At 39.8% G+C, this 72,089-nt stretch overlaps 1 protein-coding gene across 7 annotated transcripts; it reads left to right on the top strand.

Moving 5' to 3' along the window:
• Positions 1 to 13,250: 13,250 nt before the first annotated feature.
• On the top strand, positions 13,251 to 65,944 carry EPC1 (enhancer of polycomb homolog 1). 7 transcript variants are annotated; one of them, XM_065666700.1, is made up of 16 exons: positions 13,254 to 13,714; positions 41,604 to 41,763; positions 43,192 to 43,337; positions 43,425 to 43,631; positions 43,999 to 44,147; positions 47,039 to 47,195; positions 48,681 to 48,857; positions 48,955 to 49,044; positions 49,131 to 49,279; positions 50,519 to 50,871; positions 55,209 to 55,292; positions 62,090 to 62,208; positions 62,290 to 62,376; positions 63,014 to 63,155; positions 63,271 to 63,637; positions 64,604 to 65,944. In XM_065666700.1, the coding sequence occupies exons 1-16, from the start codon at positions 13,562 to 13,564 to the stop codon at positions 64,674 to 64,676; spliced, it is 2,613 nt and encodes an 870-aa protein (XP_065522772.1). In that variant the 5' UTR covers positions 13,254 to 13,561; the 3' UTR covers positions 64,677 to 65,944. The 7 variants fall into 7 exon arrangements, with proteins under 7 accessions (XP_065522777.1, XP_065522776.1, XP_065522778.1 ...); XM_065666701.1 differs by lacking the exon at positions 55,209 to 55,292; XM_065666702.1 differs by lacking the exon at positions 62,290 to 62,376 and having other exon boundaries at positions 13,255 to 13,714.
• Positions 65,945 to 72,089: the final 6,145 nt, after the last annotated feature.

Here is a 72,089-nt window from a genome sequence, read left to right as displayed (position 1 = left end):
TAAGACAACACTAAGGAGAAGACAGTTGCCCAGATGTGTGCTAGTGGTATAAAAGAACATCACTGGGGACTGACTTGGTTGAAATAAAAGCTGGAACTCGTACTTCATCCATGCATGTGTCACTGTGTTCTCTATTTTCTTATGGTGATAACATACTTTAGTGGCTGGGACTCCCAGCTGTTCTCTTTTGAGGATCCTGAACTATTCATTGTTTCCTTGATTCAACACTCAGCAAGATTTCGGAGGGGGGAAGGTATTGTTATGTTCTAAATCTTGTGACATATAGTCTTATTTCTCACCTTTCTTATTCCATGACTTTGCTGCCTGTACTACTCCATATCATACATGTCAGTATCAAGTTATAGCAATGAATAATTTTTTGAAAACCTGCTTCAAGGGTCACTCATTTCCCAGCTGTGAACAAAGGATGATCTATTTCTTGCTTGCTTCAGACTCACATCTTCTAGAAAGCTATGTCTCTCCACACCACTTCCAGCATGGCTTTCCAGTGTTATGAAATAATCCGCTCCACTCTTACATGCCAGAGGAAATTAGCCATAGGCTAGGGGTCTTCTACCTTTTAGCATTCTTCATAAATTTCCTCTTTCATCAAACAGCACAAGAAGTTAATTTTTGTTTTAGTAAAGAGGTCCAAATCCTTGAGACAATTCTAGGTTTTTAAAGGCTTTAGTAAATGAGGTGGAGAGAATAGCAGTGCTTTGAAACATAATTTTTCTGGTTTGCTGTTGTGAGAAACAGAATATGCCTTGGACACATACAGCCACATACCAGTGGCTTCAGCTCCCACAGACTTTGTTAGAGTCTTAATGAAGTAATGTTTCTACTATATCATGTTACCTACCACTGGGCTGTCCTTTGGCCTCAGCAGCAAGGCAATACCAATACTACAAATTTCCTTAATAGGTAGCTTTGTTCATAAATTCTCTACTGATAATACTGGAGCCTAAAATTGGTGATCAGCATCTGAGCCTTAAAGTAGGTGTTGCAGTGCTTAAAAAGTAAGTACATTTGCTAAGAATTATTCTGCTTATCTTCCTGTATAAACAACAGAAGGATGGGAATTGTCAAATAACCTGTGAGTACTAGTCTTCACTAGTTGTGCAAGGAGTTGAGATGCTGTTATGGAGGTCTCAGATGGTAACTATTGTATGCTTAAAGGCATACAACACCATACAATAGAAAACAATTGTTGTGGATGACAATGTCTGTTGGTTTGAACACCAGTAAAAACAGCACGAGCTCTAAATGCTAGGCCTTCTGCAGTCTGTGGGAATTCAAACCTGGAGCAAATCAGTTCAGATGGTGGGATGCTGACTCCCCCCTTCCATTATTGAAAACAATCTGGATCACTTGCTAGAGAAAGGGAAAAGGAGGAGTTAGATTTTACAATGGGAACACTGGGATCCTCAGAGGAAGAAGGGAAAAAGGTGGGCTGGATCTTGTCCCTTATCCCAGCGTTGCTTCATGGATTTTACTCAGTAATGTATAAACATAAAATATAGGAAGCATCAGAAACAGTGGGCAGAACCAAGGACTTGTTCCTCCCAGAGCAGTCATCTTTTTGTCAGGTTCCATTTTGGTTTTCCTCTGGGACCTGCGCTTACAAATACATGGTTAGGTACCTAGGTAACGAGCCTGTAAGGTGATGTTAACTCATGCTTCAATGGATTGTCAGCTGTATTTCCAGGTAAATCGGAATCACTGTATCATAAGCACTTAATGTAGAACTTACTTCACCTGACTTTAGATGGGTATTATTAAATCTGTAATCCTAGCCATTAAAAAGGTGAAATAGATACAAACCTCCAAATTTTGGATTTCTGCTTTAATATGAACCATATTTGAAACTTCATTGAGTACCCTGATCAGATCTGCTTCTGCCTAGTATGACCAGCTCAGATGTGAATGTCCTCACTTACCCAGATAAATCCTACACCCCAGTGTTTGCTTATATTGACTTGTGCATGGTTTAGGTAATGAAAAGTTAGCTGTTAACCCTCTCTCCCACCCAGAGCTTTAAGAAACTTGCTAAATGGAAGCAAGACCTCCCTGGCCTCACAGGTGGGTATATCTTTAATCTTAACACAAATAAGAGAGAGTTTTCCATGTTTGTTTAAACAGGCTAAAAAACCGAGCTACTTGGATCTGGCCTTTCAGCATTACAGGCATCCCTTAGGTCCTGTATCTGTTTACTAGGAAACTTGGTGCTGTCATAATCTGATGTCTAAAAAGATAATTTCTTTAAAGGGTCCTTTCACCTGACGGTTTTTCAACTGTAATGCCAGGCATAGACAGCTCATGTTACCTGGATGAACACGTTCAGAGAATTTTGTTCTTAAGAAAACCTAATATTTGAATTAAAACTTAATCTCATGTTTATAATGCAGAGCAGCTACATTATTTCTGATAGTCTTAAAGGTAACCACACAAGACAGGATGCCTTTAGACAATGTGGTTGTGTAGTCACAGTTCAAAAAAGTGCCACAGTCAGCATCATTTAAGGAAAAACCATGCTGTGTAACAAAGGGTGGAAAACCCTAACATCTGATGACCATATCCACTTATAATCATGGAAGAAGTTAAGATTCTGTAAGGAAGTATTTTTGATTTCTTTTTTTATTTTCACCTCTGAGTCGATTTCCAAACTAAAAATTGGGTATTGCAGGAATCTGTGAGACTTGGATGCTTCAGTCAAGCAGACTTTCAGATGAGCTGCTTTAATGCGAGAAACTGTTTTCCTTCTCATCTTCTACGTACTCCCTGATTTATTTATTATTTTTTTTAATTAGGTCATGTCCTTTTGAGCTAACACCCTTCTTGTTGTCCTTATAAATCAGATCAAGTTCAGCAGACTTAGCACTGTGACAAGCACCTCACTTTGTGCATAGGCCCCTATGTTGATGACAGTGGTCTGTTGGCTTCCTTTTGACAGATCAACAGAATGTCAAACAACTGTAAAACTCGCACATTATTTAGTAAGAGAATGAGACTAGAGTATCTGTATTGGAGAGGGGTGAGGGCGTGACAGCCTTAACTGTTTGTACTCTTAAGTGATTTGAGAAAACTACTCACGTGGTTGTGTTTCTCAGTTTCCCCTCACAGCAGACTTGGGAAGAAAATGCCAATGATATAGCACTAGCTTGGGTTTTCTGAGCCCACCTGCATTAGCAACATGGAGGAAAAAATCTAATACGATTTCTCTCTTTCTTCTCAAGGCAACTTCATATTTCCATCTAAACCAAAAACACTTCCCCTCTCAACATCTGCCCAACTCCCACAAGTTTTTTTGCACTCTCTGAATGTTGAAAAACTTCTGAAAATGTATTTTCTTTGGGGTAAGCCTATCAGTTTTCATTTTTATGCCTCTGCTATAATTTAAAATATATATATATCAAACCACTCTTACCAAATCAGTTTTGTGTTCAGATCTGGCCTCCTGTGCTGGATATACATATTCAACATTAGTTCGTTAGTTTTTTTTCACTACTACAGCACTATTGAGTTTTCTGAAGTGTCTAGATAACTGTTCAATTATAAATATGAGCATGATTAATTTGTGTCCCAGAAGACAAACCATATAACATTCACTCATGTTTAATTTAGAAATATATATTAAACTAGAATGTGTAAAGAAATCCACACCTAGGGTTGAAAGAATTTTTGTGTTCTTGCAAATTAGTAACATCAGACTTCTGAAATCAAAAAGCTGAGTTATATTTGGTTTTTACCTTTCTGTGAAGAAATGCATTTATCGTAAGATGGCATGGCTTGTATTAGGTAATTAATAACATAATCCTATTAATTTGCCCTGGAATTCATGAGAGTTTTGTCTTAGTGTGTGTAGTTAGTAGCTCCCACTAAGCACCTCCACTCCAATCTAAACAAATGCATTAGGAAATGCCTCTTCATTCCAAGATGCAGTTATACTTCCCTGCACCAAAAGACTTCTGATGCCTTCTATTTCCTATCTAGGTATAAATCATCGTTTTCCTGAAATTGTCTGAGGCAAGCAGATACACTCCTTTCATTCTGGTTAATGAACTGCAATTTTAAGTATTTGACGCTGTATAGTAGATACCAGACTATTAATTCCACATTACTTAATGTCATTCTGAAGTTCCGCAAGTATTTGATCATACTATCCAGAAGCTCTGAAGCACATGAAACAGTTTTCATAGATTGACTTGTAAGATAGAAACCCTGTCTTGGGAGTGAGTGTAAGTTTATTTAAATAAATGATTTGATTTAAAATGGTAAGCATATGTGTTTACCTGGATTGAATTTGCTATATATTTGCGCATACGTAGAGCCATGCAATTAAGGTTGTAGTAGTGCACTTTAGAAAAGGAATCAATGTAGCTTGTCCTCAAATACACCCTTTTATCCTGGATTAGTGTTTGAACACTGTGGCAGCCTAAATTATATATTGATGTGGGTGTGTGTGGGTTTGTTTTTAACTTAATGGTCAGTTGAAGGATTCAGGACACTCTGCATCGCTGTGTCAGACCTAGGTACAACCTTAATTCATAATTTCTCTACTTCTAGTTTATGTTTTAGTCTTTCACTTTATCCTATGAGAATGTTAAAGTCATCTATACTTAGCTCTGATTAACAAATTAGCAGTTGTGTTGGCAAGAGAAGGTTGGGCTTTTTTATTTAGTTTGGGGGGTTATGGTTAGTAGGTTTTTTTATTTCTTTGGCTTTTTTTTCTGTTGGTTGTTTTTGCCCAATCCTTTGCATTTCCAGCAAGATGATAAAATTTTTGCCCTTCTGCTGGCTCTTCTACTGGAAATACATAATCATATGATTAACTTCACTTAAAGGTTCGGCAATTATTCATGTGTTATAAACCAGTGGTTGCAGAAGTCCAGGCCTAAGTAAGAGGTGGTTAGCTTGTCTGCAGAGCTAAGATTTTATTTACTATAATGTTTTAGATTAGTTAGCATAAAATAATAAAAAAATGTTATTCTAATATTAATTTGTATTTTAGAATACAAAATGTTCTGGATAAAAGTGGGGGTTCTTATTTTCATTTTGGGGGAGTTTATTTCTTTGGTTTTTTGCTTTTATTTTTTTTTAATGAACAAAAAGCAACATGCAAAAAACCCCCAAAACAACAAAACAAAGCATGAAGTCAGACATTTATTTATTTTAACTTTGCAAAAAGGCTGTAGTTTAAAACTTTGTCTGTTTTACTGCTTAATCCTAAGAGATTATTTTGTGAAGTGAGCTGCTGGAGAAGATGAGTAAAGCCTTCAAGGTGTGTTTAGCATAATATTTTGGGGAATACATATTATGGAATGAAAGAGTAAAGGAGAAACTCATAAATCACTTATCACATAACCCTTACAGTTCTTGTGACTCTATCAAAACTTGAACAGGAAAAGCTATCTTTCAATACAGAAGAGTCTTTGACTTGTTTTGACCGCTGTATCTAACAGAATAAGTGCTTCCACTATTATGTGTTTTCCCTATACATGTAAAAACTTAAGTCACCTGAGTAGGTCATATAAAGGGACCCAGTTCCTTTCTCTTCTAAAGAGCTCCCACAACCCATTTGTGCTTTCAGATACATTTTAGGCAAGAGAATGGGAAAATGGGCTCTATCTGCATAAGTGATACTAGGACCAATGTTGAGTCTGTACAATAATAATCCTGAGTCATTAATTCCTCTTGCAGTCTTTCTGTTCCTTCTGTAGAAGCAACTGCATCCACTGTCTTTAAGAGTTCAGCTATAGCTGCAGACATAGAAATGTGGTAATAGCTTTTGCTGCTCCTCTCTTAGTTTTGTTTCTTCTCAGTAAGGGAATAGCTGGCTAGCGACTTTGGCTATAGCTCAGTGGCATAATACTTTTCAAGTTCATCTTAAGTTCCCCTGAGGATGCTGGACCTCAGGGTAGTTTTGAAAAGTAGTTTTGAATTTGTATGGCAGACAACACATTCCCCAAATAAGATTACACCAATAAATTGGCATCTAACTCCTTTCACTCATGGAAAAATGTTGCCTGGTTCCCAGGGAAGTGATGGAATCACTATCCCTCGAAATGCTCAGAAACTGTGTAGATGAGGTTCTTAGTGACATGGTTAATGTCACTAAGTTAATTAATGTCACATGGTTAGTGGTGGTCTTGGCAGTGCTGCGATAAAGCTTGGACTTGATGATCTTAAGGGTCTTTTCCAACCTAATTGATTCTGATTCCATATGTACTTGAAACTGTAAAACTCCACCCATACACAGTGAAATGTCATCAGCATGAAAGAAAATAAGAAACCCTCTACTTATAGACTAGCACAAACACTGGGCTTGTAGGAAAAGGTTTTCAAATATAGCATGTCAGTGTATTACCATTTTGAGTGCATGCTAAACTGCATATATAGTTTTACCATTTTCAAATCATTTATGCATATGGTTTGTCATTCCAGACTTGTATTCTGTAGCCTTCATAAACTGGATCATGTGAAGGAAGAGGGCAGTGGCAGCAAACTGCAGCTAGTGGGGGAATATAACTTTTAATATGGATCTTTTCAAGTGGCTTCTCTTCTAACTTATGTAGTTGGGGGATTTTTTGATAAGTTGTTAAAGTATCTGATCATATTCCCACTTGGTACTCAGTTCAGCTTCATAAGCAAAGGTGCTGATGCAGATGAAGGGGCAGTGCAGCTACAGAGGAGAATGAATGGCAGAGCAGGACGGCAGTATCTTAAACCAGTATCTTTAACAAAGCAACACATTACAAAGTGATAGTCTCACTTGGACAGCCTGAGAAATGACAGAACTATTGTTCATTTCAGCCTATCTTGTTAGCGTTACTTGATGCACAACAGTGTTGTCTTGCCATCTCCTTCCTGCATGGAGTTTTAAATATGAAACCACCCATCAATTACATGGTAATAACTTACCCAGGTTAAGTATGGCAACAAAGTGTTAAAACTTCAGATTTTGTTACAGGAAAGCCAACTTCTGTTTCTGCTCTGAATGTTGTGGACACAACTAGTTTTGTAATGCTGCTTTCCTAGTCATTCCTAGTAAAACACTGCTCATGAGACTAGCAATCATTGGTTTTATAGTGGAAAAATCACATGCTCGTGTTTAATATTTCCAAGTTTCTCATGCTACCAGGCTGCTATGTCTCAAACTTTAAAATTTTTGTAGGCAGTTTTAGAATCTAAAGGGTAATGTCTACTTACATTCTGTTGGATGGCAACAGGAATAGGAAATTGAAAGCAATATTATCCCACCTCATCTCTATTTGGTATTCTGCAGTGTAAATGGGAAGTGCTTACAAGAAGTAAAAGGTAACTAAAAACTTCAGCCATGCAGTACATGTACTTACCTATTCGCTAAAGAAACAAAAATTCAGATATATATGTAGACATAAAGACAAATTACTTTCCCCTCATTGAGACAAGAATTGAGGAAAAGACTTACTTGGTCACTACTTCAAATTACGATTTTAAAAGAACTTCAAACAAGCTTTGTACCTATTGCATCTCAACCATGAACACCAAAAATAACTGAATATTTCATACCATTCTTTGAGATGCCAAAGCTATGAAACACCAAACTGGATTTTTTTTTTCCTAAAAAAAAAAAAAAAAGGCAAGAGCTGAAGGTATCACAAAGTCATTCTACACCTATTTTGTAGTATGGTGTCTGGTGTCTGATCTCCCAGTATGTCTGACAGTTCCATTATCTCTTTTAAAACAGACAACTGACACCAGCAAATAAGATTAAATTCTTTTAATTGATGGTTGAAATTTTCATGCTGTTAAGACAATTTCTATATGCATCTACTTACTACTGTAATGTGGCATTTTATAAAATAATGAAGAACCTCTAGTGTCATATTTGCCTACATTTATCTCATTTTAATCCAAATTCCAGGTAGCTCACTGAGATGATTTAACAGAATACAGCTATCTGTAATGTTATAAAACATAAGATAGCTGAGGAGCAAAATTGAACAGAAGCATCACTAGCAAATGTAAAACAGGAATAAACATACACAATCCATAATAGCTTACTACTGAACATAAGAGCCACATGCATCTTTCCAAATAGAATCGTAGAATGGTTTGGGCTGGAAAGTATCTTCAAGTTCCAACTCGAAGATCACCGAGTTCCAACCCCTCTGCCACAGGCAGGGATACCTTTCACTAGGCCAGGTTGCTCAAAGCCCCTTCCAACCTGGCCTTGAACACTGCCAGGGATGAGGCAGCCACAGGTTCTCTGGGCAACCTGTGCCAGTGTCTCACCATCCTCACAGGGAAGAACTTGCTAATATCTACCCTCTTCCAGTTTAAAGCTATTACCCCTACATGCCCTCGTAAAAAGGGGAAAAAATGCGCCTAAGAGTCCTTGGGAAAAGAAACCCAAGTACAGTAACTTCATAAGTCATTTCTTAATGTTTGATTATTGAAAGGGGGTGGGGGGGAGGAAGATCAGTGATACTTTTTTAGTTCAAAGTAGTCAGCATTTATGGAGATAAAAGGCAAAAAAACCTGAGGTCAAGAAAATTGCTATATAACTTAATGATGAGTTTGTGAGCTCTACAATAGTAGAAGCAGGGTGTAGTCCCAGAGTGATAAAAAAGAAAAATTTCAAATATTTATGGATATGCAAGTTACTATATAGTTTAGTGTACTCAGCATATTCCTTAGTGTATGTAAATACTGTATTATCTTCTGTAAGAACTATTTTTAAATGGTTGGCAAATGAGAAACATGTTTTACCTTTAATACGTTCTACTTTTAATTGCAGGTTTAGGTAGGTATAAGAAAAGTGTTAAAGAAAATGAACATATGTAAGGAGTCAAATACACTTGATTTCTAATCCCAGTTTGACTGTGGATGTAAGTGTATCATTATTTTGGGAAGCAGGGGAAAGAAGGAAGTTAGTTTAAAAAACCAAACCAAACCACCCCTGCATCTCTTCCAATGAGGATGAAATGTGGAATGACATCAGATGTTCACTGTTAATACTGTGTATTGCTGTGGATATTTATTTTCTCAAATAAACAGTCTTTCCTTAGAAAGAGAACAACAGAAAACTCATACATGCAATATCAGCCTATATTGTACTTTATTTCAACCAATAAAACCACCATCTCCTAGAATTCTATATCTTTAAAAGTTGCATTATTCCAGAAAGTGCCAAGACTGGCAGTTTAACCTATATGCCCTTTATGTATACGTATTTTGTGATTAAGATTGCTATTAGAATGGGAGACTATTAAATCCATGTTCAGAAGACTACAAGTCTTGCCTAAAGAAACTACCAAAAGTCTGTCTTTAACTCAGGGAGGTTTTAAGCCACAAAATTAAATAAATACTAAAATGTGTAAAAAAAATTGTCTTGTGAGACCTCACCTGGAGTATTGTGTGCAGTTCTGGTGTCCTCAACATAAAAAGGACATGGAACTGCTGGAACAAGTCCAGAGGAGAGCCACGAGGATGATCAGGGGACTGGAGCACCTCCCGTATGAAGACAGGCTGAGGAAGTTGGGGCTGTTCAGCCTGGAGAAGAGAAGGCTGCGGGGGGACCTCATAGAAGCCTTCCAGTATCTGAAGGGGGCCTATAGGGATGCTGGGAAGGGACTCTTTGTCAGGGACTGTAGTGACAGGACAAGGGATAACAGGTTAAAACTTAAACAAGGGAAGTTTAGATTGGATATAAGGAGGAAATTCTTTCCTGTTAGGGTGGTGAGACACTGGAATCGGTTGCCCAAGGGGGTTGTGAGTGCTCCATCCCTGGCGGTGTTTAAGGCCAGGTTGGATGAAGCCTTGTGTGGGATGGTTTAGTGTGAGGTGTCCCTGCCCATGGCAGGGGGGTTGGAACTGAATGATCTTGAGGTCCTTTCCAACCCTAACTATTCTATGATTCTATGAAATGGTACATAGAGCTTGCAAACCAAAGCAGCAAGTTAAGTCTTGGGGTTTCACAAACCTGAGTTAGATATCACAAGAGACCCCTTTCTGGATCTGTATGGATAAAGTTGTTGGATCTCCACCCTTAATGCTTGGTCTGAATTTAGTACTTCTGAAAGTATATGGAAATGGTTATATCTACCATCTACATAACTGATGTACAAAGTTCTTTCATTTTGGTAAAGCTTGTTCTTTTAATTAAACACTTTGAGATCATAAAAAGATGGAGCATTAAAGAAATGCCTCCAATGTTAAAGATCTAATTTCAGTGGTTTGTACAAAAAAAACCCTAGCAGTTCAAAATGTAATATTCATTATATTTCAGCTACCTTACAGTGCATTAAATTTCAGGTTTTAAAATGGACACCTAGCACTTTGGTACAACAAATAAGTTTACACTTACTGATCCTTTACTAAAAGCTGGCAAAGAATATTTTGGTCATTATGCAAAACATAGCAGTTTCAGATTAATTGCTGTCATAGTGCAGCACTGATGTCGACAAATGCAAAGTGAGCATTTTGGTAAATGCTACGAAATGGCAAAACTGAAAATAGAGCTGCATATCCAAAGTGAAATAGAAACATTAGTCTGTTTACGTTCTATACTATCTCCTGTTACCACCTTTACAGAACAAAAGTTAGGGCTAATGCATATTGTTTTCAAATATTACACTTCATCTTGCTAGCAAATTTAGGTAATTTTGAGGACTAATCAGCTTCTGCTACAAGATAGTTAAATGCAATCTATTTCATTGGCAAAGCATTAAAAGCTATTTTGTCCAACAGTTTCAGGCCAAAACTCTTTCTTAATGCACACTGTCCTGTTTGTATCCAAATGTTATTGCCCATTCTCCTTGCTCTGTGCTTTTATCAAGCCTGTGATAGGGTTAGAAAGGCAAGGGTCAATTAAGGATAAGTTTAAACTTGAATATTCTTTCTTAATACTTCAGGTTATTTTTTATACTTTGCTTTTCATTCTGTGTTTTCTTTCATCACTGGAAGTGGAGAATGGTATTTAATGGCCTTATTTTTTGCTTAGCTGTCAGGTATTTCATTTTCATTTCATGTTTTAGGTCAAAGCTGATCTACGATAGCATTTTTTGCTATCACCTTATCTACTAAGTGGATAAACTAAATTGTCCAGTATTTGTGGAAAACTCTGTAGATGTTTTATGTGCAATGTATTTTAGGATTACTGTTTCTAACTAGTGTGTGCTTTAAGCTTTAAAATTAGTGTAAAAACATTTTTTTAAACATTTAGTTCTGATGTAACTACGGAAATACAAATGCACACAATGATACTAAGCTCATGCTACTCTCCTTTAGAGAGGAAAATCTGAACAAAGCCCAACCCTAAACTAACAAAACACCAACCTTTGCTCAAAAAAGGGAAAGGTTTCATTCCCTGTAGCAGCTGTCTTCCACCGCATTACCCATATGCAATACGGACAGAACTTTCTTTCCTGGAGAGGTTGTGAAGCTGAATGACTTGCCGGTGAAACAGTTTGGGAGACTATGGGGAAGTGAGACATGCAAATAGTTGGCTTGTTACAGAAACTGCTATAACTGCATGTAGCAGTTACGGAATAGCTACATGCTATTCTATATAGAGTATTATATATTCTATATTATATATTCTATATATATTCTATATTCTAATAGAAACTGCTGTTCATGCAGCAATATTTCGTGCAGTGGCTCAGTGTTGTTTAAAGTCAAGGATGGTGGTATTATTATTAAAGAGGTAATTAAAATTGGCTTTTGCACCTATTACATCCGGGATACCAGATTTTCAAAATTACTAAGCAATTTCTAAAATTACTAAGCAAACCAATGCTTTTCTGATGATTTTGTTTCATGTCCTATTTCTAAGAGTTCTATTTCTGAGGAGTAATATGTTCTAGAGAACAAGTTTTGTCTACTGACTCTTGTGTAACAGCACAAAATTACAGTATTTTGTTTTATAAGTGGAGGGATACTTAAATGTCAGCAAAACAGTTGTCACACTTTTTAATGAAAATAAATGTAATTTCAAGGTGGATTTATTTAGGATTTAGCCACAGAATTAGAATTACATTCTGACTTATTGCAAGAACACAACATATATAAGAACATTAAGCATTCCACTCTAGTTATGGCCTGGGAGGAAAGAAACAGGTTTTGACATCTTTTATGGATGTGCTGGGCTGATCTGTGATGGTATGTAGACATTACTGAGAGAAGTGAGATCCTGAATTTCCCATCCATCGCTTATAGTAGAACACTGTGTCAATTTAATAAAATCATATGAGATACAAACGAGCTTACCTTGATGAGGTTAAGGTTCAGATTAAGTTCTGACCTCTGCCTGTAGTGAGCTCGCTCGAATGGGTAACTGGTAACTTCAAGCAAGGGTTAAACTAGTTCATGTGTCTGCACTTCGCTAGCGGACCAAGTTTCGGGGAGCCTCCGAGAAGCAGGCTGGAAGTGCTGTTCCACAGGTGACCGGTTGTTACAGTACTTCGTTTTTTCACGGAGGTGCCCGTGTTTCTTCTTTATTTAGCACGAAGGCGACCGCGGTTCCGCGATGCGGGAAGGGATCGAGCCCGGCGGGCAGGTGCAGCTGAGGGGCAGAGGGTGCCGCCCCGCTCCCCTAAGCGCCGCGGGCAGCGCCGAACAAGGGCCGGGGCCGCTGCCGCCCGCAGCTGAGCTCGAGCCGGGCCCCGAGGCGAGGAACAGTTTCCTCTCCTCGGGCGGCCCCGCAGCCGCCAGCCTTTCGCCGGGCGCCGCTTCAGCCGTCGCTCGGGCAGCGCTCTCCACGCTCGAAGGCAACCGGGCGGCCCCGGCGGCGCTCGCCCGGTTCCGGGCAAGTTCAGCGCTCGGGGCAGGCTGCCCTTCGGCCCGATGCCGAGCGACCGGAAAGCTCGGGGCCAGCTTTTCCCGCTTCTCTTCCCTAGGTTTCCCGTGCTCGGGAGGCTGTCAGTTAGAGGCACTGCCGCTTTTACCTCAGCGAGGCTCCCCGCCGGGGGTCGGGGACTCCGGGCCAGCTGAACCTTGGTATCGGGAGCTGAGCGCGCCTGCCCGGCACAGCTCGCGGGCCGCTCCCGGCCGCACGTTGCGGAAGAGCCTCCCTCGTCCTTTTCCCTGTCCCCGTCCCCGTCCCGTCCCCCGAGCGAGCCGGGGTTCCGCGGGGAGCAGCTGCGCCCCCGCCGCGCCGCGAGCAGCGCCCGGCATCTGCCGCCCGAGCCGCTCCGAGCTCTGCCGCGCTCCCGCGCTGCCGTGCCCGCGCTGCGCGCGCTCTCCCCCGGGCGGCGCTGTGCCCGCGCCCCTGCGCGATGCAGTGTGGGAATGGCTGTGGCGCTGGGGTTGGCTGAAAGAGGCGGCCAGTCGAGGTTTAATGTCCGCCATGTTGGCCGTGGCGTATTGAGCAGAGCCGGAGCGGCGGAGGAGAGAAGCCAGCGCCCAGCCCAGCCGCGCCAGCCGGCGCCGCCGGGCCCCGTGTCGGAGCGCGCCCCGCCCTGCCGGGGGAGCCCCGGTCCCTCCATGAGAGCGCTCGGCGGGGTCCGGCTCTCAGCTCGGAGCGCTCTTGCTGTCGCCCCCCCCTCCCCAGCCGGAGCCGCCATCGCCGCCTAACATGAGCAAACTGTCGTTCCGGGCCCGGGCGCTGGACGCGTCCAAGCCGCTGCCCGTCTTCCGCTGCGAGGACCTGCCCGACTTGGCCGAATATGCCTCCATTAATCGGGCCGTGCCGCAGATGCCCACGGGCATGGAGAAGGAAGAGGAGTCGGTACGTGAGACCCCCCCCCGCCTCGGCCGGGTCCCTCCATCCCCCCCGCACCAGGGGCCCCCACCTTCTCCTCTGCGCAAGCACAAAATGGCCGCCATCTTCTCCCTGCTCTCCCCGCCCGCCGTGGGGGGGGGAAGGACCTGGGGAGGGAACGCGGCAAGCCCGGCGGCCCTTACCGCCCTTTCCCCCTGCGCTCTCCAGCCGCTTCCGCGCCCCGCGGTAGCTGTCGACCCTTTCGGCAGGCCCCGAAAGGCACAAAGGGAGTCACGTGATACCGCGGGCGTCCGCCATTTTGTCTCCCTGTTTCTTGGGCCGGGCCTTGTGCGGCGGCGGCGGCGGGCAGACGGGCCTCGGCGGCGCTGCGCTCGCTCTGCCCCACCGGGTGGCGCTGCTGAGCCGGCCGCCGCCGCAGGGGGCGCTCGGCGGCGGCTGCCGCGGGAGCGCGCGCCCTGCTGCTCTGCCCGGGCCGCTCGCGTCGGGGGGGCGAAAGGGGGCGGGCGGGACGCGGGTCCCAGGGCGCAGGGGCCCGGGGGTGTGAGGCGCAGCTCTGTGGTGGGGGGCTTTGCCCGCGTCCCCCCTCACGTGTTGTGGCCGCATGCCTTCTCCTGGCGGGCTGCTCCGCTCCGGTGGAGCCGCTGTCCTGGTAGCCGTCGTTTGGTTCGGACTTTTTTTGCCTATGGTCATAGGAATTGGAAGAGTTTCTGTTTACATTTACTTGAAACCTTAGAAGCGCCTAGACAGGCATGGTGTGAGTAGAAGCTGTACTGTGCACTACATGGAAATACGAAAGCCAGTACTGAAATGCTATTCAAAGTAAGAAAATTGGATTTTGGAGGCCAAAACCTATTACTTCACTGTCAGTTTTGTTGTCTCGGTGGAAAATGAAACTTAAACCTTTTCGAACTTCAGGATCATTTAATCGTTCACTGTACTTTCCAAGCTGAGTATAACATTCAGTAGTTGTTACTGCTGAAGTGGGTTATTTTTGGTGTTTGCAGATCCATATTTCCTCAGGATCGTAAGTTTTGCCCATTTCTGCGTTGAGCACAGCAAATAGAACTGCAGAAGTACGGTTATGTAAAGAGGTTTTGAAACTTCGTGATAAGAACAAGCGTGACAATTTCATAGCGTTGAGTTTAGCTAGCTGTCAGGCTGCCGTTGTCTTCCGAAGGGGACAGGCTGTGAAGTTCCTTTTTGTATTTCTACGTTTAGCAAACTTTGAGTTAATTTTCTAAAAGTTAAAATACACATACGTTCTTTGAATGTAGTTTTCTCTTCGTGGCACTGTTGCTTTGAAAAGTCAACCGATTCTGTGAATTTTTGAGTGATTTCTAGAGTAGTGCTCTTTGCATGTTGTAGTCTCCATTCAATAGCTACTCTCTGAGACCTCCCTAGTGTAACTGCCTACCGTTTTAACAGAACTCAATATTTCCAAGTCCTGTGCAAGTTGTAAGTTGCTTTGAAAATCCACTAAAATGCATATTGTGAAGTGTGATATTTTTTTTTTAATGATTTTGGTTTGGTGGTAGTCATTTTTGTGAAGGTGCTCAAAACTGTCATAGTATCCATTTAGCAGGAGTAGTTAAGCAGTATTAAGTAACTATGCTTGAATGTGTTTCTTTTGATGCAGTATTTTCTGAGTTGATACCTGTAGATTCTGAATATGAGTGAGAGCACCCCTAATTTCCATTTGTACCAGAATGTAAAATGTTATGTTTGCTATTCTGCTTGCTTGCCGAGTTTATTTGTCAAAGTGAGCAAGTGTGCATACATGCATGCATTTATTTATGTAAAAATGCAGGTTGCTATCTTTCTCTTTTACTGTTTGCCTGGCAGTTACAAGTTTTCAGGTTAGAAAATTACATGGGGTGACTGTATAGCCTCCTTAAACCCAGAGAGATACATGTCCTATCTAAGGAAAAGTAGACATTGACAATGGAGAAACTTTGAATGTTAATTATGAGATTTGTTTCTGTGGTTAATGTGATGCTTTTGTTTATTATACCTATCTTTGACGGTTGAACTTCAGAGCTGTGGGTGTAAGTAGACACTTTACACAGTTAAAGTTTGCTCATGCCTTTGTTTTAAATATGTGTACACACCCCTCCCAAGAAATTTCTTTGCCATCAGTAAACATGGTGTTTTCCTAAATACCTTTTGGATGTTCTTACATAAAATAGATGATGTTAAACTCTTTCCTCTTCTTGTTTTTGCAAACTTGCTGAACTTACTTCCTTCCCTCTTGTTGCTCCAAAAAGTTTTCAATTTTATACTGGTGTTGACACTAGAGACTCATGGTAATTAACTAGAGCTATATCAAACCTCACAGATTTAATACCCTGTTATGCTCTGTTTCCCAAACTTCATGCCATGCAGGATTTAAGAAAGTTGGGAGTTGTTTGTGTTACATAGCAGTTGAAGAGTTGAGGATTTTTCCGTAATACAAAAAAGTCTATTATTTTCCGAAATATTATCCATTTCTTTACAGACAGTTGGCAAAGTGTCCGTAAGAACCTGGGGGGAAGGGCAGCTTCAACTACTGTGAACAGACATCTGTAACTATTTTATAAATAGAATTCTAACATTGCCTTGAATTTTGCATAAATGTAATTTTTAATGAAGATATATTTGGAGTTAAGAGCTCTACTCTTGACTAAATAACTTTCCCTACGGAAAAATGCAATCAAAAAGGATTTAATATTCAAGCATCGAGTCAAGATACTTAAATGACTAATTAATATTTTGATGCACAAAAAGGAATCTATTCTGTTTCCCTTTCATCTTATCTTTCTCCCATCCTGCTTTTACAAACAGTAAATATGGAAAGCAGTATATTTTCATTATTACAGCTAGAGTTGAAGTTGAGCAGTGATTTTCTGAAAGAGTCTTCTAAAGGAAAGCCTTACTGAGTTGATCTGAGTTTTAAAATATGCAGTTGGTAAGTGGTATACTAAGTCTGTAAAAAGAGATGACAACAAAGGGCCTTAATGTGAATTCTGTTAACAAGTAAGAGTATATCTTTCTGCTTAGCAAGGTATAACTTCAACTAGTGGTTTCATTTGGAGGTAAAAGACTACAGTATAAAGCTCTTTAGCACACAGACAGTGGTGCTTGAAGTTAGCAGCTGATACTATGTTCTGACAGTTGGTTTGGCTCCTGAGTTTCCAGGGTAAACACATTGTGGCTGTTGCCAAGTGTGTTGCTAAATCTAAGAAACTAAAAACTATCAAGAGACATATGCATCTCTAAAAAGAGAAAAATAAAAAAGTTTTCAAAATACAATGACACTTTTTATGCAACACAAAACATTCCCTGTATTATCTCAAAATCCTGGGTTTGAGCAAAATGCATCCTTAGTGCTGTAATTTTGAGAACTAAACAGACTGCTGTTAATAATATACTAATGCAGATTTGACTAACAAGTCCATTTAAATTTATATGTGCCTGAATAAAGAAGTAGATGGATGGTATTTGTTTATCTTTTGTGGAGTTTCTGGATTTGTTTGTTTTGTTTTTGTTTTTTTATAGGTATTAATTTGTGTGGCCTGTTCTGTGTTTTTTGAGAGAGGTGTTGCTTTAACTGGAAATTCAGATCCTGGAAAAGCAGAACATACGTAACTTAGTTCTTTGAGGTAAAATGCTTTACTGGAAAAAAAAAAAGGTAGACTGAAGCTTTTTGACCATTTTCCGTAACTTGCGCTTCAGAAGGAAAGCATGGATGGTTTTACAGACATCCTAAATTTGATGGCTTCCAATAAAACCAAGAAAAACTGCACTTGTTTTTCCTGTGTTCTTCTGAAAGCACATACACCATATCCGCAGCCTCTAGATTCTCGTAGATAAATAGAAATGTAGGTGCTTCTTAGACTTTGTAGATGAAATAAATATCCTTCTGGAAAATTGTGAATATAGTTGTTTTGGTTTTTTGTTGGATTTTGTGTTGTGGGGTTTTTTGTCTTTTGTTTTGGTTTTTGTTTTTTTTTTAAGAGGGAAAAAAAAACCCCAAAACACTGAAAACCCTAAAGTCTTCCTCACCCCCTCATGTCTATTTTCTCCCTCTCCCCCCCACCCCTCCCCAAGAGCCAAAACCAAAAACCCAACAAAACCCAAACCAACCAAACCAAAAAGTGAAGCCATGTGTTTGGAGCACCTCTTACAAACATTTATAAGGCATATTTAAAATGTCAGGAAGTGTGAACTTTTTAGCTGAAGCAGTTCCTCAGGAAAGATTAATGTGTGAGTAGATATGATACTTTTAATTAAGTACCCTGGTATACATCAGATTAATCATCAAAATACGGCTATGTTGATGACATTTCTGGAGTTAATAACAGTCGTGTGGGTATGGGAATTATCATGAGCTTGGTGGGGGGGTGTGTTTCCTTTTTCTTTTCTCTCGAATGAGTGCGTTACCCTGATATTACAGTCATCTTAAGGTTTTGGTTGTTGCTTTCTGTTTAGCCTTGTGCATGTTTGAGTTTGTGTAGGTTAGATGCACATTATTCAGAAGGTAAACTTTTGTGAACCCTGGTGTCTCTGTCCTTTGTGTTGAGGCAGGGCAGAGAGTATCAAGCAGTGTCCTATTTCTTTATTATATTATTCTTTACTACCTCTTCTGACTAAGATCATGGTCTGGTGGTTTATCTTTGCCCTTACGTTAACTCCGGAGTAGCAGCTTTTCTGTCCTGCCAGACTGATGCACTATGTGGAGTTCTGTTCCAAAGGTTCAGAGTTTAACATTTGAGCTCGATTTCTAATTTTAGTTAGTGTTGCTAGTAGCAGATAGAAGAATTAAACAGAGTCTGAAATTATAAGCTGTATGGCTGTTCTTCAGTTCTTACTATTTGCATACATGTTACGATGTAACTGAAAGGTTGTGCAGAAGGTGGAATTCAGTCTGTGCAGTTGTCATCTGTAAATATTGTCATACTGTGTTACCTGATGTTTGAGCAAACTCTTGAGATGGTTTGAAATGTGCTTTGATGTCTTTAATTTCATAATTGTAGTTGTATTCCCTGCTCTGACTTTGGGGATGCTTAAGAAAAATTTATTTTCCCTACCCATGGTGGGGGGGGGGGTTGGAACTAGATGACCTTAAGGTCCTCTACAACCCTAACTTCTATGATTCTGTGATTCTATGATTCTGTTTGTTACGATTACATTGTTAGATGTGGCTTTGGTTGTGGGATTCTCTCCCCCAATATCTGCATGACCTGTCAGTATTTCATAAATGCTATAGAAAACCTGATGAAGATAGCCTGATGTTCATTCAAATGCTTTGGAACACTTCAAAACCTATTCTCAATAGGATGTGTCTTAATTTAGGAAAGCACTACTTGGTTAATTTCCCATTACGCAGGTTGGGTAGGCTCAAGGATTGCATCCTCTCCATAAAAATGTCTTGAGCACAGCTACCATAGATAGATACGAAATATATGCACAGAAAATAAGCCTTTTTTCCTCCCAAATCCATCTTGGAGGCTTTGGGAGGCTACCATACCCAGATTCTCTTGCTGCTGAAACAGCTGGTTTTACTCTATCAAGTTGAAAAGCTGCTAAGGAGTGTACAAGTAGGGACCCATATGGTGCCATCTAAGCTGTGGTGAATTTTAAAACATGTGAGGTAAGTATGTAGTTGAGGTGTAGTGAGTCAATGTATGAATGGTCTTGAATTACAGATGTAAGTTTTACTAACAGTCCTATAGTCTTTTTTGAGAAAATCGAGAGACATTTTTTGTGTCATTTCACCACAAACAGGGCCAGATTTCAACTGTAAGAAAATTCCCATACTATGTCAAAATACTCAGGCAGTGAAAAATGATTGTTTTCCCATTCTCTCTCTGTGCTCAGCTTCTGATTATTCAGTAATAGTGGCAGCTTACTGGATATTTCACCTTCAGTTACACCACAGCTTTCTGTTCCATTGTGTTTATTGTTGGCAAATAATCTGTGCAACTGAGCATTCATGCGAGTTACGAACTCCTTATGGTGAGCAGTAGCAGTAATGTTAAAAATACTTAATGTTTTGGAAAATCGTGATTAGAGTTGGTTGGTTATCAGTGCTTTATGCAGGTCAGAGACTTCTCCTGGAAGTCCAAACTCTGTTTTGAAATGATGGAGGATATGAATTAGCAAACTCTCCTTGGAAAAATTTCAAGTCAGGACATTGGTGTTCTAGGTGGAGCATGTTCTTTTTCTAGTTTGTTTGTCTATACTGGTTCTGCATAGGAAAGCATTTAATTTCTCCTTAAAATGTTGGTCCTGAAGAGCTAAGTGTAGAGCAGTCTTAAGGAATTAGCATAGTCAAATTATTTTTAACTTTTTATTGACTTCCCTGTAAGTGCGCAGTGAGAAGGCATGTAACAGCAATGGCTTTGTACATAGCAGAAGTAACTACAGTGAAACATATTGTTCATGTTCAGACTTAAGATAAAAAAGGTTAGACTTGCTTAGTACTCATTTATTTGTAATGAGGATGGTTAACCATTGGAAGATATGAAAAATCTCCCTCAGATTACTTACGTTAACATTGGGGGGTGAGGAGGAACCCAAAAAGATAACTTCATTAGCAGTATTCTTAATAGCACAAGAAATAGTATAACTGACTGGAGTTAAAGGAGAGGAGCCTATGTCAGGGTAACCTGTTAAATCATTTTAAGGTCAGGCTTGCATGAAAAGGCTTTACGTCCTGGGAGTTTTTACAGCCTGTCTTAAGGAGGAGCCCTATAAAGTTACCTTCTTGTTTTTCAAATAAGATCTATCATGTAATGGATTTCAGCAAAGGATTGGGTATTCATTGTATGCAGTGAAATACCAATAATGGGAAGGGGGCAATAGTTCAGTAATCTTAATGTTTGAGAAACAGAGTGGTATGGCTTTACTTTTTGTTTCATCTTAGTAGCTGACATTCTGTATTTTATTCCAGTAAAGCATAAGTTGCTTGTACACGAACCTGCCTAATATTAATTTGTTTCAGGTAGAAGTGCCGTGTGGCAAGCCCTTAAATCAACTAGTGTTTTCTTTGACTAGTTCACTTTTCTTGTAGCTGTCTTAATAGTTGTGACCTAATTACATTTTCGTCATAAATGTGCATACAGTTATTTCAGTATCAATCTGTAGAGAGTATTGTGTGAATTTTTAATACCTGTAAGTTAATATGTTACTTCTTCAAGTCTTTGTTTTAAAGGAATGTGTGTATGTCTTTAGGAGTCTTCTCTGCTAGAACAGGATACTGTAATTTGCTGGCCTTAGGCAGCTGTAATAAGTTCCTTGTTCTTTTTCCACTTCATTTGTGTAAGAGGAAAAACTAGTGCTAATATTGAAGAATGTATCAAATGACTAATGCATCAGAGTGAAAATGCTGGCTGCTGCTTTTGAGTCTGTATATATCCTCATCCTGTTTAATGAGCCTTTATGTACGCTCTGCTCTCCCTTCCACCAGTGTATTGTGTATTTCTGTGTATTCAGCTGTATGTACATTCAAGGACTAACCCTGTTCTAGGAGGATCTCTCTTGGTTAAGTATGTGAAGGTGAACTGTATGAATGATGCAAAGCAGGGAGTAAAAAGTTGAGAACTTCCTGGTCTGTCAGTCTGTTCAAGTACAGGTAGTTCGAGTGAGAGAGGAAGCTATCCTCTTAAGTACCACTATTAAAGAACTGTTTCTTTTATATTTAATCAGGAGTTAAGAAATTAATGCTTTTTTTTTTTTTTTCCCAATTGGAAACTTTCAGTGGGGCGTTTTTTGAAAGGATTGGTGTTTTCTGTTATAATTTGCAGAGCTGTAGTCTTCAGATTCTTCACTGATGAGATGTCCAACTCAAACCATGGCTACTAGGAAGGCACTAGTGTCAAAATTCGAATTTTGCATGGGCTTCACTTTCCAGATTATCTTTTTTTAAATTTGAGGATTTTGTGCAAGGCTGTGTTACGGAAGCATAAAGATTGTGCGTTACAGACACAGAACTTGTTTTGTAAAGGGAAGAGGGGTGCAAGTTGCTTTGCAAAGTTCCGTTGATTTGTAGTGAATTTCACACAAAATGCATTTCTTGGTGTAGGTTTGGAAACAGTTTGACTTTAATTTTGTGTTTGTTTTTTTTTTACTCTTCTGTATGTGCCATTATTATCGCCCGCTTTAGTCTGCATACATAGTAAAACACCTTCTCTTCCAGATATTTCCCAATATTTAATTATTTGAAGTGTCCCATTCTCTTGCGTGTCTAAATTCTGTAGTTTTGTTCTCCTTTTTAAGTTTCTTTAAACACTGGTGATAAAATTGTATTCCTGGTTTCCCCTGTGCCTTTATGTTTTTGCTTAAGAAATACAGATTTTAACTGTGTGGTAAATCTGTGTTCCCCAACCCCTAGTCCTGTATTAGTTTTTCAGCAGGAGATGTCCTGTGTGCCTTCTTGGCATTTCATTTTTTTCCCTAGTTAAATACAAGAAAAATAATTCTGAAAAGAGTGGCTGAAGATAGGAACTGACTCCAGGAAGAAGATTTTACAGTACTATGATCTGACTTAGTGTTTATTCCAATTTAATAATCCAGGTGTATCTTAGAAAAGAGGGTAGGTTTGTTGGAGAGTTAAGGAGTAAGGCTACAAGTAAAAGTCAACTTGAGTTTGAGCCCTGCAGGGTTTTTTTTTTTTTATTTTATTTTATTTTTATTTTTATTTTAATTTCATACAGTTACTGAAATTGCTTAAGCAGGTTTAACTACTGGATCCTTCAGGTGCTTGCGGATAAATTTGGGCACTCTTTTGTTTCTCAGCAGTTTTTTTAACATTCATGTGTTCTTTGCCAAACATCTTGTTTGCCCTCCTGTTGCTATTTATTTTCTGGGATTTTAAGAAGAAAGAGTGCACTAGCGCTGTTTTCTGATGAAGATGCTGTGGTCATAAAGTAGGCCAGATACTGTATGAGACTGAGTGTTTCTTTTGATGTGTCTCATTTTGAGAAGATGTTCAGAAACTTGCTTAATGGTAGCTAAATGTTGAAAACAAATTTTGCATGTCTTGAGCTGGAACAGAAAGCAGTGAGCTTTTCTGATGATCTCCAGGGCTTTATTGGAGGAAGTTGTTGCGGTTAATGCATTATTAACCCGTATGTCTGGCCTGGTTTTCCATAGCATCTGTATTTTACTTCAAGAAAGACCTCGAGCTGGTAGGTGATAGTTCTTAGATGTTGTCTTTGGGAGCTTCACATGGCTTTTAGGTAGTTAGGAGTGTGAGCGACAGAATGTCCTGGAAATGAAGATAAAACCTTAGCGCTGATAAAATCTGGAGAAGCTGGATGAGGAAGAGAAGTTCTGAAGTGCTCCTAAAAAGTGTAAGTTACTGAGGAAGGTGTACCACAAACTGACTACTAGCTATAATTTCATAAGTGGGTGTAATTGCATCATGGGTATGTTGCGGGACTAGTCCAGTCAGAAGATAACAGTTCCAAAGTTGTCTGGAAGTAATAGGAAAAACGTTAATGTATATTCCCATTGGTAAATGAGAGCCTATTAAAAAAAAAAAAAAAAAAAAAAAAACCCAAAACAAAAACAAAACAAAAAAAAAACCCCAAAACAACAAAAAAAAAACCTATAAAACCAAGTCTTCAGTGTATTCATTACTGATGTATTTCAGCAGGTTAAAAGGGTCCCTGTCAAGATGTAGTAAAGTGATTGTTTTTAAATGATGTATGTGGTGGTTTACCAAACTCTGCAATTAGAAAAATTGAAGTAGTGAGGTATCTGACATCTTGTTTTGGCTTGTATTAAATTATACTGTAATTTCCCTGGTATAACTTTCTGGGGAAAAAAAAATTAAAGTTTTCTGATGTTTGTCTCCTCATGAATGTCTTTGTCTTGTCAAACGTATATTGGTGACAGACCTCTTTAAGCTGTGCTCAAGATAAGCACTGTATGAGTTACTAGAGAATGGGAAGACTAAGCAATAAGTTGGTTGGAGAGAAGAGAGTCTCCCATCCCAGACTGTTTTGTGCTGTGGTCAGGATTATATGTACAGTTCAAATCTGTGTTTATACTGGATGTTTGTCTTGGTTTTGTGGTTTATTCCCACCATTAGCAAGGAGAGTGAGTGTGCATGTATGAGTTAGGCTGTGGTGTAATTTCCATTTCAGATGGTCATAGAGCTAAATGCTAGCTGAGATGTTAAACTTTTTAGGTTGTTTTACCATTTTGCACACTTTAACTGAAAATGTTAGTATTTATTGCTGACGATTTGAAGGAAGTAGACCACCACTTTTAGCAGTGTCTGTACAGATGGAGTTGGAATATGAGGTCCTAAGCCAGCTTTTGGCAGCAGTATCATTTTCAGAGATGGAGAGAACATCATCTTACTTTGGTTTACAGTTGCTGAACTGACTCTACTAGGTCAAATCTTTGTCACAATACAGAATAGATGGAGGAAGTAGGAATACATTGTCCCGTGGATAGCTAGCAGTACTTTATAGGGTAGTTCCCTTTAACTTAGCAGGCAGGAAATTAATAAAACACCTGTGTAAGGAAAAAGCCCTACATTATGTATTTGAGACCTGTAAGTAGGTAGTTATCAGAACAAGTGTGCTGTCAGAAATACCCAAAGATGAAAAAAAAAAATAAAAACTGAAAAACGTTTTGGGTGTCTCCAAGTGGTTATAAGAAGCTTTAAAGTATTAGTTTTGAAGATTTTTCTTTCTGTACTTCGTTAATGTCATGTTGATAAACCTAAAGGAAGTGGCTTGCCCACAACATTGGGATTTAAGCGTGGTACAAAGTACAATGGACAGTTTGTGATAGCAAACTGTGGCACGTACTTTATCTCTGTTAGAATTTCTTGTTAGCAACGTGTTTTACGTTTAGCCCTCTTTTTTCTTATCTTGCATTATAATGTTGATTTTCCTTTCTACGGATCAGTTACTGTTTGTTCCTTTGTTTTCAGCATGGGGGAAAATGCAGGAATTGTATAGAATGATTAAACCATTTAATGTGGTAAGCAATATGAAATTGAATCTGTAATTGGTAATTTTAAAGCATAACATGTTACGCAGCTCTGAATTTTGTTCTCAAAGCATGTATGCAGTGTCAGGTTGATGGTTTTCAGGATACAGTGTGCTGAATCTTTTTATAAATGAGTGTATTTTTGTAAATACACTGAAGTAGTCTTGTAGTAGTATACATGGCACCAGGGGGTGACAGGAAGAGGTGGGATATCTAGTGTAAGAGTGTATTTTTCTGAAGTCCTGTAAATGGGTTTCTCTGTTGATACATGGGCTATATTCTTGGATTTAGTATTTGAGAAGGGCACAAAGCAGTCTCTAAAATGTCTGTTATTACACATTAGTATATTAAAACATATAGCCACTTCAAAGTGTGAATATTCATACCACTGTATACCCCTGTAGTTGGGGATTGTCCATTAAGTTCAGTATCAGTCTGCAGCTGCACACATGGTAGAGAAACACACAGCTCTGTGTCGTGATGAGCATAATCGGGTTTGAACGTTCTGCTGTGAGAGGCAGAAGAAATAACAAGTCTGTGTTCCTTGAGAGATTGAGTATAATCTGTGTTGTGGTTAGAGGCTTTTACTAATGCAGTAGACAAAAAGAGTGAAGGCCTAAGGAATGATGGAAAGGTGTGGAAGGTTTGTGTTGTGTTTGGTGGTGTTTGGTTTTGTGGTACTTTTTTTTGTTTGGTAGGTTTTGGTTTTGGTGGGCGTTTTTTGTTTTTGTTTTTTGTTTTGTTTGGGGGGGGGGGGCGGTCCTTGTTTGTTTTTAGTAAATGAAGGGTATAAAGTGACTTAAATGCTGAGTGAGTGAAAGGTGTTAAAATGCCGCTTCATTGGCAGAGAGGGTGGGAACATGGGACATCAAAACAACCAAGCAAGCAAAAGAAAACCCAGCAAAAAGTTATTTGGACTAAAGTTGACAGAGTGGCCTGAAGTAACTGATACTGTCTCCTTGTAAATAGTATTCAGTAGGCTTATTTGTCTTAGTCATACACTTAAACTCACTGCATGCATAGAGAGAATAACAATGGCAGTTATAATGCATTGAGGAAATGCTAGTCTTTATAGTAAACCTTTCTTATTCACCTTTCTTCTTCCTCCTTTCGTCTCCTTCTCTGCATGACTTTACTGTTTTTCACCTCTCTTGTGCAGTGTTTATACAAGCCTTAAAACTAAGTTAGATCATAATTGCACATAAAAGGTCATGAATTTGAAATGCTAGTTTGTCTTACGGGTTTAAAGGCAATCTAAATAAACTTGGGGATTACAAGATGCCAAGAATAGCTGACCTATAAAGAATAACGATTCGGCACCTGACTCGCAGTCCATGCAGACTTTGTCATTCAAAACCTATTTTTACTGATCAGAAAACTTTCAAGTTTGTATTTTGTCAAAGCCTTTCAGCCTAATACAGGACTCTAGGTAGCATCTTTATGCATTCAGATGCACCAGTGTTCACTTTAAGTCCAGAAAAGTGTCTAATAAACATGTAGATTTACAAACTGAACACTGACATCTGCATCTGGAAATACATAGATAAGCTCATCACAGTGGTGTAGTCTTTGGAAAAATCTATTTTAAGTTATTCAGTGTTGCTCCTGTCACCATCACTACTGAAGAAGCACTTTTTCCACCTTTGTGATATTAGACCTGAAATTCTGATCTGGTGTGTGTTGTAAATACAGCAGCTAAAAGGTGAATAAAGTATTGGTAGGTTTTTGTTAATGTATTTCAACAAAATGTAGTTAACTGGAGCAATTCTATACCAATTGCTAGGTAGGCTTCGTCTTTACTAGATGCCTTATGCAGTGTAAGTCTTGAGTACATCTCTTCTAGTATGTGTACTTGGGGGGGGAGGGGGGTACTTCTGTTTTCTTAAATGTCTTGGCAGCTCTCCTGATACCTTGCTGTCTTGGTACGTGATGTGGGTTCTCTTACTAAGAGTTACAAACTGCAATGCAGTCTTTTTTTTTCCTCTTACTGAAAGCTGTAATTTGGAGGAACATGAGGTGTGACTTCACTACCATTGACAGTTCCTGGAGGGCAAGGTTAGGTATACGCTTTGCCAGCCTGTGCATATTTGTGCAGCTCAGGTGTCTGCTTGTTACTGTATTTGACAGTTTATTCCTCTGTATAACACATGATGGAAATTATTTAAAATATAGATACTGTGGAGTCTACAAAAGTGTGCTTGTTTAACAGCTTTTAGTCATTACTATGTGCTTTTTCTACAGACTTTATTCCCCATAGCACTAAAGTGGTTAATACTAGAAAGGTTTTTGTTTATTTTTGAAATAGGAAATAAGCTTAACTTAAGGTGATGCTCTGGAAGTTTCTGTAGTTTGAATTTTTAAACTGAACTGTTGTATATGATCTTTTATATGGAATGCACATGTGAGTTCTTGAAGGGCGCTTAGATTGTTTAGGCGGTTATGGCAAACTTCTTTTTGCCTGTCTCACGTAAGATGCTGAGCCTTAACTTATGAATGAATGGATTTAAACATATGTTGATACTTGTTTTTCTGATAATGTTTTGATGATTTTCTGTCTCCGCATAACTTGAATACTGTATGATGTTTAGTATAAGTATCAGGCAAGTTCTATTACCATTTAAATGTGAATGACTGCTTGAGGTAATGAAACTGTACTTTACAGAAGATGTAGTTAAGCCTGACAAGAATATTGTAAATGAAGCAGTCTTATGGGAAGGTACAGCTCTTGTAGTTTTGTGTGTTACAGAACCTGTGTAAACCCCATAGTTCACTCAGCTGGTTCATTTGCCTTTTTCCCCTCAACAAAAAATAAAGTTCCATGTGTTGGGTGTCTCTCAAGCCTCTTATTAACAACAGAGTTGTATAGTGCACACTGGACTGAGAAGTTCATGGAAGCAAAAATTGCCAGACTACGAAACACAAAGACTAAAATAAATTTAACTTGCACTCCCAGCTTCTGATACTCTGTGGCTCTGAGAGAGAACTGCTGTGGTTTTTGTGCCATTCTTACTGTTCACTGTAGGAATACCCATGGGCTCCTTTTTGAGACAGTATTAGGCAAAATGGCACTGACAAAACCCACACTTGTGATGCAGTTAGTTTCCATAACTGTTCTGTGCTCTGTGAAGAGTTTGGTTACTGGTAATGCCTAGCATTTACGTTAGTCCAGTCAACCAGTTTTGGATGTTTGCTTGTTTATTGGGTAGTTGTCTGTTTTGGTATTTAGAGTTCTGAACTTTGAAGTCCAGATAATATTAAGTTTTGGAGTCTTATTGCAGATTCTGAGGGGGAAAACAGTAGTAGTAGCTCTAGTAGTGTTCTTGAGATCTGTTTTTAATGCTTTTTAATAAAAATCCAAATCCTGCTCTTATTTAGTCTTTTCTCCAGAATCTTTGAGCATATGTAGATCTGGAAAGCTGTCAGTCACTGCAGTTTGTGCAGCCTGGTCTGCGGAAGGTAACGGTTTTAAGCCTTCAGCAGACTGATACTGGGGAAATAGAGGTGCTCCTCAGGCTGTGTGTTCTGGCTTTATTCCCTTGCCTGCTGCTTTTCTGTGCCTTGCCTGTTTGATTCTGTACTGTTACTGAGTTGATTGGTGCATCCAGATTGAGATATGCCTTAACCGCAAACGGAAAAGGGTTCGTTTAATGAGGATCATTTGAAAACATGGTCTGAGGAACAACTCCTCTGGAAGGAGTCATAGATTATTTCTTTTCCATAGCTGGCATAGAAAACTTTGAGGAAAAATGTAGTATAAAATTCCATCCAACTCAGCTGACTCTTTTTTTGAAGTCATGTTATGTGTCTAAATATAGATTTGTAACCTACCTTTCACTTCACCCAGTGCTGTGCATGATATTCTGCTATGGAATACTTGAGGCACCCTGTCTGTGGTGTAAATGCGCAGCCCTATGCACACTTGCCTATTAGTATTGTTTAGAAAGGTAGTGAAACAACTTTCCTTATTTGCTGAAACTTGTTTGCTGTGAAGTTGTGTTTACGTATTACTTGTTATTCAAATGACACTGCATTTTATTTTTTTTTATCAGTGCTCTGTAGTGTTAACAGTGCTGTTGAGTCCTGGTAACTAATAAAAACGCTGGAATCAAAGTATGCAGCTTTTGCCATCCAAAACTGACTTGTTATGCAGTATTGCTCACAGTAATGTTTAAGCAGCAGCAGTATGTTGCTGTATCTATCTTGTAACTTGGGAATTTGATACAATTTTATTATGAGTCAGCTGATGAAGTGATCTTACAGTTCTGCTTCCATTTTCCCCATACAAGGGAAAAATAAATTTGCTGTGCAGATTCTTCAGGCTTTCCTAAATGGCTTCATAGCTGAAACCTTTGATAAGAACAGGTTAAATTTTGAGGGCAGTTCTCATTCTATTGTAGACTGTATCCTGAAAGCTGTATTCTTGTAAACTGTATCATATCTTGGTTAATTTTGTGTTACAGTCTGATTTTAGTGTGGATGCCATGCCTTGATCCACTTAAGTAATACATTAAAAGCATCTTAATGTTCTTTAGAATCCTTTATTTAGGGAGAGTATACTGTATTATGTATTTACTGTACTATGTTGTAATTCATGTACTATTGTATTATATTATGGTTTAAGCTGCATTATGTTCAGTATAGGTCACTGAAATAGTTTTGATGTATTGCAGTCCCAAATGACAACAGTACAGCTGGAACAGTAGGGCTGTGGTAAAGAAGGGGGACTTAGGTTTGCAGCTAAGTCTGGATTCTGTGCTGCAGTCATGCAAGATGGATTGACATGGCTTAACTGTGTTGATACTGAAAAGATGCAGTTGCACTGTTTCCTTAGAGCTTGACATCGTCTTTACGTTACCTGTGAACTGATTTAGCTCACAGCTGGCAACTTGCCTGAGAATAACTACCTCCCCCCCCACCCCGTGGATTACAGGGCTACCTACGTAGACTTAGGAGTTCCATGAGAGTTGAAGTGATCACAGAGGAAAAGATGGGAATTTTTTATGGCTGTTACCACTCCTGAGATAGGAGAGCTCCTTCTGCTTGTATTAAGCTGTTAAGAATTGTTAAAAAAATATTTCAAACTGATGCTGAGTCCTGTGGTTCTGAATGCATGTAACTGCACTATTTATTTGGCAAGCAGCAGAGTTACTTTAGTCAGGCTGGGTTTAGGTAGTCTGAACAGAACCTGTGCCTGGAAAGACTGAGGTGTTAAATTCCACACATGAACTGTACTGTGATTTAATGTATGTATTAAATACTGTAATTTTCCTAGTTCCCAGGGTTCCTAGGTTGTGTACTTTACCCTCTCTAGCATGTCTTAAGGCTCTCTCTTTAATTTCTTCATCTCTACCTGTCTCTTTTCCATAGTAATTTAAAATGTGAAGCTGATAATTCTTTTCAGATTTCTGGTAACAGGACAGCAAATCATTCTCTATTTCTTTTAGAGTTGTGATCTCTAGTATAGTGTTGTTAGACTTCTGAGTCAAATGCCCTGTCTGTCCTTCACCTCACAACCACCATTCATGGAACAAGCATAGCAGGTGAAAATTTCTTAAAAGTTGTAAGTAATTTGTTGTTGGAAGCAAGATTTTCCCAAGAGAATGGCATATTTCTTGCATGCTCCTTTAAGCGGCTGATTTGAACATGGGGAAAACCAGTTGACTAGGATGCTCAAGATGATGTGGGTGACCTCATTCCTAAGCAGTGTTCCAGACAGACTAATAATTAGGAAGGTTTCTTGATAGTCTGTTAATTACAAAACCCACATATTTTAAAAAGTAACTTAGATCACATTTTCACTGAGTAATTGCTGTTTAATCCTATGCAGCTGTTTTAAATTGGCATTTGTTGCTGAGATAAAATTATTACAGTAATTACAGTGGAATCCTTCCTAATTGACTACTCATGAGACTGACTTCAGTTGATTAACAAAGTGACCACCATAGTTTTTCTCCAGGTTTGGAATATGAAATGGCAGTTTTAGGCTCTGCTAGCAAGAAAACAGCTTTCTCTACTGCATAGAATGACTCAGGACATTGAGAGATCTTGACAGCTTCAGAAGGGAAGATTACAGCAGCGTGGTTTGGGTGAATCTTTGGGCAGCTTAAATTTATGTGAGAGGGTGTTTACTCTGTGTGCATATATACTAGTGGTAGTAATAGAAAGATGGCTAACAATTGCTGTGGAGGGTGGAAGTCATCTGCTGTCTTCTTACAAGACCCGTTGCAGGGGAGAGCAAGGAGTGACAGCCAGTAACTCAGAACCACGCAGGCGCTCGCTCACTCCTCCCCACCACCTTTTTCCTCCCCCCCCACCCCGCTCCCAGAGTGATGGGGAGGAGAATAGAAAGAATGTAACTCCCACAGGTAGAGATAAGAACAGTCCAGTAACTAAGGTATAACACAAAACCACTACTACTACCACCAGTAATAATAATAATAATAATAATGATAAGGGAAGAGAATACAGCCACTCACCTCCCGCCTGTGGATACCTAGCTCGACCCGAGCAGTGATCTAGCCCTTCCAGGTAACTGCCCCCAGTTTATATACTGGACGTCATGCTGTGGTATGGAATACGTCTTTGGCGAGTTTGGGTCAGGGGTCCTGTCTCTGCTTCCTCCCAGCTTCCCCTCCTTCCTGGCAGAGCATGAGACCCAGGAAGTCCTTGGTTGGAGTAAACATTACTTGGCAACAGCTGAAAGCATCAATGTTACCAGCATTGTTCCCAGGCTGAAAGTCAAAACCACAGCACTGCACCAGCTACTAAGGAGAAAAATGACTGCTACTGCTGAATCCAGGACAGTGACATAATGCTGCTTTGTTGACCAAATTGTTGCTTGTTGTGACCAGATTTAAAGTATTGTTAATGCATTACATGATAATCATGTACTTGAGGTCAAGAGGGTATGCTTAGCAACACAGCTGTTGCTTTGCCATTATCAAAGTTCATAAGCTGGTACTCAGGAGTTGGGCTTTGCTCAGAGTCAAGGATCAGTGTAATTCAGGGACTAATCGTGTGCCAGAATACCTGTTGAAGACTTCTCTGCTCTTCAAGGCAGCATCAGATTGCCCTCAGCAGTACAACTTCAGTCAGGATTGGACTCTTCACCAGCAGTTGTTTGTTACAGATGCTGTAACAAACTTGTCAGAATGTCTCTGCTGTTTTACATGTAGTTACAGGTGACTAGGTGTAGGTAATAAAAGGAAAAGTGTGTGTTACTTTTCTGAAATAAGTGCTTCTGTAATAAGCTGTGAAGCCTGTTGTTTAGGAAGATCTGAGCATTTTTACTTCCAGTCCTACTAAAAGCCACCAGAGCTACTTGCTGCCCTAAATAAAAGAAAAATGCAGAAGAAATCTGGAGTGTCCTTGAATAGTTTACATCATCTAGGATAGTTACTGTGTTCTTGGCTGTGTGTTCTGTATCTTTGTTTGCAGCATTCCTGGTGTCTGCCTGTCCCTGGGTATCCCTTTCTTTTGCAGTGACAGATAACTAACCCCCAAAGAGTCCCGCAGAAGCATACTTCAATGCTTGAACTGGTTCTGGGAATGGGAGGGAAATAATGTGAATGAGAATTAAGGGGTGGCATAAGAAAAATAAAAAACTGCATGTAACTCTCGGAGATCAATCTCCATGAGCCTTCTAATCTTGGATTTAAAATATGTCTGATTGTAAGTTGCAGGATAACTAAGATCTGGTAACAGGAGGAGGTGGTGAAGAGAATGAGCCATGTTGCTCTTTTTATTCCTTTGTGCGCACAGATTTAGTGGATATAATCTGTGGGTTTAATTTAGAGTGGATTGACTGTCACTCTTGCAAAAGAGGCCACATTCTTCAATTATGCAGGTTACTGAAATCTCTCGTATGGCTGAGAGACAGGATACGTACCCCAAAGCTCACTGAGCCAAATACAGGGGGGAGGTTGGGGAGTGGTTTGCAGGCAGTAGGTCAAAGAAGCACTTCAGTAGTCCCTACCATATGTTGTGTGATGAGTTAGTCTGCATGGGCTTAGTGTGCAGTGGAGTCTCATGGCAGCTTTGCTGTACCCTTCCCACCAGTAAATGGTGCTGATGTGAGATAACCTAGTACTGTTGCTGTGAATTTAGCAGCCAGAAATCTTTACCTTATAGCCTGGAATCAAGTTGTGCTTGCAGCAGTTCATTACCTCTGAATGATGTATTAACAACTTCTGGTTGGTCTGGTTTTGGTTTTGGTTCTTGTTTGTGTTTGATTGGCTTTTTTGTTTGTTGGGGTTTTTTTGTTGTTGTTTGTTTTTATTTTTCCAGTTTCTACTGTTGTGGTTTTTTTTTGTTAATTTCAGCTTACCTACAGAGTAATGTGTTTGTGCTTAAGATCAGCTGCAGTTTTGTTGAATTGTTCTTGTGTGTTTAGGTGTTTTTCCAAGAGAGTTCTGGATCACAAGTTGCCAGAAGGTAGAATGAGTATAAAAAAGACAGGTCTGTGAGTTTGTATGATTGTATGTCCTCAGTTCTGTCTCAGCTGTGATCTGTTTTGATGTAACTGTTGTGAACCTAATGCTTCTTAAGGACACCAGTTTCAACAGGTGGTTGTTTTCAGTTCTGGTATGTTAAGCATTGTAGGAAGAGCTGTGAGATTGTAACTTTGGAAAGCACTTCTGTCAGGCAGGGGATGGGTGGGAGAGGATTCTCCTCAGTCATACTGATGTAAATCAGCAGGTCTGTGGAGACCAGTAGCTGGGCAGTGGCTTGATGTGATACTAATGACAGAATTGATTGTGATGTCCTTTTTTTATAGTTCCTGGATTTTGGAGGCAAATATGTGATTATGTTGTGCACAGGCTTGCAAATTTGGAGAATATCTGCTCTAATCTGCGTAGTGGACTTAAGAGTTGGCTGTTTTGGTCATGTCCATAAGCAGAGGTGCCTTAAATGATTATTTAAGAGCTCAGGAATAATTTGGGTAAATTATTTGAAGAAACACGCAGTCAAATTGCAAAACAGTAGGTTGCTTCTTTCGTTCTTAATAATACACACTCATTACTACTGCACTGATTTTTTTCTTTACTTTTTTTCAGTTGACTTTCTAAAACAGTAACATGCATTCTGTCCCTTTGGTTTGTTCAGCTGTTAATGACAGGGTCATGTCACTTTGTCTTTCAATGCATTGTGTTGTGGTTATATTACTTTGAATTTCATCTCTAAGGTGTGCTGCAGAGTAACTGTTTCATTGAAGGAATCTTTGTTGCTCTGGCAGTGCCAGTTTTCTTTGAGAAACCCTAGGAATCTAACAGTCATGTTGCCAAAAACAGCTTACCAAGAATTACCAGAATCTGAAAGAAGGCAAATGCTGCTAGCTTCCAGTTGCTATGCCTCTGCTTGTCTATTCTTGCAGCGAAGAGTGCCTGCTTGTGGTTGGGTTGAACCACAATTACAGTATCCTTTCTTTATGCTCTAATTATTGTCATTCAGATTTTTTAAATGTAATGTGCTAGAAATGCAGCAAGTATGCAAGTAGTAAAGTTATTTTGAAGAATTACACTCATGTCCTTGCATTATAATGCTGTTGCCTCCCCAGAGCAGAACTGAACAAAAGTTCCAGTTCCTTCAGGCTGCAGTGAAAGTTGCCCTGCTGTGTTCCTGCTTTCCCTAAGTGTCTGTTACTGCTAACTTGCCGTAGATTACCTTTTTGCTCTGATATTTTGAAGCGTGCAGGGCAATACTGATGCAATGAGTGGATACAAGGGGCAAAATTGGTGACCAAGAGAAAGGAAGACTGCAGGACAAAGAATGGTGTCTGTGCATTATTTTCCTTAGATCCAAGTACATCCTGCCTTGCTACATTCTGGGTATTCAGAAGAAGGGTTGCTCTTCTGGTGGGCTTTTCATGTAGACTGTCTAAAGAAAATTTCTAAGGGAGGAAAGTGGTTGTCGAGCTTATGCTTGTTTACCCAACTAGCAGGGTAAATGATAAGTGTTGGAATTCTAACTGTCCAGATATTTTTGTGGGCAGGAATATAATGGGATGAAGAGATGCTGTTTCATGATATTGGCTGTGTGTTTCAAAAGTTATGAAGCTGCTTTTTCCCTCAGGCACTCCCTGTCTCTGGAGTGAGTGGTCCTGTTGCATACCTTGGGCTCTGGGATTGCCTGACAACATGATGCGCCAGTGTGGGAAGCTAACCTGATGGAAGATTAACTGAGTGGAGGAAGAGCAAGCAGGGTTTTATGTTTTGAATGAAGTCCCTGAGTAGCTTTAAATAAATTTAGTGCAGGGTAAGATGAGAATATTCTGTAAGTGTTTGTAGTAAGAGGAAACCATGACTATATTTGATACTGAGATAGTTGAAATGTTTATCTGCCATAGCTTTTCTTCAGTCTTCATATTTTTATTTTTTTTTTTCCTTGGAGTTCATTTTAAAAATAATTTTGGGTTTAATTTAGTCATGCAGCTTAAGCTTGTTAAATGGCTACTAAGGGTAATCATCTTTGTCTCTTACTTTCCCCTCTGCCTCTCCCTGCATCTGCTCCAGCAGATCAGGGAGCAAATTTGTCAGATGATTAGTTGTTTCTAATTGTTTTCAGGGGAAGCAGGAGTGAGATGGCTTTCTGTAGGTTTGGTTCCCTAAGCTGTCATCATAGGTTCAGTCTGGCATGAGACAGTGGTAACATGGTGTATGAGACTGCATCTTGTAGTGGTAGCTGTTAGATGAGTTTCCTTCTAACGAATTACAGCCTTTGAGCTTCACTAACCCCCCTAAAATTCATGCTAGGAATATAAAGAAACAGTGAAATAATTTCACAGCTATCTGAGAACTTCTGAGGGGCAGATGATGTTTCAGAGAATGGGAAAAGGCACTGCAACTGTGCTGCTTAAAAAAAAAAAAACAACATTAACACCACCCCTCTCCCCCACCCCAAACAAAATAACAAACAACCCAGCAGAACCCAAAAACACTGAATCTCAGCCCAAACCCCCCTGTGACAGCCTGTTGAAAAGGTAGGAACTAAAGGATTACAAATAAACTATTTTAATGTAGTTTCTGTAGGAATATGGATAATTAAATTACTCGACCCCAGTAAGCACCTGGAAGATACTAATCTTTCATGAAGAACTAATAGGAGTTTTTCAAGAAGAAATCCTAGTTAATCCAGTCTTACTGTGGCAGGGAAGGGACCAAGTGCATAGCTACATCTTGACCTTTAAAAAAAGCTTTTTGATACTGCTGTGATACACGAATGAAAACAATGTTATAGAAGCTCTTGTATAGTGGAAATATATCCAATTAAAGAAACTCTGGAAATCGATGAACAGTCAAAGTTAAAAGATTTCTTAAATTTCTAAGAGGTCTCTCTTTGAATGTCTGTTGATGTTTTCAGGAGTGACTTGGGCTACAGCGTCTACATATTAAATCAAGATAACATGAAAGGCAGCGTGTTTGATTAGGATTTGTAATTCAAAATCATTCTGACAAACTGAGGAAACCACTGTCTTTTATTTAGTGAAAAGCTACAGATCAATGAGGTGTTGCATTTGGGAGGGAGTGATCAGCTGTGCAATCACAGTGAAGGATGACTGCAGCATAGAAACTGTAACCTCTATTAGGTTAGTTAATGGTAGATATTCAGCGTGCTTTCAGATTAAAAATGAATGCTTCCAGAGCTACCAGTCAGACCTCATTATATATGTATTATCAGGAAAGAGATGTGCAGAGCTGTCAGCTGAGATGTTGACTTTGGGGGAAAAGTTGATGCTGCTGATTTGTCCAAATAAGTGAGAACATGATGCATGGGGTTGTAAAGGGGAGGTGACCTTGTCTGCTTATTTTTGTTCATTTAGAATCATAGAATAGTTAGGTTTGGAAAGGACCTCAAGATTATCTAGTTCCAACCCCCCCCACCATGGGCAGGGACACCCTCCCACTAAACCATACCACCCAAGGCTCTGTCCACCTTGGCTTTGAGCGCTGCCAGGGATGAAGCATTCACAACTTCCCTGGGCAGCCCATTCCAGTGCCTCACCACCGTAACAGGAAAGAATTTCTTTCTTATATCCAACCTAAACTTCCCCCGTTTAACTTTTAACCCATTACCCCTTGTCCTATCACTACAGTCCCTAATGATGAGTCCCTCCCCAGCATCCCTATAGGCCCCCTTCAGATGCTGAAAGGCTGCTATGAGGCCTCCATGTAGCCTTCTCTTTTCCAGGCTGAACAGCCCCAACTTTCTCAGCCTGTCTTCATATGGGAGGGGCTCCAGTCCCCTGATAATCCTCGTGGCCCTTCTCTGGACTTGTTCCAACAGTTCCATGTCCTTTTTTTATGTTGAGGACACCAGAAGTGTACACAGACTCCCAAGTGAGCTCTCATGAGAGCAGAGTAGAGGGACGGGATCACCTCCTACAACCTGCTGGTCATAGGATCATAGAATAGTTAGGGTTGGAAAGGACCTCAAGATCATCTAGTTCCAACCCCCCTGCCATGGGCAGGGACACCTCACACTAAACCATCCAACACAAGGCTTCATCCAACCTGGCCATGGATGGAGCACTCACAACCCCCTTGGGCAACCGATTCCAGTGTCTCACCACCCTAACAGGAAGGAATTTCCTCCTTATATCCAATCCAAACTTCCCCCGTTTAAGTTTTAACCCGTTACCCCTTGTCCTGTCACTACAGTCCCTGATGAAGAGTCCCTCCAGCATCCCTATAGGCCCCCTTCAGATACTGGAAGGCTGCTATGAGGTCTCCACGCAGCCTTCTCTTCTCCAGGCTGAACAGCCCCAACTTTCTCAGCCAATCTTCATACAGGAGGTGCTCCAGTCCCCTGATCATCCTCGTGGCCCTCCTCTGGACTTGTTCCAGCAGTTCCATGTCCTTTTTATGTTGAGGACACCAGAACTGCACACAACACTCCAGGTGAGGTCTCACAAGAGCAGAGTAGAGGGAGCAGGATCACCTCTTTCGACCTGTTGGTCACACTCCTTTTGATGCAGCCCAGGATATGGTTGGCTTTCTGGGCTGCGAGCGCACACTGCTGGCCCATGTTCATTTTCTCATCAACCAGCACCCCCAAGTCCTTCTCTGCAGGGCCGCTCTGAATCTCTTCTTTGCCCAATCTGTAGCCATGCCTGGGATTGCTCCGACCCATGTGTAGGACCTTGCACTTGTCGTGGTTGAACTTCATAAGGTTGGCATCAGCCCACCCCACAAGCGTGTCAAGGTCCCTCTGGATGGCATCCCTTCCCTCCAGCATATCAACCGGACCACACAGCTTGGTGTCATCGGCAAACTTGCTGAGGGCGCACTCAATCCCACTGTCCATGTCACCGATGAAGATGTTGAACAAGACCGGTCCCAACACTGATCCCTGAGGGACACCACTCGTTACCGGTCTCCAGACGGACATTGAGCCATTGACCACAACTCTTTGCATACTGCCACCCAGCCAGTTCTTTATCCACTGAGTGGTCCATCCATCAAATTGATGTCTCTCCAATTTAGAGACAAGGATGTTGTGTGGGACAGTGTCAAACGCTTTGCACAAGTCCAGGTAGATGACATCAACTGCTTTACCCTTGTCCATCAGTTCAGTAGCCCCATCATAGAAGGCCACCAAATTGGTGAGGCAGGATTTCCCCTTAGTGAAGCCATGCTGGCTGCCACCAAGCACCTTGTTGTTTTTCATGTGCCTTAGCATGCCTTCCAGGAGAATGTGCTCCAAGATTTTGCCAGGCACAGAGGTGAGACTGACTGGTCTGTAGTTCCCTGGGTCTTCCATTTTCCCCTTCTTGAAAATGGGGGTTATATTTCCCTTTTTCCAGTCATCAGGAGCCTCACCTGACTGCCATGATTTTTCAAATATGATGGCCAGTGGCTTAGCAACTTCATTCGCCAGCTCCTTCAGAACCCGCAGATGGATTTCATCAGGTCCCATGGAATTGTGCGTGTTCAGGTTCTTAAGATGGTCTCAAACCAGATCCTCTCCTACAGTGGGCCTTAGGTCTTCATTCTCACAGTCCCTGCCTCTGCCTTCCAAGACTTAGGTGGTGTGGTCAGGGCATTTGCCAGTGAAGACTGAGGCAAAGAAGCCATTAAGAATCTCAGCCTTCTCCAAATCCAGCGTAGCCAGTTCTCCTGATACCTTCTGGAGAAGGGCCCACATTGTCCTGAGTCTGTCTTTTATTTGCAGTGTAGCTATAGAATCCCTTCCTGTTACTTTTCACATCCCTGGCCAAGTTTAATACTAACTGGGCCTTAGCTTTCCTGACCTGGTCCCTAGCTTCCCAGACAACATCCCTGTATTCTTCCCAGGCCGCCTGTCCTTGCTTCCACCTTTTATAAGCCTCTTTTTTCCCTCGAATTTTCCTCAGCAGCTCCTTATCCATCCAAGGACGTCTCCTGGCCCTCCTGCTGTACTTCCTTCCAGTTGGGATGCAACACTCCTGAGCTTGGAGCAGGTGATCCTTGAATATCAACCAACAGGCTATATCCCATAGAACCTTATTAAGCAGGTTCCTGAAGAGGCTGAAGTCTTCTCTCTTGAAGTCCAGGGCAGTGAGCTTGATGCACACTCTTCTCAGTGTCCTGAGGATCTTGAACTCGGCATGAAAAGACATTCTATTTGTCATTTTTCGACTCAAAAAGACATGCCATTTAGTGGCATGTCTTTTGTGATGAATTGAGACAGATAGAAACAGTAGATCAGTTTAGCTGTTTCAGTGGATGAACTTTTATCCAAGTTGCTTTTATGGTATGTGGTCATGGAATCACAGAATGGTTAGGGTTGGAAAGGACCTTAAGATCATCTGGTTCCAACCACCTGCCATGGGCAGGGATGCCTGGCACTAGACCAGGTTATTGAACACTGCCAGGGATGGGGCATTCACAACTTCCTTGGGCAGCTTGTTCCAGTGCCTCGCCACCCTCACAGTAAAGCACTTCTTACTTATATCTAACCTAAATCTCCCCTGTTTAAAACTTGACTAGTAAAACTGCCCGCTCAATTAGTGAGTATTTTTGTAATTGGGATGAGAGTCAAGCAAAACTATGATTTGTGCTTCTGTTTCAACAGCATTGTGGAGATTTCTTTAAATATTTGTTATTGAAGCCTGTTAGGAAGTCAGTATAATATTGAGTACTGGTACTAAAGAGCAGTGCCCATTTCCATATCAGAGGTCAATCAGAGACATTGAAATCTTAACTTAGTGTCTAACCCCATTCCCTGAAAGAAAACATTTTTTTGTGTGTTTAAAAACACAAGTTGGGATAAATGTGCCAGGAATCCTTCATATGATTATAAAACCAGTGAGCCTTTGCTGTTATTCAAAAGCCATTGGTTATTACCATGTATTTAACATAGAATCCTTCTGTGCTATATGAAAAATAAGCTTAATTCCCTGTTCTGCAACAGTTGGAGCTGTTGTGACAAACCTGAAAAATTATGACTGTTCATACAAATTCAAGGTGTCTTTCAGCAGTGCTTCATGAAAAGGCAGAAAAGACATTATTTTATACCATACCTAAGAGAGAATTTTATCTGTCACATCTCCTAGGTGACAGATGTGTCTGCACTTAACAAATGCTAGAGGATCAGAATCAGCCCAGTGATTATTACTTGTGACTGTATGATATGTCGTGTTCTCAGAAGTAGTCTCTTTTCATGAAGAAACTTTTTAATGGGACATGTGGAAAAATATCTACAACTTGTTTGAAGGTGAAGATAGAGTAGAATCCTGTGAATCCTTGCAGCAGTTACACCTTGGAACAGATTTTAGTTTGAGGCTTCATTAGCTCTGCAGTTTACAACAAAGCTTATTTTGTAGTTATTTTGAGACAGAAGATATTAATTGCCTTTATTGTACTGAAGAGGGCGTAGATTGATGTCAGACAAAGATACCATAAGATGATATGGATGAATGATGATACCTTTTACTTCAGTATTAAAACGGATTACCCTGCCACTCTTTTGCTGCTGTTCCTGGTTTGAGTATTTCAGTAATGTGGTTTATAGCAGATCTCTGGTAGCTGTACTGGTACAACTGATGCAGCACTGCTTTACTGGTCACAGAGAAAGAAACAGTTTAGGTACTTAGGAAACCAGCTTTGGTAATAAGGAAAAAGTACTGTGTTACATTGTCAGCAAATCATTTAGATACATGCGTGCATTTGTTGGTAACTCTGCTGATACTACTTACTGTCATGACAGCACCACAGGAATGCATTTGAATATTGGCAATAGAAAATCACTAGAATTCATAATGTGATTGATCTTTACTTAGGTTGTAGTAACATATGAATGGAATTTCCTTTCGAGCTTGAAAAATAATTGCAGATTTCTGAAAGTTAATTATTCTTACCCTCATGACTTACAGTTTAATAATAAATTGACAGATTAGGAGTGAGAAAAGGAGGATAATGGAAAGCATTGCAATAAATGAGAATGTCTTTAGAAGTCATTCTCTATCTGGGTAAAAATAGTTGTTTCTCTTCTAAATATATGATAGCAGGCCTCCTTTCCAGTTTTCTGACATCACTGGCTGTGAAATGGCTGTAGAAAATACAGCCTGATAACAGAGTAAATATCTGTCTGCAGATACTTGTTATAATCTGTATGTGTAATCAATCATGTGTCTCTCCAGAAATATGTGAAGATGGATTTATGTGAGCCAAGAACATGCAACTTGACTTGCAAAGTTTGAAGTGTTGTGTATGTTTGTGTAAGGGGGAGAGCTCCACCTACTGGAAAAACCTTCCGGTTTATGGGATGTGTTTTGGGTCAAGATTGTTTGCAGTATCGATTTCTTAGGTCTGGTCTCAGGGATTTGGAATGTGAGCGCTTGCAAGTAAATAGACTTTCTTCAACTTTAAAAAGCCTGTGCCTTGAAAATACTTTCTCCTGTTTTCATCTTGACTTCTTTTGTTTATAGGAGCATCATCTCCAGCGGGCCATCTCAGCACAACAAGTATATGGAGAGAAGCGGGATAACATGGTTATACCGGTTCCAGAAGCAGAAAGTAATATTGCATACTATGAATCTATATATCCTGGAGAATTTAAAATGCCAAAGCAGCTGATTCACATACAGCGTAAGTGAAGTAATTTATTCATTCAAACCTACACCCAGAACTCTATCTTGCTAGCAGTATTTCAAGAGATGAGTCTTAAATGTCTGTTCAGCTCACTTTGACTCCTGAGAATTTATTTTTTCCAACGTGTAAAGTAACAACATACTTGTTGAAAAGGTACATTTAGTTCTTGATCAAGAGATAGACAGATGTCTTTCTTGATTCTTTATGTTAATATTTCACAATTCACAATCTCAGAGGCCTGTTTCTGCCCTCTGTAATAATACTTAGTAGTTACAGCTTGCAGAGAAATTTATGTTCATTAGCAAGGGCAGATAAAAATCTGCTTGAAGAGGAGAACATATAATGCATAGTTAAGAAACAGAGTACCTGTCCCCTGAAGCTTAACCAGGATATAGTGACAGTAAAGTGGATTGGGAAGCCAAGCAGAAATAGCAGCAGTAGTAACATTTGCCTCTGCCTGGATGGAAGTATTTTACATCTAAAAGTAGGTGGGTTTTGATACCACTGATGACTTGCAGATGTGCTTGGATTTTGTTTTTGTTGGGAGATACCAGCTACTGTGTATGGTTGAGACCCTTAATGTGAGCACCACATTACTTCAGATACCTTTTGAAAACATTTAAAAAATGTGTTGCAGAATTCTGTTTTGCAGTGTAATTTGTAGAATTTAAAACGTAGTATCTGTCATTTAAACAGATCTCGTGCCTTATTAACTTTGGTTAAAGGTTAGACTTCTACATCAGTCTGAGCATCAGTGATGGCTTAAAGTATTAGAATTGTGAAAAAGTTTGGGTTGAAAGGGACCTTTAAAGGTCATCTGGTCTGACCCCCCTGCAGTGAGCAGGAATACCTTCCACTATATCAGGTTGATTAGAGCATGTTGCTGTGCTCTGAAGAAAATGAAGAGACTAATATTAGTAGTCTTCCGTGCTGATGTTAAGGTTACACTTTTTCATTCTTTTTCTTATCTAGTGGTCTAACAGCTGAAATGGTGATATTTTTTTTTTTTTTTTTTTTTTTTCAGCTGCACTGTATTCTACAGTGTATTCATTGTACCTTTGAAGTGTGTTTGGGCTGAAGTCTTATGTGTTGATAATACAGTATATACACAGCATTGACAATATTGACCAATCGAAAAGTTTCTTACTGAAAGCAATGAGGTTTGACCAGTAGTAAGCTTTCATTAGTTAACAATATATAGTCAAATAGATAACCAGCCTTTACTCCTGATTTGTAATGGTGTGCTTTTTTTTTTTTTTTTTTTTTCTTTCAGAAAAAGCTAGGTATAGCTTCAAAGTAGCGTTATTACAACATTCATACAAATAATTTTGGGGTTGTCTTCAGAATAATCTGGTGTGCACTCCAGATACTGCTATTAGAACAAAACATTTCTGTAGTAAAACTAACTTTCACTGTGATGTTTAGCTTTTAGTTTGGATGCTGAGCAGCCGGATTATGACTTGGATTCAGAAGATGAGATCTTTGTGAACAAGTTGAAGAAAAGAATGGACATCTCTGCTTTGCAGTTTGAGGAGATGATAGACAGACTAGAAAAGGGCAGCGGTCAGCAGGTACAGTGGTACTTTGAATATGAAGAATTTTAAATATGCACTCTGTCTATTGCTATATGAAAGTGACATGCTGGGCTTTACATTTAGCCAGTCAGCCTGCAAGAGGCCAAACTGTTGCTGAAGGAAGATGATGAATTGATCAGAGAAGTCTATGAATACTGGATTAAAAAGAGGAAAAACTGTCGAGGTCCCTCTCTTATACCAGCAGTGAAACAAGAGAAGCGAGATGGTTCCAGCACGAATGACCCTTATGTTGCTTTTAGAAGACGAACAGAAAAGATGCAGACACGAAAAGTAACTAAATCTATTCCTCCTTCTGCTTTCTTTCTCTTCCTTTCCGCTCTCTCTCAAAAAGTAGCTGATATAAAAAAACAATCCTGCTATGCAGTATAAAGCAGTAAAAGTTGGGATGTTCTTTTGTTTTAATTTGCAAGTGTAAAAGCATAAAATAAACTATTCTAGGACAGCTATTGAACGAAAGTTTATACACATTTTTTCACTAAATCTGCTAAATCTACTCACAGCATTGGTAGGCTGTAGCTCATTGATAACAGGCACATACTTTTTTTTTTTAGTATGTGGTGTTTATAATATAAAAATATTTAGAACTTTAATAATTATTTAAATGATGTGGGGAAAAACATACACTATATATTTACAGAATCGAAAAAATGATGAAGCATCTTATGAGAAGATGCTTAAGCTGCGTCGAGATCTGAGTCGTGCAGTAACCATCCTGGAGATGATAAAGAGGAGGGAGAAAAGCAAGAGAGAGTTGCTGCATTTGACACTGGAAATTATGGAAAAGAGGTAATGTTATTGAAAATTTGCTGCAGAAAGCTTTGAAAACTACTTTGTATTTTGATTCCCACAAATGCTTAGAACAGGGTTTTTTAGAAGTATTTAGGCTCTTTCACATTTACAGGAAAAGCATATTTTCATATATGGTGGGGGGGGGAACCAGACATTAGGAAGTTGCTTATTATTGCAAAGTAACCCAGCACACGCATCTACATTGTTTTCTTACGTGTGTACATGTATTCATGTGTATGTGTATAGCCTACTATACGGGAAGAGAGATCTTTGTTTCAGGTAAATTCAGTTGCAAATTTGTGTTAAATACGTAGATTAAGGAAATCTCAGCAAATTTTAAGGTTGTTTCCAGTCATTACTGTTCTTCTGTTTCTTCATTATCCCCTGATAATTCTTTTTTAGCAAAGCTTGATTTAATACCCTCTTGAGGAAAACAAATAAGCAGTTCAGTAGAGTATAAAATGTTATTCTGTGACTTATCTCCAGCTAGTGCTTCTCTTGACATCTTGTTTGTCAGCTGTGCTGAAGACCAAGTGCTCTACTCTGTCAGTTGTCATTTTCCTGGTCAAGTGGTGTCCTGGGTTTAGCAGTAGCAGTCAGTTTTTCTCCTTGTTAGTAGCTGGTGCAGCACTGTGTTTTGACTTTCAGCCTGGGAACAGAGCTGATAACACTGTTTTTAGTTGTTGCTAAGTAATGTTTACTGTAAGGACTTAGTGAGTCTCATGCTCTGCCAGGGACCAGGGGAGGCTGGGAGGAAGCAGAGACAGGACACCTGACCCAAGCTAGCCAAAGAGGTATTCCATACCACAGCACGCCATGCCCAGGGAGGTAACTGGGAGTTACCCAGAAGGGCATGGGCTTTCTTCAGGGGGGTCGGACTCGTTTGGCGGGTGGTATTGTATTCTCTTCCCTTGTTATTTTCTCTTATCATTATTATCATTGGTGGCAGCAGTAGTGATTTGTGTTATACCTTAGTTGCTGGGCTGTTCTTATCTCAACCCATGGGAGTTACATTCTCTCGATTCTCCTCCCCATCCCTCCAGGAGTGGGAAAGTGGGGGGATAAGGAAAGAAAGAGGGAGAAAGGTTGGGGAGTGAGCGAACAAGCTGTGTGGCTGGGTTTAAACCACAACAGTTCTTTTTAGCACCAGTGCGGGGTGTGAGGGGTTGAAATAACGACAGATCTGACTGGAGTGTGCCTAATAGTGTTTGTCATAAGCATTCATTGTTTTAGATTAATAGGCACTCGTCACAATGCTGTTTTATTGGCTCTCAAAGTTGTTCCTCTTGATCTCACAGTCTCAGCATATCGTACCTTACTTAGAGCCGGTATTTGCTGTGTTAGTGTTTTTCAAGTGTGGGGCTTGGGCTAAGGTTCTTGTCTCATTCTACCTTATGGTAATGACTTGTAATACAGTAGAATCATTGATCATGAAACTGATCTGGCTTATGTTCCCAGTGTGGTCACCAGCTTTATACTTTGGGAGGCATATAATAAAAGTGCTTAGCAATTGCACATCTTTTTTTCTCCTTCTCGGGTGGTCAACCTGTGAAGGAGACATTCTTTTACCCTCCCAGCCCCCCTCCCAGACCATTTTACAGCATCATGTAAGAGTTTTGAAGTTTTTTGAACGGCCTTTTAATACTGTTGAGACCAGTTTGCTGATTCTGATGGTTATCACCATGTTAAGGTATAACACAAATCACTACTGCTGCCACCAATGATAAAGAGAAAATAACAAGGGAAGAGAATACAATACCACCCGCCAAACAAGACTGACCCCCCTTGAGCGCCCGTGCCCTTCCAGGTAACTCCCAGTTACCTCCCTGGGCATGGCGTGCTGTGGTATGGAATACCCCTTTGGCTAGCTTGGGTCAGGTGTCCTGTCTCTGCTTCCTCCCAGCCTCCCCTGGTCCCTGGCAGAGCATGACACTCACTAAGTCCTTAGTCAGAGTAAACATTACTTAGCAACAACTAAAAACATCAGTGTTATCAGCTCTGTTCCCAGGCTGAAAGTCAAAACACAGTGCTGTACCAGCTACTAAGAAGGAGAAAAACTGACAGCTACTGCTAAACCCAGGACAAGTGGGAATCACATTTGCAATGTAGAGTTGTTCTTCAGGCTGATGCTTAGAATCTGAATAGACTTCTGTGGCTGAAGTATCCATGTTTGAAAACAAATGTTTTGAGTCGGTATCTTGAAGTTCTAAAACTCATTTAGACTGTCTTCTGAGGGAGACAAGTTGAATGCCTCCGTGGGGCAGTTTCCTCAAGCAGTGACCATTTTTATTAGAAATAGGTAAGAATCTCAAAGATTTTTCAGTAGCTTTTTCAAGAAAAGAAGCTGTTGAGTAGAGGAAAGACTCTTACGCCCCCCTCAGAATGGAAGACTGCACTTCAATTCAGCAGTTTCACAGGACTTGAGACGCAGTATGCTTCATGGGTCTGCTTGTTGTGGAAATATTCCATAATACAAAAAAGAGAGGTCTCATAAATAAGGCACCCTGCCTCACTGTGTAAAATCTTCTGGGTGATAAATGTATGTTTTGAATGGTACTGGCCCCAAGTTAAAGAGGATTTGGAAACCGTTTCTTGTGCTTTCTTTCTGGTTTCTGCTTCTCTCCTTTACAGTATTGTATTTTGGTGATGTTTTACAGGCTTTACAGGGATTTATCATTTTTATTTATTTGTCAGCATTAGTTATTGCATTGAAGTTTCCATGTTACTAGTCCTGTTTTCTGCAATAATACTTACTATACTTCTTACTGTTGTCTTGGATGTCCCTTTACCCCGGGCTGCAAGTATTAGTCTCTGTTCTCTGTTGTGCACTTCTTTAGCAGACATATATTGTAAATATTCCAACAAATAAAAAATATTTCTGATTTCAGGTATAATTTGGGTGACTACAGTGGAGAGATCATGTCTGAGGTTATGGCACAGCGGCAGGTGATTAAACCTACCTATGCTATTCCCATCATTCCTGTGACTAACAGCAGTCCTTTTAAACACCAAGAAGCTATGGAACTGAAAGAATATAAAGTTAAAGTGAGTAATGTCAGTAATCAAGTTTCTAGTTTGTACCGCTACTATGCAAGATGCAACATTTTTAGGATGGAAGGAAGGGAAAGCTTCTTGAGATTGGAAATAGATTAGCAAAGCTGCAACTGGATAAAATGCTTCGTTCCATTGGAGTTACGAGGATAACGTACAAATTACTGGCAGAATTAAAGGAAGTATAGACCAACTACAAACAGAAGGATACGTGCAATCGTATTCTTATCCTGGGTGATGGGAATGTTTAATACGGTCCATAAAGTTAGGCTATCCTGAATAAAACTGTATGTATTACCCAAATACTGGACAAAGATAGGACTAATAAGGTAAAACACATACCTTGTTCTAAATTATGCAGTTACTTTAACCTAGAGGGTTATTTTGTGGAAGTTTTCTGGTTGGTTGGTTTGTTGTGATCCGCTGATATTCCCAGCATGCTGCATTTCTTTTGTTTGGCTTTATGTTTGAGGAAAGTATCAAATAATACTACTTAATTTAGATAGCTGACCAGCACTTTTTTTCCCTGCAGGCTTTAATTGTGTGTCATACAAAGCATAGCTGGTGTGCCAACAACTGAGCATATTTAATAGGTTGGGTAACACTGGAGAAATGCTGAGGTGTAAGAAGTCTGTGTTTAAAAATCAAATTATAACTGAAGAATGTCCAAAAGCTGTTCTGAATCTGACATGGTGGCTTGAATCAGTGAATACTCACATTGCTAGCAGAGCATTGTGACTGAGGTGGCTGGAGCATACTTACCTGTTAGTGGTGTTGGGTCAATGCAGTGTTTTGCAGATTGAAAGAAATCTGTTTCATGGAAACTTGGGAAATGCACTAAAACTTGACTGTGCATCGTATGGGGAAAGAGAAGTCTAACTTCTACTCTTGTCTTTAAAGCATTGTTTGGTAGTTAGTGTTTCGTTAACACTGCAGAAATACCTAGTAATTTAAAATGTTAGAGAATAAAAATGGTGCCTCATGGAGATCATTATATATATTTTGATATACTTCGAAGTAGTACTGTTATCTTAACGGCTAGCATTTTATCTAACATGGATTGAGCACACAGTGCTTGATTTCACCTTGTCAAACGTTTCAATTACTGGGAACAAAATACAAATACTCAGGAAACGTCTGAGTTTCATGACGATTACGTGGTGAGGCACTGGCACACATGGGCCAGAGAAGTTGTGGGTGCCCCGTCCCTGGCAGTGTTTAAGGCCAGGCCGGACGGGGCTTTGAGCAAACCTGGTCTAGTGGGATGTATCCCTCTCCATGGCAGGGGGTTGGAGCTAGTTTATCTTTAAAGGTACCTTCCAACTCAAATCATTCTATGATTCTGTGACTGCACATTTTGCTGTCAAAATGATGGAGATATGCATTCACTTTTTAGCTTGCGTACATAGTTTTCTAAAACTCCTGTTTCAATCTTACTTGCTCGTGTGCATAATTTTATGCCTTTTTTTTTTCTTGCAGCAAGATAAAACTGATGTTATTAGACCCAAAAGAAAGTATGAGAAGAAGCCAAAAGTCTTACCTTCATCTGCTGCTGCTACTCCTCAACAGACGAGTCCTGCTGCACTGCCAGTCTTTAATGCTAAAGATTTGAATCAGTATGATTTTCCTAGCTCAGATGAAGAACCTCTCTCCCAGGTAGGACCTCTAGAGTTCTGTGCTATTCTTAATGTCAGAATATAAGTAAAAGTCATCAATTACTAGTACATGTACACACTTCATCCTCTCTTTAAAGGTTTTGTCTGGCTCTTCGGAGGCTGAGGAAGAAAATGATCCTGATGGTCCTTTCGCCTTCCGTCGGAAAGCAGGCTGTCAGTACTATGCTGTAAGTAGAAATTCCTTACATACCATAAGACAGAGCATCATTGTGGGGAAAATACCTTGTGTTTAATTGGTTCAAATTATTTTAAGCCTCATTTAGACCAACCTGGCAGCTGGCCATGGAGTAGCCCTAAAGAGGGAAGATTAGGAGACGTGCGTTACAGATACTGCTTAACTGCTCTCACTGTACCCCAGAGGTGTATTGGGTTTGCACGAAGACGAGTCGGCCGTGGTGGAAGGTAAGTGCTACCTTATTACTGCTTAAAAAAAACCCCAAAACAAACACAGAAAAACCCCACCAAAAAAAAACCCCAAAGTTTAAAAACCTCAAATCTCTCAAGAATGGAGACATCAGAGAAATCAACCTTTTAAATGCTGCCATTTGATACAAGTTTCCTTAGCTTGTTCATGTCTCCATTTTTATTTTGTGGTAGTGAAAACTGCTTTAATCCTGTTTAATTAAATGGTTCTAGGTTTTTTAATTGCTAGTGCTCCCCAAGTTTTGAAGTGAAAATACATGTATGTTTTCAGTTTTGATTGGCACTTTGTATTTAAATGATTTGCATAGTTGTCATCAAATAGTAGTATTTAAAAATAGCAAGAACCATATTTTTCTAAAAATACTTTTTTGACTTTGGACCTTATTTGGCAATTTGGTAGTTGTAGAGGAGAATTTTGGGGGAATACTTACAAGTGACAGTAACTGTTAAATATTAAGCATTATCAAAGCTACCAAAGAATTAAGGACTTCCTTCAGATATTTTGCTTCTAGGCATCATTATTGAAAATAGTTTATGAATTTTTCAGTGTACAAGTGCTGTTTCTTAAATATTGTATGACGTCTTTAAGAAAATGGTACATTTATATTAAATTTTGATTTTAAAAAAATAGGATGTAGTTTGTCTTTCAGATTAATGTTTAGCACTTCTTCACATATTAGCAAGTCTGGCATATCAGCAAAATCAGAATGGGACCTGGAAGTCCTTAATGCGGTTTTGCAGGGGGATTTGGAAATTAATGTATGACATCCCCACTGCGCTGTGATGATTGTGGGTATATTTGGTGTATGTGGGAGTAAGGCTTTTGAACTGAAGTTACTTAAGCAGTTATAGTTTATTCCGGGTTTTGTTTTTTCTTTGCATTGTGGAGCTCTAATCTTCCAGCCTGACTTTTTTTTCTTTTTTTTTTTTTTTTTTTTAAGTCTATGCATATGTTCTTGCAGTGTCTCAGTATATACATGATAATGTACATCAGCTGCTCAGACAGTGAAAGCTAGAATATACGTGTGAAGAGAAACTTAAATGTTCTACTAACCGTAAAATAATACGTAGTCATGCATTGTCTGGTTGGGGTACTTGTTCTGAAACAGTTTCCTTTAGTTTCTTCTATCTGTCATCTGCAAGCACACATGGTGAAGTGGTGACTTGCTTTGTATTTTCTTGCCACTGTATAATTCCGCATTGTTTTCCTGGTTTTAGGGTGCTGCTAGACAGAGCGCATACGGACTACGATAATACATTTCATCAGGTGGATTTGGAAATGTTTTCCTCATCACAACACTCTTCAATCAGTCAATTTGCCAATACCTCAGAAACAAATACCTCGGACAAATCTTTCTCAAAAGACCTCAGTCAAATACTAGTCAATATCAAATCATGTAGATGGCGGCATTTTAGGCCTCGGACACCATCCCTACATGACAGTGACAATGATGAACTCTCCTGTAAGAAATTATACAGGGGTATAAATCGAACAGGCACAGCACAACCCGGGACCCAGACATGCAGTACCTCTATACAAAGTAAAAGTAGCAGTGGTTCAGCACATTTTGGTATGTTCGTTTTGACAAACTTGCTTCTAGAAATTTTAAACTTGGCTCGGAAAATGCAGAGTATCATTAGATCATCCATACTCTACATTGTGGTCTGTTTTGATGATAACAGCCCATCTTCACTTTTATCTCTTTATTTGCTACATAGAATGTTTATTTGTATTTATTGCTAGCAGTAGTGTACTGCACTTCATATTTATGCAAATGCTACTTTGGTGTGTAATCATTATTTTAGAAATATGAAGGTTTAGAAACCAGTATTGTGTAGGGTTTAAGTTGACTCTGAAGATCTGAATTTTTAACATTAAAAATACGTTGATTTAAAGGTTGATGTAAATACTACGTTCCAAATTTTTTTATGGTACAAGGTGTGGTGGTGGTGTGAAATATGTATTTAAAATGTTTGCGTTTAAAATCCCATCATGTTATGAATTTTTATTTGAATTTACCTGGAATTAAATGCCATTTCCCATCTGAAAAATACCCAGCCCACACCCATCGATGCATCTACCTGTGCTTGGCAAAACAGACTAATCACCTCTACATCTTGTCAGCAAGTAACAGATTACATTTTATAGAACCTGAATTACACAGTTGAGGACCTGACTATTGAGTAAACTTGATGTAGTGTTAATTGTTTTTTAATTGGAATACTAGTGGATAGGATAGCTCTTATATTGGATTATTCACACTGGAAGACTGGTATTTACATAGCTAGATGTAAATATAAATAACTTGAATTTTGATCAGATGGTACATTGAATGCTATCTTTTCTATAGAAAGTAAAGTTACTTTTTTACAAAGAAATAACTTGAAAAGTTCACCACCATTTTGTAAGGACGCTGTAGAATCATGTTTTGCTTGCCAGTTTGAATTATGGCTTTGAAAACCAGTTAGAAAACCTGGATGATGTTGGAGTGGGGCTGTGTGTTTCGGAGATTTGCTCAACCAAAGAGTGTTACTCTGGTATTGAATGACTTCAGTCCTGTTTTCCAGTATATCTTGCACCATTTCTCCCTGCACTACCTGTTGGGATTTTTTTTTTCTGCAGATACTTCCTCTTTGCATTTTTAGACTTAGTGGGCAGGTTTGTTCTGCTGCTTTATTTCATGCTTTCTCTCCATGCTGTCTTACAGTAAGTCCTTATCCTCATCCCCAGTTCCTCTCTTCTATGACTGTTCTTGCTGGAAATGTATTAGGGCTAAAACTGAAGATTATTCTAGTTTCTGATCTAAGTACAGCATTTAAATTCTGCCCCTCTGGTGTTTCAAATTCGTAAACCAAGCTCAGCACTGAATGAGGGCAGCCTCTGTCAAGTGACCAGTCTGAACTGTGGTAGATGGTAGAGTTAGGTTATTACTCTGAAAATTAAACTAATGTGATGAATAGATTACATATGCACTATAAAGTATTAATGAGCAATACCTAGTATCTGAAAATCACAGACTTGAAAAATTGGCTGATTGAGTTTAAAGTTACATGTCTTTGTGTGTAAACAAACACACACATCGCCTATAGGGTCTTTTTCCTGAAATAGGTGATTAAGATATTTATCATCCTCATGCAATTATCATTTATGGTGATGAGTCCTGTACAGGATTTTAACTGTGTGTTTGTATTTTGAAGCCTGTGGCAAGGGTAATACATAGGTGTAAGTACCTAGCATATTACATTTGCTTGTGCTTGGAATTCTATGCAGATGGTTTATTTAAGTTAGTATTCTGAACTTTTCCGGATTTAAATGTCATGTAGTTTAGATTCATATATAGGTGCAAACATATCTGAATACATAAATTTCAAATTAGTTACCACTAATTACCATTTGTTATTAACATAACCGGGTAGATTGTACCTGTGTAATTATATGACAACTTAATTGGGATTCTTGTGGCATTGGAGGTGTGTATAAGTATGTGTATATATGGTGTAATGATGATTGTCTGTTTAGGTGTAGGTGTGTGAAAGGAGAATCTTGGTGCTGTTTTCTAGTGTTCTCTTTTCAGTTTCTTAAAGGATTAAGATACGTTGTCTACACATTGTGTGTTTGTCTCATATGTATGAGTTTTATTCAAAAGTGCATGTCAGTTGGAGCTGCAGCAGCTGAGTAATGTCGTCTTGCTGTTTGTAGCAAATACTGTAAAGAACATCAGGTGTCTAACATGTACTGAGGTTTTTCTAATGGTCACTGCTGCAGATTTACAACCCTACAGAGTGTCCCTGTTCCTTTTTCTTAGCTGGCTTTAAAGCTGGAAGTTTGTAGGTGTGGATTTTTAGGTTAGCTTCTCTTTGCCCTCTAGGGTTTTGAAGTGACAGTAGGTCTTTTTACCATAAAATGGTTGTTAACACATCTCTCTTTTTAAAAAATGCTTTTATCTTCTCACTGCTGCTGCGAGTTGTGGTCAAATCATGTTGCTTACATTTAAAATGAAGCTCCTACTGAGATTCTGTAGCAGCCAGTAGAAGTGGTCATGTTGCTGTGTTTATTTTGCATCATCACATGAAGATAAATTTTGTCTGTTTCCATATTAAGTCTATAGAAGTCTTGAATTTTTTCCATCTTGAATGATGCAGACAACATGCTGCTGTGACATGGAAAAAGTGTTGTGGAAAACCTTGCTTTTCAAGTCTGTTATACGTGGCCAGCACAGGAATTAAGATGCTTTCTGATAGAGACTTGATGTTAGATGTGTTACATCCATATTGTTGGATACTTGCATTTAGTAATCAAAAGTTTGAGGCATATAAAACTGCACAGCATGTATAATTCTGTTGCAGCCTTGTGTTTAGGAGGCTCACCAGAGATGCCATTCAAGTGAAGGATTTGAGCACTGGTTCCCAGGCTCCACAGTAAGACCAGGCAACCGTCTTGTATTCTCTTCTACCTTCATCCAGAAGCAAGGTCACTCGAAAAGAAACTCTGCAAACTGTCAGGGCTGAAGAGGCCTAGCTGTTACCTACATTCTGCTTAGTAAATTTGTTATTCTTTCCTTGAGAAGAAGCTTAAGTATTGTAGCAGACTTACTGAAAAATCTTAAAGATATTTGGGATTGTACACCTTACTGTACATGAAACCCTGTGGGCATCCAGAATATAATTAAAGAATATGGAGTAGCTTACCTTGCATTTTCTTATAAACTAGAAATGTAGATGATGTACTCTTTAAGTTGTGTTTTTCTATTCAGTAACTTTTTCTGTGGGAAGTAAGATGGAAATAGCATTTTTCCAAGTAAACTTGGATGCTTTTTTTTGCATCTCTTAATCTGCTTTTTCAAAGTAAGTTTGCACGCCTGGGGGTCTAGCAGGCTTGTGAACTATGCTTCCATTTCACAAATGTATTTAGCATTTCCATCTCCAAATTTGCAATGTTCATTGCTGGACCTGTATTGGGGGGTTTTTTGAGCTGTCATTAAGAATACCTGACACCTTTCCTCGAAAGAAGCAGGAGAAAGCTCCTTAAGTCTTTGTGGCAGTGTTTAGATCTTTTTATTTAACCCTTATATCTGTAATAGTCTCAACACTGCTGTCTGTTTTACTGTGTTCCCTTTTCCAAATGCTGGTTTTTACATTGCAAGATAAACTTGGTCATGAAAAGTACTGACATTTGTAATGACCATCTTCAGTTATCATTGGAACTTAACATTCTTGGCCCATCTGTGGCTGAGATGTTGAGATCCTAGTTGGAAGAAGCAGCAGCCTTGGGAGTAACAGATGTTGATAGCCTACCCTAGGTTTAGTTGAAGGGGGACATTTTAAAAGGAAAATCTTCTTTTGTTTGGGAAATGTGACTGGGGGTGGCGGAAGAGTCAACACTTATTTGGAGACTTTGAGACTTCGCAGTTTTATACTAGATTTTCTTACTTGGCTTCAACCCAGTTGGAGTCATACTTTGCTCCACGGTTCCGGATCCTTGGGCTTGTGTAAACTGTTACACTTTGCATCCCATGGAAGTATGGTCATATTTATAACTGTGGAGTAAACTGTGCGTACCCCAACTGGCCTGTGACATCTTTGTGGAAACTTGTACTAAGAATTACTGGCAGACAAATATAAATGCATAGCAAGCATTTCTAGGTTTCATTCAATGGCTAGTAAAATTCCTCAGTAATTATTTTTGTCTGGTTATCTTCTACTACCAAGTAGGGAGTACGTATATAGATCTTCTGTCTAGTTTCTGATTTCTAAGTCTAGCGTCCTCATGTTAGGAATTTCACACTTAAATTCTATCAGACTGAAATATAAGGCTATTGTAGTAAAAATCAGGGGTGTGATGATTCATGTTCTCATAGTGTCTAATAATGCCATGTTTAAGTAAAATCAATCTTGAACTTCTTTTCAGAAAGTGAAACATCTTTGGGCCTGGTGCATCAAATACTAAATCACACTGATGGCTCTAAGTCTCTCCAATCTTCTGAATTCACTGGTGAGAACTTGATATACAGTAGAAAATATCTAACCAGGCAATGTAAGCCAGATAACATCTTTCATAAGATAGAGATTAAAAATGTGATATTCTGGATTACTTAGTATTGTGAATGATGTTTGCTTTGCATGCACTTTGGCATTAGTAACTACTAATTGTTCTCTTAAACAGCAGGGATGCAATGCTTTCGTGTATTTCCCTTAAGGAAACATTGTAAAATGATGTATCATCTTTCTACACACTTCAGCAATTCTGTAGTTTATGGGATTTCTCAGTTGCAAGCTTTAGTTACATGATCTTACTTCTGTTACCTGATTGAAACTGACTTTTTAATGGCCATCGCCTCAGCTGTGAAGGCTTAGGGAATTCCACACTCTGGACCTAACATTTCGGCTCATGAAAACAGATACTTAACTTGATGTTATGAAGAAACTGGCTTTTTTTTTTTTTTTTTTTTTTAAGTTACTCTAATTAAATTTCTAGTTCTTTAGATGTTTGACAGAACTGAAGCATTTGTTGAAAAGTTTAATTAAGCTGTGCGAGTCTCTAGTATTAAAAACATTTTTAATCTTATTTAAAAAAATAAGCTTACCTCAATAGGTCATTGTGTTTAATCCACAAAGCTTGCTCCGTTTCCCTAGCAGATCTAGGGAGCATCTTCTATTCAGGAAATGAAAAGGAATTCTAGTAGAGGGACCAGGCATTTACGCATGCTTTTTCTGCTTTCCAGGATATGCTTTGTAGGTTTTAGGAAATCGGTTCATGTGGTCAATTTTTCTGAAGTCTGTGTTTTCCTCCCTAAGGGAAGCAGAGTAACAACTAGAGAGTCACCTCACAGTAAAACTTGAAGCAGTAGTTGGGAGGGGAGGTTGTGGCTGCTTAGCATGCAAAGATTGATCTCTTCATACAGATGGCACAGTTGGCCTTCCTTCTCACTGGTTTGGCCACTTCTGGGAAGGACTTGCATTTTCAGAGAAGCTAAATGTAAGCTACAGCATTGTAAGGTTAGTGCATATTAAATGCTGTGGTAAAATCAGTTAGCGTTGTAAAAATAGTTTTATATTGCAGTATAAAACTGCTGAGAGCTATGAATCTCTGAGAAACCCAGTGACAGCATCACTCTGTATGTGCTTCAGGAAAAGCCACCTGTTGATATCAGCATCCCACAGAATTTGGTAGATACGCAGAGAGAATTGAAAGGTGTCATTCAGTGGCTTAATTTGAGTGAAAAGGGGGTATGTAATTGTCCCAGAGATTACAAGTATTTTGCTTACAGTCATGGAAATGATTGTAGAAAAATATACTCATAATGAAGTGTGCAATAACTCTATTTTTTTAACAACACAAAATTGGTGGCTGTTGCTAGGGAGATACTAAGCAGTCATTTATCCTGTCAGTCATTCTCAGTAATGTACAGTGGTTCTTCCCTTGTGTTCATAGCTGCAAACTCCTGAAGGTTTTTCTTCTATCTTCCATTCCTTTTTGCAGTCTGTAAGCCACAAAACATTTTTCTTACTTGCTGACAAAGTATAGCACTCATACAGCTGCAGAATAGGTGCATGCATCTCCCAAGCTACTAAATGAAGAGGTTAACAGCATAACTCAATGTACGGACTTAAAATCCTGGAGGTTGTCTCAACTGGAATGTTAAACTTGATTCAGAATTCTACTAGAAACAACTCAGAAGCATACTGGCTTTTAATTGTTCCAATTCAAAACTATGCTGCGAAAAAGCAAGAAAGAAGCATTTATGTAGACTAGTCTCTTCAGTAAAATTTGAGCTACCTATCTTTTGACAGCCATCTTGAGAGCTGGGTAACTCCAGGTGGGGTTGTGTCTTGAAGATTCCTAATGCTTCAGGTCAGGAAGGGAGTTGGGTTAGGTTAATTTAAGGAGTCAGGTGACTTGCATACATTTCTAAAAGTGTCTTGGAAAGCATGTAAAAATTTGGGGGGAAGGTGCAGTTGTTAGCTATGAAAGACAGTGAAGATACTCTGAAATTATAATGTTCGTACTTACAGTGTATCAGTAGCAGTGGTTGAGGTATTCCCACTTCCACTCCTCACTGGATTCTGTGTAATGAATGAAACTGGATGTTTTGTCACTGTCTAAATCAGTAAATTCTGTAGTCTTAAATAGTCATTACTGTATGATGGAGCCGTGTCTGCTGTGGCCCTAGTACACTGAGAAGAGTCTAAACACTGCACTTCTGTCTAGGGCTGCTGAAGTGAAAATCTGTTTTAAAATCTCATGTGTCATCTTTAACCATTGAATGTTCTGTCTTTTTTTGAACTTGAAGCTGTTGTCCAGTTGTCTGTTGCTTTACTAATTTTTTTAAAGCCTTGGAGGTCTCCAGTAATATCAGGAACGTGTAACTTTATGTAGCAATGCTCTTCTGAGTTACTAGAAATGTGGTTGCTGATTGAAGGATATAGAAGAGGTCTGAGTTTGCTTCTTGCCTGCTGTTTTTTTCTTTTTCCAGGCAGATAAAAGACCAGTGTATGACACAAAAGAAAATTACATTAGTTTTTTTGCTACATTTCTGCATTTACCATTTTTCTCTGACACAGGTGAAATATTTCCAGGTGCAGCCTTTCTCTTTAGAATAAAAATGAGAAGAGGTAACCAAACTTCAGGAAGAAAGTCCTTGGGGACACTGTTACTGTTTTTCTACAGAAAGTGGTGTTAATAAGGTGCTAAGTTTGGCGCCTGTGCAATTGCATCCGTGATAGCTTTGTAGGCAAGAAAAATTCTCTGTGAGCCATCTCCATTAACCCATTAATAGTGGCTACATTTTATGGTCTGCACTGCATTCTATTTTAATTGCTTTTAAAAAGAAAAGTTTAACTTACTCTAGGCCTTTGAGGAGTTTAAGGCTGTGACTGCAAATGTAGAGGCACAGGCAGTTCCTGAAACGCTTTCGCCAATTCCAGTCACAATTATGTGCCACAGAAGATGACTTTCTGAAGTTAAATAGGTGGAATACTCTCATGTAGAGTACATACAAACATTTTTTTTTTTTTTATGCATGGGAAGGATTGTTTTCAGAAGCAACTTAACATATAGGCTTATTTTTTCAACAGAAATGTAATATAGAATCATAGAATGGTTTGGGTTGAAAGGGACCTTAAAGATCATTCAGTTCCAACCCCCTGCCACAGACCAGGGACACCTTCCACTAAACCAGGTTGCTCAAAGTTCTGCCCAGCTGGGCCTTAGAACACTTGCAGGGATGGGGCAGCCACAGCTTACTGGCACAGGCTGCCCAGAGGTCTCACTATCCTCACAGTGAGTAATTTTTTCCTAATATCTGATCTAAATCTACCCTCTGTCAGCTTAAAACCATTCCCCCTTGTCCTGTCACTATACGCCCTCATAAAAAGTCCCTCTTCAGTTTTCTTGTAGGCCCCCTTTTTAGGTACTGGAAAGTGCTGTAAGGTCTCCCCTAAGCCTTCTCTTCTGCAGGCTGAACAAGCTCTCAGCCAACTCTTCCAACTCTCAGCTGTCTTCATAGGAGAGGTGCTCCAGCCCTCATGTCATCTTGATACAGACTGTACTCTCAGAGCAGTGTTAGTGAGCAGAATACATGGTGGCTTTTAATGGAAGAGGAATAAAGTATGCTGTGTCCTAATTTGCAGGTCTTCAGAAGAAATTATAATCGATCAGTAGTAATGTATTCAGTAAAGCCTTCAGTGTAGTGCTGCTTCAGCATGGAGAGGGAAGAGCTATCTTACATAATTACAATCTATACTCTCTTCTGGTGTATAAGCATCTGGATATGCTGTGAAATGGAAAAGGAATATTGGGTTATTTTAGGAGGCTGTAGCTTGCAGCAGTCCTTTAATGGGCAGTGTTGTGTGTCTAAACTGGATGAAACTGATTAATTCAGAATCTCGCAGTAAATCTCTAGTGTTTTAAATAGTATTTTGAAATATCTAGTAGGCTTTTACCTGTAGTAAGGTAAACAGCAAAAATGTTGCAGAGTGTTTCAACCTAAATTGGAAAACTTGAAATAAATTGTTCTTCAGTGTATTTTCAGTCATCATGGGTAAATGGCCATTTCCATGATATTTTCAAGGTCGTCTTTTGTATTTGGATATTTGAGCGGAAGTAAGAGAAGCAGTTTGAATATGGATGAGGGTGGTGGTCATGTAAGGGTTCTTTTGTCACCTGTTTACTTTGAGAGCTGTGTAACTGTTATCATAGCAGGGGGAACTTAGAGCTGTAAGGGGCACAGAGTACTTAAACATACTGATGCACAGTTTGAAAAATACAGTTAGTCTAAATGTCCCAGAAAGAAGGGGGAGCACTTAAAGACTGTCCTAAGTAATGGCTATCCTAGAAACACAGCTTGTCTCGAGAAACTTCGTATCCTCTGTTTTTCCAAAAGAAGACAGTATTTTGGGGGTGGTTAAACCAACACAGGTGGCTGTACTTACAGCTTTTTTTTTTTCATAGCTAAAATCTGACATATGCTTAAGGCTTGAAAACTGCAAATATCTATTAATAACTTAATCAAATGGACAAAAGTGAGATGGTTATGATGATGGAAATTTTAATTCAGTCAAAGATGGTGATGTAACATGCCGTTTTTTGCCCATTTCCCTCTTCCAGTCTGTAAGTTACCTTTATTTACATCACTTATCCAACCTATTCCTAAGCAGTATAGTATCATAGAATGGTTTGGGTTGGAAAGGACCTTAAGGTCATCTAGTTTCAACCCCCTGCCATGGGCAGGAATGTCTCACACTAGACCAGGTTGCCCAAGGCTCTGTCCAGCCTGGCCTTGAACAATGCCAGGGATGGAGAATTTACCATATATGTGATAATATATAATTGTGTCATACTGTAGAATACAACACCTAACTAATAATACATGAAACTTTCTATGCCATTGGCACTCTGTTGGCTAAATAATTCCACTTCTAAATTTTAGGGGTTTTAAAAAACAATAAATCACTACTAATAAATATAAATGAAACATCCATCAGTAGCAGAACAGTACATGCATTTTTCTCCCTTTATTACGTACTATTCAGCTTTCTGCGTGTTTATGGGCTGAAGCTTTCTTGCTCTAACTGATGTGTTTGGTGACAGTTAAAAAAAGAAAATCAAAAGGGCTTTTAGTTTATATAAAGTAGAATTAAAATTTAAACATCCACATCCTGAATATTTGGTTTTAAAATTACAGTTTTAGGTTTAGGGTTTTTTTTATTAGTGAGGGCATTTGTGAATGGTGTTACTACTAAGCTGTTCCCCTAGGAATGACTTTAAAACGTTGAAGAAATAAAGCAAGCTGAAATGAGATTTAACAAGCATTGGGAAATAATTTTCCAGCAACATAAATAAGTGCTACATCCCTATTTGCTGATGTATATTATTTACAGAAAATTAGTAATGTAACAGCTGAATAAAATTTTGTAACTTCACGTGCTCAGATAGCGAAGTGCTGGTAATAACTTAGTGCTGTTTCCAGTACAGGCTAGAAGGATTTGGAGCAGTGTTTAAAAATAAATAAAATGTCACAAATACACTGGAAAAATGCATGCTCAGCAGTGTTTGCTCTGTTTGTTTATAGACACTAATTCTTCTTTTGGTTAGCCAGTTGTATTGACTTGTTATTCCAGTTTAAACGTAAGGTACAATTGCTCTTCAGAATCCAGAATCTTCTTGTATCCAGAAGCAGGAGATGATCATAGCTTTGATAGAAACAGATTTTCTTGAGGCAGACAAGCCTGAAGAGGTAAATTTTGCAAAAGAAATTTTAAAAATTGCAGTCTGTGAACAGGATTCAAGCGATTTGTTGCCAAACAGTAGCAAACTTCCCCAGAAGTGCGGCTTCCACTGCAGTGTTTGAATACTGTTTACAGAACTTACTTGAGAGCATTTTATCTGAAGATAAAATTGACGGAAAGGTGTATCCTAGGCAGAATTCGCAAGGGGATTCACATTTCAGCCTTAGTTCAGGTTTAAATTGAAAACAGACTTCCTTTCTTTTTGGATAAAACATTTTACAAAGTTAATCAATGAATTAATGGCTTCCCAGCACGGGGCATCCCCTTGTGAATCTATACAATTAATGCTGGGTTTATTGATTTTATAATTGTGAGCAAGCTGGATAGAATTCTCTTTGATTTTCGATGCACTGACTTACTGGGTCACCTTTCAAAGATTTGAGATAATGATATAGTTCTGTCAAATTCTGTGTTGGAGTTGCTTGTACACGTGTGATTAAAACCAAAAAAATGCTGCGCTGTGATAGCCTGCACAGTTGGAGGCATGCCCAGTTTAATGTTTCTGACTAAACTTAAACATAAATCTTAATTTTAGGTATTCGCTACCATCAGAACACTGTCTGTGAGGGCTGAAAGCATGCAATGGCCGAGCTTTGCACATTAGCCAGCTTTACTAATAATGCGGACACTGTAATTTCCTGAAGTGAAAACAGTGATGCCATTTCTACCTGCAGTTTCTTTTTAATCAGTCATTACAGAGTTCTGGTGGTTTTGATTGTGTTTTGGTTCCCTCCTCCCCCTCCCTTTTTTTGTATCTTGAGCTGAAAGCAGAGCATTTACCACCTATATACTGAAAAATCAGCTTAAAAAGAGAAGTCTTGAACAAAAATTGCCAGGAGGATGATAGCCTTTTTGTCATAAAGGTGCAGTAAGGCTCTTGGGAACTTGCTGTGGTGTATTATTATTTTATTACTATTACGTAGGATTAAAAAATAGATGTGTTTATATACACAGCATCTACATATTTTGATATAGTATTTTCTCATTTTATATTTTGTTCAGCATTTACAGCCGAACAATACCAGCAACATCAACAGCAACTGGCACTAATGCAGAAACAGCAGCTTGCACAAATTCATCAACAGCAAGCAAATAGTAATTCTTCTGCCAACACATCACAGGTGAGGGATTTGTCTGTGCTATGATTTATCCCTCATTGTTTCCCACCAGGGTTCATCTCTAATTGTCAACTGTTGCCATAGAACCTTGAAACTAACCAACAGGAAAGTGGCTTTCGCCTGAATCTACATCATAGCCATTCTGTAAAGTGTTTAGAAGGGACACTGCAGGTGAGTGTAGCAGGCATTGCCTCTGCTCCCTCTTAAACAAACAAACAAAAAAGATGGGTCAGGTCAACTAATGACATTTTCAAAGCCTAAGAAATATGAATTGCAGCGATCTCCAGCCATGTCATTATCCTCTTGATAGTGGGGGATTTCTAGAGAAGGGTTTTTAGTTAATAACTAAAGCTAACTCCTAAATATGTTCTCCATACAGCTCTGGAAGTGTCTAATATTCATAAATTTATAGTGATTACAGTGGTGATGGACAGCATACAAGGGTTCAGAAGTTGTTTGCAATCTGAGCCTCTGAGTCTGAATATGGTTTAGAATTTCATGAAACCAAGGTGACCTGTGAAACAGTGTTCCATAGAACTTTGGAAATAAGTCTGTATTTTAAATAGTTGGGGATTTTCGTCTCTGTTGTTATAATGGACCTAAAAGTGCATGATTAAAAAAATGACAGTTCAGATTTTAGTTAGTTTTACCAAATGCTAACAGTTTGGTCTGAGAGAATGACTGGCCACATTTCTGACTTACATGTATTGATTTTTGTTTTACTAGTTTACGTGTAGCTTTAGAATGGGGAGAGTACTGACTCTTGGAAGCCTCGCTCACATATGTTTGCCACCATTGTTCTTTCTAGGGTTTTGTTTCCAAGACACTGGATTCTGTTAGTGCTCAATTTGCCGCTTCAGCTTTGGTTACATCAGAACAACTGATGGGATTCAAAATGAAGGATGATGTGGTGCTTGGAATTGGGGTGAATGGCATTCTTCAAGCCTCAGGTACGCAGCTATTCAATGGAATTTGACTGCATTCTGATGTTTACAGTGGAGTTATGTCTGTCTGGAGTATTTTCCAAAAACAATGAGCTTAATCTGTTCTGTTTCTCTTTTGCAGGAGTGTACAAGGGCTTACACCTCAGTAGTACTACACCTACAGCACTTGTCCATACAAGTTCTTCATCAACAGCAGGTTCAGCCTTGTTACAGCCTTCAAATATAACGCAGACTTCAAGTTCCCACAGTGCACTGAGTCACCAAGTAACTGCTGCCAATTCTGCAACAACTCAGGTTCTGATTGGGAACAACATTCGATTAACTGTACCCTCATCAGTTGCCACTGTAAACTCTATTACCACACTCAATGCACGACACATACCTAGGACTTTAAGTGCTGTTCCATCATCTGCCTTAAAGCTGGCTGCAGCAACAAATTGTCAGGTGCCCAAGGTTCCAGCTTCCTCCTCTGTGGATGCAGTACCAAGGTAGGGTTTTTTTAATATCTGATCTTTATTTTGCTTGATAAATATGTTTATGATAAATATCAGTTGTATTAGATGAGGCTGGCTTAAATTAACACTGTGTATGATGGTGGTCAAAAGGGTTACATGGGGAGGAATACAAGAACAGACAGACTTCTACACTGACAGTTTTCCAGGATGTTCTGCTAGACACCAGATCAAAAATAAGCATTAACTCAAAAGTGAAACTGATGATCTGCTAATACTATACCATATAAAAATTCTCCATTGTTGAGTACAGTTTTTGGCTCTTAACTCCTACTTGAAGGCTGAACTTTCCCAAAATTAAATCTCTGTCTGCCCTTAAAAGTAAGTCTGCCAGGAATGAACGTAGGGTAGAGCTGGTCTGGCTGCATTCAGAGATGTTTCTGTAATTCGAACACTGCAGAAGACTTGAGAGGACATGTTGTATTTTGTGAGAAAAGCACGTGTCACATTCTTTAGGTAAAATAAATAATTTTCATTTCAAAATTACTGTTACTAATTTGTCATCTTCATTACTTTAAGATACTTGGCTAGAAGATTAATTAAAATAGATTCAACAGGAAGTCAGTTCAGTGTTCCCTTGGATAATTCCAGATTTTGTAGCTGGTGACTTCATCAGCAGCTTTTTATTGCACATTTTTTGTTACTTCATCACAGACTTTGATGCTTAGAACACTTTTTTTTTGTTTGTTTCCACTGTGACACAGTGCTTTATGGCAGGGTTTTACAGCGTGACAAGTGTTCCGAGTAGTCATTGCTGGGAGTTAAGGATACAGTAAATCTGGAAGTGTAAGATGAGTGTATTTCATGGTCTCTTTGCTTTTCAGTTTAATGTCTTTGCTGCGTTTTAACAGCTCTCTGTACTGATAAGCAGTTGTCTGGGGAGTAGTTTTTGCTGTCTTCTCCCAGTCTTGTTAATTTATTTATCTCATACTCTCTCAACAGGGAAAACCATGAAACGGAGAAGCCAGCACTGAACAATATAGCGGACAATACAGTAGCAATGGAGGTGACGTAGTTTCCATAGGAGTGAAACTGCAGCCTTGGGAACTTGTTTAGGTGCTATGCATCAGTAGCATTTTGAATGCAAGGGGTGATGGAATGCCGCACATTGCGTTTCCATGGCAGCTGTGGGGACTTGACAGCAATGCACATCTCTCATGCTTTGGTTTTTCTTTTCTTACTGTTAATAGGAAAGAATCAACATCTGTAAATTAACAATACAGCAATTATCTGTACAGTACTGCATATTTGTAATACCCTTGTATATATGTTACTTGAATACAGAACTGTTCATTTGTGATGCTTTGCACTTGGGGAGGGGGGAGGGAGGGAAACAAACTGCAACAAAGTAAGAGTGTGAGATGTGAGATTGTATAGAGATGAAAAAGTGTCATCACATCATGTGCATGGTGCGGAACCTGCTGTTTTATCTATTTATTGTGCCGTGTTTACAGTTTTTTGTACACTGTACCTTCATTGGTTCCTGTGCTGTAGTAAATGTGTTAGGTAGCTGTGGACTCCTTGGTATTTTGTAAATGGTATAACATAACTTGGTTCCCCTCTGGGTCCCTGAGTTTTCTGTGTATCATGTGAAAAATGGTGACATACATACAGAATTTTTTAAAAAGGCATCAGTTGAAGAATGGGGAATGTACTGTTTAATGGGGATCTTCCTGTTTGAGTATCGCAAGACAAGTAACAAGCTAATAATGAAGTCTCAATTCTCCCATCCTAGCTTGTCCGCAGGCATGTGGGCAGTTTCTGGTACTTAAAGCACTAAGGTTATGTTGCTGCTCCCCTCGTTAGTCCCATTTCCTTGCACACCAAAAAGTGTTAGTATGCAAATGGAGTCCTTACAACTGGAGTTTTTATGTTGTCTTGCCCTTTTTGAAGACATTGTATTTTTTTATTGTATTACTGTTTTTAAGACTTCATTCTTTACTTGTTCTTAAGAAAAAGGATATAAGGGAGAAGAATGCAGTAATTGCTGTACGTGTATCATCATTCCAGTTTCTAAAACAGCCAGCTTTTTTCCTTTTAAGATTCTCCAGAAGGCTGCAAGGCCAGAACCACAACTATCGGGTGCCTTCCTTTGGAAATATTTGCCCTCTCTTCTGTGAAGAGAATGGTACTTAACAGACTACTATTAGTGCTTTGTCAGTACCGAAGTCTGAATGCCCACTCCAATGGCATACATTATCCTTAAGGTTTTTAATCCCACCTGGAAAAATTGTGACAGAACTCTCACAAAATAAACCCAGGGCATTACATGTTGACAAAAAAGTGTGGTTGTGTTTTCTTAATTTAAAGTTCTTTAATAATTCTTGCTTTTATCCAAAGAATTTGGTCTTTTGAGGTAGCCATCCTTACAGTTTAGAGAGGAAGAGTAATGACTATGTGATGGCAGCTGTCAAGAATTTTACCAATGATAACACTAAAGACAGTTTCTTGATACTTTTGTGGAAAACTCAGGAAAACCGAGTTACTAGAAGGGTATTACACAAAAGCGGTAAGGCAGTTACTGGGAAGACTTTTTCAAAGTTGCCTGTTGAGAATCGCAAAAGGAAATGTGACTTCCACAGGGCAAGGAAAAGTCATTTTTATATGTGTGTGTCCTGTCTGCCACAGAGAAGTGGAGATTTTCTGATAAAGAGCATCTCATCTTCTGATTCAGCTTACATGTCCTAAGACAAAACTGTTCTTTCATAGTGCTATTATGTCATAATAGCTGGTTTATAAGTTTAGTATCAATTATCAAACAGTAAGGAGCAATGCTGAATATTTAAGTCATTATCCTGCCTTCTCTCCTAAGACCTTAGACCAGAAAGACTGAAGTAATTTTTTGCTACACAGCGTTCAGCCAGGGGGCAAGCAAGAGCACACGTTTGCTGTTACTCTTTTGTAAGAGGGCTGTTAGTCTGCTGTGTCTTTAACTGATACAGAATAGTCCAGGTAAGCACCTCATCTTCTACAGAAGACTTGAACGTACAGCTGAACAGAGTGACAGATAAATTTTATATGTGTCATCTTGGTTTCAAGCAAAAAACCTATTCCCCAGTGATAATCATGCCAATACTTGATCAAAAATGCATGTGGGGAGGATGTTATTCGTCCTAGGCCAACACTACTACTTACCTTTCTCTGGCTAAAGGCACAAATTAAGACCTAAAACTGAAGTCTTGCCCTCTCTTAAGAATTGATTACCTGCAGTTCCTTCAATCTCTTTACAGCCCCTTTGTTGCACTAGAACATTAGATGCATCTTTGCCTCTTGGATTCTCCTCCCTCTCCCAGAAGGAATAGTTGCTGCTGTTTTGCAGTGTGACCACACAGCTGGAGGAAGGAAAGTTACACTTGGAGAGGACCTGTTCTGGAAGGAAGTATGAGGTGAAGGGCAGTGCCATTGAGTTCCAGATGACTGGTCTTACCCTGTGATTAGTTGCTGTTGTCTTTTGAAAATTAAGGTTAAGGATGTGGCTGCTATCTGTGTGGTTTGTTGCTGCATTGCCGAGAATACAAAAATACATGTTGAAGTTTCTGAACGCAGGAAGATTGGATTGACCATATAGCAAAACCTCTATGTCTGTGGAAGAAATGAGCTAATAAATAATGCTGGCTGAAATGTGGAATGTGCACAAAAAGGTAATGACTCCTAGATTTTGGGAGTTTTCTGAAGGCTTACCTGTGAGGTAGCACTAGATGCAGGTAAACAGATGGCAGAATGAACAGCTGGAGCAGTGGATTCCAGAAGTGCCGGTTGTCCATAGGGTATGCCTTAATACAGGTGCGTTAGCCAGACAGAAAAGACCCACAGTGTTAACCAACAGGTGATGATGAAAGACTGCTGCTTCAGGAGGAGCAGTGGTGGAAGCAGGCTGTGTAAGCTCTCAGATAGCTAAAACTGTGAATGTCCTTGTCCTCCGCTTAAGGGACAGCGGGAGTCCACACTGATGAAAACAGTGCAGATCAAAATAGCATGCTCTGCGATACCACTGCTTGTCTTCATTGAGTATATCAATGTTTTCCGTTTGTGTATGACAGCTCACTGTGAGGGGTGGCCAGACATGAAAAACTTCGGTTTCTATGAGTGTGTCTTGGGGAGTGAGTGTGCCTGGCATATTGGCATTTCAGAAGGATTAATAAATCTGTTGCTTGAGTTAGAGAAGGTAATCAAATCGAGTGTACTGAGAAGGCTCTGGGGAGGCAGTATTGTGGCCTTTCAGGTACCTAAAAGGGGCCTATAAGAATGATGGCAGGACAAGGAGTAATCATTTTAAACTAAGAGGAGACTGAGGCTGGGTATGAGGAAAAAATTTTTACGATGAGGGTTGTGAAGCACTGGCCCAGGTTGCCCAGAGAGGTGGTGGATGCTCCATCCCTGGAGACATGGAAGGTCAGGCTGGATGTGGTTCTGGGCAGCTTGATCTAGTTGAAGACGTCCCTGCTCATTGCAGGGGGCTTGGACTAGATGAGCTTTAAGGTTCCTTCCAACCCAAACTATTCTATGATTTTGTAGTTTGTTTGTTTGTTGTTTTTGTCGGGTTTGGTTTTGGGTTTTGGTTGGTTGATGTTGGTTTGGGGTTTTTTTCTGGGCGGGGGAGGGGGTGGCAAAGGTTTTCCAAGAAGTAAGTAAACAAATCTGAGGGAAGAAAGGGAGAATTGAGAGTATGTCTATTAGGGAAGTAATTTATAGGGAATGATTTCTTCATCAGGAATGGGAGAAAGGCAGGACTGAGTGAAGGCGCACTGACTGTTGATCCCCATCAGGAAGAAGAAACAAGCAAACCTGCGGTCGGTTGGTTCTGTTCAGATTGCTCTCTGAACGGTGGGTAAAGCCAGTAGTTCTTTTCAAGTAAGTAGTAAGCTTCAGTAATCTACAAGAATGAGGCTGTAGGATAAAAATGTCCCAAGCAATTAGTGAGGCAGGCCTGTTGGTGCTGATCCAGGTCATGCAGTTCAATTCTGTAAAACAAGTTAAATTAAAAATAGTCCCAATGCCGGAAGTGCACTGGCGATGCAGCAGCAGAGCAGCTGGATGCGTTGGCCTCTTTGTGCCATGGAGCTGGAGCACGGGTTGTTCAGAGGGATTGCCAGGAAGGGGAAGGAGTGGTTTGCTTCTGGCAGAAACCTGTGGATCTGATGCAGGTCTTGGTAATTTGAACACGGTTACTGTGGGTCACCAGGTAGGGCGCAGCTGTGAAGGGAGGGCAGCAATTGGCTACCCTGAGCAATGCCCATGTTCCTCAGCGTTAGGTGGCAGTGTACAACAACACAGAGTAGACACTGGCTCAGGGTTTGGGAGCAGGGCTACAAACTCAGCTACAACTCTTCAGTGTAACTGGGGCTATCTTTTTCGGTAAAGGTTGCTGAAAAGATATATTTTAGCATTAACTGTTCTTCCTTCCCCATGTTGGGTTAGTGGGATGTGCTGCACCCTCACACGCATTACCTTTTTATGCATGCAACAGCAAAGCCACCCACATCCTAAATTCTGTTAAAACTTTTATAGTTTCTCATCCTGTTTTAACCCATCTGCTGAAGACACTAAAAGAAGGAGGTATGTGCCTTCCCAGTGTAGAGAGCTCCTCTGTCAGAGCTGGAATTACTACCACAGGGACATAAGGAGCAATTCCCATTTATAAACGGTGTGTTAACCTGTATCTAGGTATTGTCTAGAGCTGCCATTTAGCAAGTGCTAGTAATGGGCAGGTTGGGAAGAATCTAACAATCAGGGGAGTTTTGATGAAGCTACTAAAGCGCTACATCGCTGGTTTAAAACTAGTTTTATAAGGATTTCTTCTGTTTCACAGTGTAAGCATTTTCAAATGTTCGCATACTGAAGTCATCCATCCTGGCTGTAAACTACTGATCTGTGACTTGGTGCTCATGGTGACAGGCGGGCAGCCTCCAGGCGTGCTGGAGGCTGATTGTATCCATTTATTTTATCAGTCCTTCTCAAATCTAGTGTAAGTGTAATTTATGATGATTTTGTTTCCCATACCTTTTGGAGATGTGATTGCATAGGTATTTGTGGGATGTAATTGCTGACCTTGCCATGCTGAACCTATGCTGTCAGTAGCCAAGGAGTACTGTTAACATTGCAGAGCTTATATGCTGTTTACTGATTTTTCCAGTAGTGGGATACAATGACTTAACACTGGTAAAAATACATTCTTTTTCTGTAGGTTCCATTGTGATTTCCACTTTCCCAATGTCTATTCAAGTGCTTAAGCAATTCAGTCCTGTTTGGTGCTACCAGACCTCCACAAAGTGTTTCAATACCATTCAGCCAGAGATGATGCTTAGTATGTTAGGTATTCCTTTCAAATCCCTGTCTCATTTTGTTACACCCCTGCTGTAAAAGTAGCTGTGGGCTATAGCTTGATTGGCTGGTTTTACGTGGCAGAGCTGTCAGTGCCATAAGCAGCATGGTTTTGATTCTGTAGAAGACAGGTTTGATGAGAGATGGGAGACCTTTACACCAGTCCTCTTTCATCAGCAGCGTATCTCAAGTCTTCAGGGATTATAAACCAGTGGTGCTGATACAGATAAAAGACTTCTACTGAAGTCTCTAGAATTATATCCTTTCATTTGTGGTTTTCAGTGCATTGCCAGTGTAAATCAGTCTGTAGCTGTCCGTAATACTTACTTACCTGATGTTTCTCCTTACAGTTTCTGTTCTTGAAAGATTGGTTCATGAAGCAGAATTGTAGAGAAGCAGCCAAACCAGTTAATAGGGGCAGTGTCATCTATCTGCTAGTTCTCTGGCACAGAGCTGCTCTTGACTTCTCTTGCTTCTGGGAGATGGTACTTCCAGGGGTGTCCCAACAAGGGGTTTATTCTAGAGATACTTGGTTTTTAATAAGCTTTAATTTTCTATGTAGTGCATTTGTTGGAAAGATACTTGGAAAAAAGTAAACCCCTATTAATATAAAATTGTATTAAAGTATCACAACTCCATAAATCCTTTTGGAAGTACAAGACCCAAATCTAAAAAGGCAGCAGCTCACAGTAACGAAAGCAGATTAAAACCCTGCAGCTAACACAAAACAAAAATAGGGAGTTTACAGAGATACTTTACAGGTCAGATACCATTGTACAGAAAATCAATAATATACCAAGAATTTGGTGTCCCTTACAGGAGTGACCTGTCACTAACTTGACACTTACTAGCTCCCATGGGTACTTTCTGTTTGTGGGTACCTGCTCAGCAACCATAGCCATCCTTGAGATGCTTCCTTGCGACAATAGTTACCTTTAGCACTGGAGATATGGTGGAGGAGCAGCAGATAACAATACAAAAGAAACTTCCAGTGACTCAAGCCTTAGATAATGTTCCCATTTTCTTAATGCTTGCCAGAGAGATACAGACTGATCCTGCTTCAGCTATTTGTCCTCTGTCCAATCTCATTGCCAGGCCAGCAGGCAGGCTGCCTTCAGGTTCCTGAAAATCCCACAGCACACTGGATATCCCAGCTGGCAACTAAGCACCATGCAGCTGCTCGCTCACTGCCGCCATCGGGGTGGGGGAGAGAACTGGAAAAGTAAAAGTGGGAGAACTCACGAGCTGAGATAAAGACAGGTCAATTGGTAAAGCAAAAGCTGCATGCACAAGCAAAGCAAAACAAGGAATCCATTCACCACTTCCCATGGGCAGGCAGGTGCTCAGCCATCTCTAGGAGAGCAGGGCTCCATCACGTGTAACGGTTACTTGGGAAGACAAATGCCATTGCTCCAAACATCCCCTCCTTCCTTCTTCTTCCAGCTTTACATGCTGAGCGTGATGCCATATAGGACAGGATATCCCTTGGGGTCAGCTGTGCTGACTGTGTCCCCTCACAACTTCTTGTGCATTCCCAGCCTTCCTCGCTAGTGGTGTGACTTCAGGGGCAGAAAAGGTCTTCAGGCTGAGTAAAGCACTGCTCAAACAGTAATGGAAACCTTCCTGTGTTAGGAACACTGTTTCCAGCACAGATCCAGAACATAGCCCCATGCAGGCTACTATGGAGAAAATTAACTCTATCCCAGCCAATACCAGGACACTGGGACTCTCCAGAAGTTTTCCAGTGTGCCCTTAATCCATTTGTTCTTCTCTGGAATAACATGCATAGCATGTCAGTTTACTCACGATAAGCTTTAATCAGGCTTTAAGATAGAGAGTTGCTTAGAATTGTAAGCTTGAAAAATGGAATGAAGTTATAACCACAGAAAGCAACAGCATGCACCATTAGAAGTCTTATTTACAGCTTCTTAGGTGCTGCCTGTATCTTGGCTAAGTTGGCATCATGAGCCAGCCCCACAGAAACTATCCCCAGCGCAGATTTGGCCTGAAATCTTAACCTTGCATCTCTCCCAGCTCTACTTCTCAGCTGACTGCTGGTTTCCCCCATAGCTGCCACTCCGGCCAGCCAGGCCATCTCCCTTCCTCC

The sequence above is a fragment of the Lathamus discolor genome, chromosome 2 (assembly GCF_037157495.1).
Source record: "Lathamus discolor isolate bLatDis1 chromosome 2, bLatDis1.hap1, whole genome shotgun sequence".
NCBI lineage: Eukaryota > Metazoa > Chordata > Aves > Psittaciformes > Psittacidae > Lathamus > Lathamus discolor.
Note: the sequence above shows the minus strand (reverse complement) of the source record. Positions and strands in the feature narration are given on the sequence as shown.

Excerpts from the sequence above, each read along its gene's own strand:
- EPC1 (XM_065666700.1), top strand. The coding sequence starts at position 13,562 with ATGAGCAAACTGTCGTTCCGGGCCCGGGCGCTGGACGCGTCCAAGCCG. Across the intron at positions 43,338-43,424 it reads AAAAGGGCAGCGGTCAGCAG|CCAGTCAGCCTGCAAGAGGC; the intron begins GTACAGTGGTAC and ends CTTTACATTTAG. Across the intron at positions 43,632-43,998 it reads AAAAGATGCAGACACGAAAA|AATCGAAAAAATGATGAAGC; the intron begins GTAACTAAATCT and ends ATATATTTACAG.